A 71,240-nucleotide genomic window follows, 5' to 3' on the forward strand; every position below is an offset into this window, starting at 1 on the left:
AGGATAAAGATAAGAATTTATAAACTCTTATCCTTGTGTATGCCTCAAGTAGCATGCAAAGTATTTTCCATTGTGGCTATGTCAATAGGCAAGCAGTCTGCCTTCAGAATGGATGATTCCAGAAACCTACGGATGTGATGACCCAATCCTACAGTCCCACATATGGATTATTGTTTTAGCTCTTAAAAGAATGTAAGGAAACTTTGGATTGTAAGGCTAAATGCTTGGTTTTAATCAAGATGGAAAACATGCTGAGTTAAGCATAAAGCTGACCAGTGTGAGAAATGGAAGAGAAGGGAGTTTCATGTGGTCAGAAAACATTTGAAAGATGCAACTATTGTACTGTACAGTATATGATTTAATAAAAGCACTCCATGTTGCACAATGTGTTTGCAAAAAGGGCAGAAGGTTACAGGAAAATTAACTAAATTAAAGGGAAATAATGATGGCTGAATAATCATGGAAACAAAGACAACAGCTTAAGGACTTGTGATTTCTGTAGCTCTAGAGGAAATATTTTATCTTGGTACCTCAGCTGGGAATATTACAAGAGGGATGGTAAACCCTGGAGCAAATGAATTTCCTACATCTAGAGGAAGGCACAAAAAACAGTTGCCTGCAAATTGTGTTTCTTAAAAAGAGCTGTCACAGAACCTGCCTAAAACCTGGCTAGGTAAACCAGGTACAAACAAGCTTTTATACCTAAATTTTAAAAAAATATTTCCCCATATTGATATTCAATTTCGTAAGAATTTTCCTTATAAATTAAGACAATCCGTGTCGAATTGGACTGGATCATCACATCAGATGTCCCTTTTCCTGCTGTAAGCAGAAGGTTTCTTAAGGTTCAAGTAGGAAAGACTGGCTCTTGCGTTAAGAGTGGCATTCAGAACATTCATAAGGTAAAAATAAAAGCCCAAAAGATGAAGATATTCAGCAGGCTTTTGTGATACTCAGTACCTGGTGGGAATTAGTCTAGTTTGTCTCAGCTATTGGGACACACGTCCACAGCCTCTAAAACACACCTCCTGGATTCAAGTTATATTTTTGTACTTTTAAGGCTCATTGTATATAATACGTGAGGTGATGACCTTTCCAGAAAAAGACTTTCATTTCACCTTTATTGATTTTGCAGGGGCAACACTGAGAAACTGTTCCTGTGGCAAACACATGCTGCACCGAACGTGAAAATATATTTGTATTTATATAAGGTCAGGAGGTTATTTTCTGGCTTTTGATTTTCATTAGTCTTACTTCCTTCAAGGCTCTAAGCTGACATTTAAATGCATCGTCTCTCTTGGTTTGGATCTAATCAATCATCACTTTGATTTTAGTATACTGTTAGAAAGGTTTCATTCTGTAATAAAAAAAGCTGGATAAACAAGCCTATTGAAATGGAATATGCAAAAAATCAAATGCCTATAGAGAAGACGGTAATCTGCCAGGTGTGCATTTTTATTTTAATATTTCCAATCAAAACTTTAGAAGACTGTGGTTGTGTTTTTCAAAATTTGACAAGGATGTTGAGGAAGTAAAGGAAGAACAAATACGTTATGTCTCAGCTCATAATGAATAACAAGGTGCTGGGGAACCATGAAAGATGGTGCTTATAAATGGATACAACAGGCAATCTTTTTTAAAGGTATGGTGGTGGCCGCCATGCCAATGCATTGAACATAATTTACATATTATTCCTCTTATTGTCACTTACAAAAACTTACAAGTCCAGACAATAAGCAAAACTGCGCTGTGCATTAGTGATATTAACACTTCTTTGGTTTATGAAGAAAAAAGTTATGGTTACCTATTAGAGCCAAGCTTGACAAATGTAGGAGTGACAAAATATGTGTGTGCATAATTTTATCAATATCTAATGTAATTAAAAAAACATTACACTGCTTTTTCTGTCATTCATAATGTCATTAAACTGTTGTGGCATATAGCATTGTTGTAAAGTACATGATGCTGCTAAACATTTACAAAGAGCTTAAAGACTGTAATCAAATGAGCAAAAACATCCTAATTTGGTTGATACACTCATTCAAACAGATGGTAGTCTTCAGAACCTAGAATTGTTCTCAGCTGTGTGCTAATCCAATGTGTTAAATAAACATTACATGCATTCTGAACTATGTGGAGAATTTTATCCTATTTTTATCCTAATGTGGAGATCTCAATAAATCACATGCGTTGCTTTTCTAGAATACAGCCTTGTAAATCTGCCAAGTTATGACTGTGGGAAGTGAATATGATCACTTTACTGGGATCTATCCTCTCGCATATGACATGATTTTTCTGTGTTAAGACATCCATGTTTATTAGAACAATCTCTGCATATTACAAAGCATAAAGCTACTGTATAAAGCTGTTGAAGTGGCAAAGTGGTATAAGAATTAGCATGGTGCCTAAGAGGAATTATAATAAGTGTGTGTTGTTTATGGCTTAAATAAATCGGCAAAGGTGGAGTAGAGAAATAACAGACAAAGACACAGGTGAAGTTATACAATTGAAGTGACTATTAAAAGTCAATAATGTTTAAAATAAACTTGACAAATGCAGGAACATACTGTATACCACTGTTATGAGTTGAAAACCTAATGCTAGTCTTTGATTAGCATTCTGCACAGCTGAATAAATCCACAGAACATGTCTCCATTTGCATTTAATGACATGGCAAAGACAAAAATAACTCATCCCATTGATGTTCACCTTTGCGCTTTCATTTCTGCATCCAAACGAGAGAGGAAACCATCTGCAGTGTCTCCTACATTTATTTCCCAGTCGTGCTTTGCAGTTCACACTTTAGAAAATATGAGCTTAACATTCCAGGCACAGCTCCTAGTCACAGTTCTCTACTCCTGTAGGAAGACAGTCATCACAAGGCAGTTCCAGATGAGAAGCAAGGAGGGGAGGAAAGATGTATTGACTCTGTGTAAAATGCTGTCATGATGACATTTAACACGTTTTTTGAAGATTCTGCAGTCATGAGAAAAGATTCTGGTTCTTTAAATTATTTGCTTAGCCGACATCCTTATCCAGGTGACGCTTATGATGTGATGAACTTAATGTAGATTAATATTGTTTAAACATCAAGGAACAGATGGATTTAAGTATGCAACAGAAGAGTGGCTACACTAATACTTTATGTGAGGTGTTCAAATTTTAATTGCAGATGGACCAAGGAGCTAGAGAAAGCCTGTGACAGGGAGATGTCCCCAGTTATCTGATGTCTATTCCACATTACCATTCCCCTGAGGCTCTTATAAAAGAGCAGTTGCCAGTTTGCTTGTTAAGGCTCTGAGCTGTAAGAAATGTGAAGCCTGCGCTACAACTAATTCAAACAAGCACAAGCTCAGTCTGTACAGCACTGCTCACTAGAGTTCACGAACTGGAGACATTACAGAGCCAGGAGAGAGAAACAGTAAGGGTGGTACTCTCAGTGAAGGTGTCTAGCTCTGCTACAGGATTTGGCTTTGGAAAAATATAATGAACAATATAATGAAGAATGTTGGGTCACAAACTTGAGCTAGTTTAATAATTACAGCATACTTTTATCGTTCTGGCACAAATGTTTGCTTGAAGTTGCAGATGTTTTGTTCAAGCATTACTGTGAAGTTTTTATGATGTTTGTGGTCTATTTTGTTTTGGTTACATTTGGAACATTTATGTCTGGCATAGAGGTGCTGCAGGCATATTAATTTGAAATGTATGTTAATTAGCCTAGCTTGTGCATTATTAAAGCAATTGATAATGGGAAGTGTATTATACCCAAGAAAATCTGCACCTCGTGTAAAACAATCTTCACCATCCCATTCCATACAAATTGTTTTCCTGTTGCCCTGGGTTTCAGGAAAACTGCAATTTTGAAGCACTTTCAATTCATGGCAAGCTACATTGAGTTCCGTGAATGGAGAGAAAAGTACTTCACAGGCTATTCTATATCTGAATTATTTTAACATTATAATTATAACCAGCATAGGGTGAAATTAGTTCACAAAAGAAAAAAGTTAAAATCCCATTCTGCCTTCCTACAGGCTGTCATTTGACTCTGGGAAGTTACAAGTAAAGTGCACTTAACAGTGCAGTGAAATTAAATGTGTAATTAATTCCCTGGATCATGTGCGCTCCCCAGCCAGAGATTCTCTTTCACTTTCTCAGGGGATTAAAAAAGTAAATATTTAACAGAACGATCACCAACAACAGCCCCTTTGTGTGACCATTTATTATTTAGAAAATATTGGCCACCAAGGCTGTAAACTACTGTAACTGTCTAGTATTAGACATTTTTTCTTTTCCAGTATGAAACAATGCATAGGTCTGTTGAGAATTCCAACGAGTTCAACGAGTGACTGTAAGTCTATTGACAAATTAATAATGTGTTTCTAAAGCCCAATGCTGACACTTTATTCTGATCAATAAGCTTTAGTAATGTTTCCCAGAGAGAGTTGGGGTTCAGTGCTGCTGTGGCAACAACTGGAGAATGAGGCTGAAAATAGAAGTTTCGCATTAGTCTGAGAAGCCTTTACCTCTGCTGCCTACACGACATGTCCCTGTGAGGAAGCCTAGCTGAAAAATACATTTCAGCAAAATGAAGATCCCAACACTTTAAAAAGTTGCTATTAAAGAATGCAACGTACTCCTTTTAACACTACAAGCTGCTTGCTTTTCTTGAATTATCTTTTCATTTCCCTCTAGGGTCTTTTTCTGGAATTAGGAATAGCAGCACATTAGAAAGGCATTTGTGAATAATTCTGTTGCATGATAAAAAGAAAAAAACGCATACTGTACACACACATATAGCTTGGCATTTATTGGTCTGAATCCGTTTATGTTCCATACAGTATGTAGTCATTGTTGTACTTTCCCATATTGTTTGCTTTGTCACAAAATTAAACAAAGGGCATCCAGCGTTAGGGCTTGTACGTTTTCTAGGTTATTTTGTCAGGGCCATCACTTTTTTTATTTTGTGCTTGTGGCACAAGGTAGCCAGACCTGTCTATTATTAATGCGATGATAATCAATAATGCAACATCAAATGTCTTTTGTAATGTTTCCATGTTCTGTGTAGTACACGCATGGTAGCCTGAGAGCACCAGACTGGTTCCCTTAGGAATCCAGCCACAAAGGGCACTGAAGGAATCCAATACATGTTAATACATTTGAACACATGCAGCAGCATGTTGCTGCACTGAGGAGGGCTGCAGACTAAGTAGACATTGTTTTCCGTTAGGAGCTGTGAGTCCGAGAGGTCTAGGAAACCCACCAGGTGCCTCATTCTCAACAGATCCCAGGAAACGCCTGCTCCTCAGGTCCTTGTCGTCCGCTTTAATGGATTGGTCTCCATATTTAAAGTGCCCAGAGAAGCCAATGCATCAATCTACCCATCAACCTAGAATCACAGTGTCACTTATGAAAAAGAGAGGTTTCTATAATGCTTGCATTCCTGGTACCGTATGTTAACATTTGAAATTTAAAAAATGTAAAAAACCAAAAACATTAATTTTGCGTTTAATGGTAAAGCCTTAGTGGTCTTCAGAAATATCCCTTTTACAGATACGTTTCAGTTTCCACAGGTGACTAGAATTTGTGCTTCTCTGTAAATAATTTACATCTAACATCTGGACATTTTATATTGGCTTCAGTGCGATTTGTTCATTTCAATCTGCAGCAACAATAAGGATAGTCTGGACCAAAGAGCAATATACAGTAAATCTACTCGTGGCAATATTTCCACTGCTGTTTGTATTACAGCAGGCACCTCACATTTTTCCTACACCATGGAGCCCAGACAGCGGTTTTTATTTAACTTTACTGAGGGCAGATATCAAGAAATTTAAGAAATCTGAAACACACCAACTAAATTATTTAAACAAGTGAAAAGGGTGGGAGGGTTGATGGCATAGAAAAAAGCCTCAGTGCAGCGTGCGCTGTGCCACCCTGTGGACTAATGATTGTAGGTGTGAAGAATGGCTCTTGTGCTCTTTGGCTCTAGCTAAGAATCCCCAGTGGTGGCTTTCAAATAAACAAGTACCACCAGGATTTTTAAATACCATGAGAGAAAGAGAGGTACAATCGTCTGAAAGCACTCCAGTGCTTTCACTACCGTTTTTGAATTTGTGAAAAAAATCTGTTAAGTTGCTGATCAGTTGGACATCTACTGACCTGTTCCCTCTAGAAGTTTCACCTCTGGAGACCATGTCCATTCCTGCCTGGTTAATTAAGCTGGTTAGCTTTCTGTTGTTGGGGAGACTTAGCTGTGACGTGCTAATCACCTCCTTCTGGGAGTAATGGTAAATGACCCAGAGGAAAACTGTTATGAAAATATCCCTCTACCTGCAACAAGAAAAAATTGTAACACTCACTGATGGTTCTACTCTGCTGTTCTGTGACAGAACGTCAAGTACCTCTTTTTTATGAGGGAAGACAAAAGACATGATGATTTTTTTTACTGGCTGAGTTTGTCACAAGAGCCGAATGTAAGAAAAAAACAGTAAAGCAGAAAACTATACATCATACTTTAGGAGAACAGTCTTTATACATTTATAAAGGATATATTACGCCTTTATTTTAGAGTCTTGAAATACAGAAAGAAACTTGTTAATAAATACTTACAAGCAGAATATATTTCATTAATCAAACGATTGTATACCAGTTCCATTTAAGACAGAATTGATAATTGTTTCTTTTTACACACAAATAGTGGAGACATAAATTTAACTTTTGAGATTGACACATTTAAAAGGCATTTCATTAACAATATGTACAAGAATGGATGTTTCTCCTGTTGCATTCACAAATTATTGATGTGGTATTTGTAATACAACAATGAAGTAAAATACTAATTATTAAATAATAGGGAGACATAATGATATTACTCTTATACAGTTGTTAAATAAGGAGAGATTTTTTTGTATGCGAGTATTACCACATGAAAAACACAGTATTCAATACTGAGTCCACCCATCTCATATTCAAAAGAACTTGGCTCTATGGCTTAAGTCCAGTGAAAAATAAAATTAAACATTTCACATTTAATATAAGGAAGGTTATAGCATGCATAAGTATTTGCAATACTTTTATTCAAAAATAGCACTTCAAATGTATAAATGTCAGTCTTCTTCAGCCTTAGATTAAGATTTCAATTTTTTTATATCAGGATAGTTCCCTTCTGTTAAATTACCTATATAAAGTGGTAAGATTATTCTCGGATTTATTCAATCAATTTAAATTGTTCTGGGTACATCTCCCTCAACTCCTTTAAGGTTTTGTATGCGCTTGAGTTTTACAATTTTCTTACTTTCAATGAACACAGTCTTCTACATCCTCTACAATGATGAACTGTACATGCACCATTTATGGGGAGAATAATACGAAATACTTGTATCTGAGCAGTTTTATTAAAATAATTAAACAATTTTGACACTGAATAGCCACCTGCGAGGACATATACCAGAGCTGAGTCATGACAATGTCAGTTGAACTGAGGAATATCAATTAGATGTTTACAGAATTCACTTCTCTGTGATAAGAAAAAAGTTTTCTCGCTTATGAGATAGAAAATATAATTGACAAATTGACCAAAACCATGAAAAACATCTGCTTAAAATATGCACTGGTTTGTCATATTTCCATGTATCTGCATCATCAGTAACTGAAATACAGCTGACATACAGTATTATGACCAAGGCTACAGTTTTATAGCCAAGAGCCTTGTTTATCAATGTCATTTGTCTTGGCTTCCTATCAATTATAAAAATTCTTTCTTCAACTGTTTGGCAAGGATGAACAGCAGAAACTCTCAGCTGTGTCTGTCTGGAAAGTATGTTTCACCTAAGTACGAAGTTGTCTTTAAACGATTTTGAATCTTTGAAAAATGGAAATAAGGAGCCATTTTCCCCACTGGATTAGTTGTAAATATTTTGATGTTAGTTGAGCTCACCTCAAGAATCCATTCCTGTGCTTCAACCCTCTTACTTCAAAGTTATCAGTCCATTTATTTGATTTGTTTATCTCTCCTTCTAAGTGAATCAATTATGATGAATATCAAACCAAAGCTTTTAGTTTTCAAATCGTGTGAGCTGACAAAAACATTAGGGGTGAGCAGCCCTGTTTACTTAGTTCAGGGCAGAGTTGTTTAATCAATCAAAAGGATTGATTTCCCATCATAAGCGAAAGGAAAAACAATAAGAAGTACTGTACTAGTTATTTGAGATTTTGTAGAAATTGTAGCTCTCAGTTTTAGATACAGTATAACGGAGCAAGACTCCCCTTTATAAGACTAATGAGAATTTGATGGAGTGGACAAGACCCTATTAATCTCACAGTTACATAAAGAACTTTCTGTAGTCTGGCAAGCATCTTAGATCCCAATACAAGCAATTTTTCACAGGTAACTAATGTATAAAACATCTACTTCTTTTCCTCTTTTCCCAGTTTTTTGGACAGGCATTGTGTTTTTTCTTAAATGTCTTGCGATTTGCCAGAAAAATCAGGCAGACCAAACATGTTTTTCTCTTGGCATGGCTCAATGGCCCAATTTCCACCCCGCGCCCAGATCTCACTTTGGAATCTGAACTCACACCTCAGCACTTCTTCTCAAGGCCTTGAGCTCTGGGATTTCTATTAAAAAATAGCACCGTTTTGTGAATTATTGCATATGACTGTGGACTCTAAGCAAACAGACAACCTATAAACAGCTTTCAGGAAGCATCAGGACAGAGCATATGTATTTATTCCGTTATGCTTTCAGTAGACTTTTCACTTCAGTATTATAAGCGTTTTAAACATGGGCTTTTTATATTTTGACTCTTGGCTATGTACTGTATGTGCAGTGTTTTGCAATATTTTACTTTAGTGGTTTGCTCAAACCCTAATTAACACAGAGAAAAGGTGGGATTTAAATTGGTGAGCGTGACTCGGGTTACTCACCTGGCTAAGGAGAACGACAATCTGTTGGAACTCCCCCACACACACACAATTTAACATAGGGATGAGCCAGGGAGCTGCTGAAGGGTTAAGAAGGGCAGAGAGGGGCATGGGGGGATGGGGGAAAGGTGGGGTGCGAAAATAAAACGTGCAAGATAGGAAGCAAGAGACGTGAGATTTATAGTTATTGTAGATAGGTGGAAATGGAAGAGATTAGGTTTTGACCTCCTCCTGAACTTTTATTTTATCTTCGTTATGTGCAGTCCTACTTACCTTCCTAATCTGGCTACCATTCTCACATGTCACCCTGAGAAGGACACTGGTGTTAGTGGTAAACTGGGGTATTGTCGATGTTTCTGAAGAATCAAAAAATAAATCTAAGATAAACAATATCTAAAACTGTGTATGCACCTCAATTATCGAATGACACACCGGATTTTGATTTGCTTTTGTTTCTTTGTTAAAAAAAAGTTTATTCATTCTTATTATAAGGTCATCATGTTCTATGGTACATTCTGCATAGCACTGCAAATGGGCTAAAAACATAGTCACAAATGTGTTGTTTGTGGTGGCGCTGGTTGTCTTTCTAGACAGATTCTTTGGCTGCTAGGTTAGTCTTCTGGCTGTTGCAGCTATGCTTACAGAAGTGCATAACTCTGATTCATCACATCTTGTCATTTTGTGTAAATCCTGAAAATGCTTTTGGTTTTGGTTTTGATTGGCATTGTGACATTTCAAACATGCACTAATGGTGTGTCTCTGATGTCTGAAGTGGTTTGCATCAGGTTTTCAGGTATTTTAGCTTAACATACCCAGTACTTGATTATGCTCAATGCTGGATAATCATGGCACCACTCAGAATGGAGCAGACAGGTTGCTCAAAATATCTTCTTGAACACTGCAGTTACTGCACATATCCCAATAAATAAATTGGGCCTAACCTTTACAATGGAATTTGTGACAATCATGCATTGAGTGACTAATGAGAAACACTTTTCATTATACTATGCAATTGTGTAAGTTTAATGACAATAAAGTTGAATTGAATTGACACTTTTTGTTTACCATTAAAAATCTTAATTTGCTATATGGTATATGATTCACAGAATATGTCTGTATATTATTTATTAATATGCTGTATTTGTAATGTACTTTTAAATTAATTGAGACAGAGTACTTTGCCCGATGGCACATGCACACCAATTTATATTATTGCCATATAGACAGATGCAAATAGTTAGGTGCTGAAAAGACAAAGTTACGAGTTGGAAAACTGGTTCCTGTTGACTGGTTATTATTGTCCAAGACAGAAAAAAACAGCTGCATTTCACATTTCCAGCTTCACAGCTGTTTTTTATTCAACTACAGCTTCCACTACAGTTTCCACTGTTTCAATCAGTCAAAAACCAAGGGCTTCGCTTTCAGTGCAAAACACATATACAGTAGTAGTAAATCCTGAATATAATGTCTATTGCAAACCTATGTTGTATACAGTAAAGAAAACAGTTCTGTTAAATCAAATCACACAGTGTCATCTATTGTGTCTCACATTCTAACAACATCAAACGTATAGTAGGTATTTCTTAAAGGAAGTCTGAAACTTTTTCAATTAATAATGCATGTCTGGTGCGTCTTCGTTCTCATCGCCTGAAATATACAAGTATATGGCATAAACAAAAAAGAAAAATACAATACTGATCAGAAGGATATGAGTCATCAATGTCACCATGTTCTGTGCTTATGAGCTATCCATTTTCAGTCAGTTTATCCTGGGGTGTGTTTCCTAGCCATGCTGGCAAGATAACCACCCTCTTTCCACAGTGGGACACCAGAATGTCAAGTAAAGGGAAGGACAGTGACTTGTGAGGGGTCTAGGCCCATTACAATTCACACAGCACCACAAACCTCTGTATTTTGTATTTTCCCCATGAAGCAAAAGTACAGTATCTCTATGGCTGCAATTCCAGAAAATTAAATTAAAGGGCAGTTGCTTGGGAGCACTTCTTAGACAACGGTTTCACACATTTGGAAGTTTCTTCTTGGGCTTTTTGTAGTAATATCAGTAGGGCACATGCTGAAGAAGTTACATAATGTCCACAGCTAGGCCCTTTTAAACACTGTTAATCTTTTCCTAAGAATCCTAAGGTGTCCCATGCATCCTGCAGGGTGCCTGGGCAGTGTGTAGTTGTGTGTGAAGTGGTCCTTGTGTCTGCTCTGCCATCGTGACACAAACCCTGTGATATACAGTAAGTTGAAGCTCAGGTACTGTAGGGCAGCTTCAGTCAAGGTCACTGCTCTAACTCAGCTGTTTACCTCTAAATATTTTAAATGACACGGCAGGAGCTATAAATAATACAGCTTGGTAATAAAACTTTCAGAGCTCCTAAATAAGGAAACAAACTCTTTTACAACAGGAAATGGGACATTTCCTTTTGTATTAATAGGTGCACAATATTACTGCTACTTTTTTAAAAGTGATATTAAACTAGGTTCAAAAGCTCAGAATCCAAATATCGCAGGGACAAGTATTTTTGTGTTGGGAATGAAAATATTTGCTGGGTTGTATATTTTTATTTTTTGAGAAAAAATGTTTCCTTTGTCATGTCATTACACTGAACAACCTAAAGCTTTTAAACTAATATAATCTATACTATAATCAATAGTTTAGATCATTATTTACAAAATTGAACATCTTCTACAAATGTATGTGCAAACTTTTGTACAGCACTGAGTGTACATAATCTCCAAATAGATGAGTTAAGAACGAATCATTTCCTTCAACAAGCACCGAAGAAAGATGCCTGTTTTCTTTTCTGTCATCTGTTAGTAGTTCCCTGAATCACCGTGATTAATTAATACTCTTTTGTGAGATCGTGACAGCTTTTTGCAGGTTTCTGCCTATTAAAAATCGTATCTGGTCCTTAGACACAGTGCATGTGCAAAGCCTGGAAAACAGTCTCTTGTTTGTTGAACAGGGCTTGTTCTGGCTTGGATGCTTCTAAGATGAAATTTCCATTCCCATTAGCAAGATAAAAAACAGATGCTTCTTGCAGAACCTTACTCATCTGTCCTTGCATGAATGACTTCAAAATGATTTCAAATATTAGAAATAATGATTGCCTGCACCTAATAATCCAAAGGTTGTTATGTGGCTAATTAAATGAACTGTTTTATCATGATCAAGTTTACAGCATATGTGATATAGAAAACATGTAGTGCAGTATAGGTAACCACAAAATAAAGTGCCAAATACTATGTAAAATATATGAATAGAAAATAAACATTGCAGCAGGATGGAAACCTCAAGAAAAAATGCATGTGATCTCATCTTCTGTAGTGACTGATACAGTATCTAATAGTGTAGCGCTAGCGTAGCGATAACAGTGGATGAATAGCAAAATGTATATGTATATACTAAGAAGCTCGCATAGGTAACTGCATCAGAATGTATAGGCTGCAAAGGAACAAGTAAAGGTTTAGTCCATGCTGAAAGGAAAAGAAATGAGACACAACATTTGGCTGTGGAGCCTTCTTCAGGTATCACTTTCTTTTTAACGTTCCTTTCAGCATGGAATAAACCTTTACCTGTTACTATGCATGTCCAGTACTAACATCTTGAAGAGCATTCTGGATATTTTAGCTTTACAGGGGTGATCAAATGCCTTTGGAGTCCATTGGTTCCCATGCAGCTGGTTCTACCGCTGGTGGGCAAGAGAGGGGAATAAGTAGGGTAGGACATAGACGAGTGAGGCGAAAGCACAACCTGGAGTCCAGTAGAAGATGTGGAGAAACCCAGCAGTAGAAGTGGGAGAGAAGGAGTTGTACACAAAACAGGAAACAAGGAGAAGCTACTTTCTTGTTCTTTTTTTGGAGTATCCCCAGGTCTTCCTTGTGATCGGTAATTATCTTTAGCATGTCCGTAACATATTAGGAATTGCCAATTACTGTATGTAAGACTTGAATCAAGCTCCTGACCCCTCTATCCATGAGAGGAGAATGATGACCTGAAGATACTCTCTCCTGACTTGCCAGTATGTTGGTACCATTCATTGTCTGACGTATTGCAAACGCCACCGTGACCGACAAGAGATTTGGCACGGTTTGGAGAGTGGCAAATTTGACACTGATGTCACAGCAAGCAAGAAGTTGTAAGAGACAGGAACTGCAATTTCAACAAATGTTGGGAGAAAGAATCCAAGGAGAAAAAAGTCTACTATTCCCCCCTGGCCATCTGCTCATTGTCATGCCTGAGAGAACCTAAACTCACAGCCCTTGGTTTCCTTGGAAACTGGGGGCATTCCAACTGTTAGTACTCACCCTCATGCAATTAGTGGGTGCTTCACCCAGCAAACTTCACTATTAAAACCCTTATGCCACTGCTAAGGTGCTCAGTCATTGAGATGCTTTCAAGATCATGGCAGTGAGCTTACAGTACCGACCTGCGTCTCTGAAAGTTATTCTCTGCCAGAATCTGCCTGAAGATGTCAAAGTCAGTCCCAACCTGATCCGCCTGATTAAATCTGTCTCCTACTCCTGGTTTTGTGCTGCCTCCTGGGGAATCCTAGTCACAGATGGCTGGTAACATGATCTGTGCTCAAACTAGCAATATATGACTCATTGAGCTTAATCTGCACTTGAAGGAAGCATTTGTACTGATGGAGCCACTCTAAGAATCCCCTAATTCATTAATATGTTCAGACCATGCTTGCATTTTTGCCCCTTTCTTTTTGCCAATTCAAATCGCGTTTTCCAAAGACATTGAATTGATCCATTTACCCATAAATAGAATCCCTGATGTGATTTGTGTGTTTTAGTTATTTCATTCTCTCTGAAAGCCTATCTGGTTTCTACACCTAATCCTGAACTGTACTTTTCCTCATTGTGCACTACTGCAGTGGTGGTGTTTCAAAACCATAGGCTACTAGTAGAATATGACTGGACCTTTCAGGTCCTTTAATTGTATGATTATATATATATGTAAATAACTCCATAGTATTCAGTTAAAATATTCTATGTACTTTTTCTAAATAGTCATAATACTACTTTGATTATGTCATTTTATAATTACAGTTGATAGAGGGAACATCTAGCTGTGGTGTGTGGCTTTTCTATTTACATTAGTGGGATAGTACAAATAATGAGAAAGTGTTACCCTCAATTGAGCACATGCTGGAATCACATTCAACTCCATGGGTTGCAGAGAAGCAAATGAGCATGCTTCTATCTCCCTGTCATGCATTAGTCACATCTGGTTGTTCCATCCGAAGTCAGTATTAAAATTAAGATTAAGCAGGAACACCAGCATAGCAACATCAGATGAGGAATAGCTTTGAGGAAGTACAAAGAATATCTGTGTGAGTGCAGGCTGTCAGAGCATACTCATATGCTTTCAGTATCCTTAATTATCTCACGGATTGGGATGATGCGACAAAGTGGGAATTGGGGGTGAGTAAACAGGAAAAAGATAAACGGAATACTCAGTATGAAGCACACAATAACACATGGGTAAACAGTTTCAACTGTGAGTTTTGCTCAGCTGCATTCATTTAATCATTCGACATATTTATTCTTTGCGGGCACAGACTGTTCTCATCATTAAATATGTATACATCACCACTACATTTTGGAGCCATGCTAGGTAGTCACATGGAAAGGCAGAAGGGGGAGGGGGATTTTTGTAGTTAGTGGTGGCACAAAAATAATGCAGTGGTTTCCTGCACGTTTGGACCAATGTGCCTTCACTCTAAGCTTTAGCGGTTGGGTGTATTCAATAAAGTCTTTCAAAAACAAAGGCCCATTTGACTGTTGTTGATTGCTGGGGGCTGTCTTCCTGATTTAGATATGAAGCTGACTGACTGAAGAAAGGGGTCTAGTTATAACCAGACCAACTCTTTATACTAGAACCATTGTCTTGACAGCGGACTGCATAAACATTCCATTTCCTCTGATTTCTACATTTCAGGGCTCATGTGGCGGGCAGGTCTTTAAATACAATGTGTGTAGTCTCTTGGAGCAAGGCTTCTGCCCCAGTGAGGCAATACAATCTCACCGAAGACAGTCAGCTAAATGCATTAATTTTCTATCTGGATGAAAGGGAGTTGGGGTCTCCCTACTTGATTAGTGGTACCACTGCAGAAAGAGATTCAAGAAGGTTGTGAAGCCTGAAAAGAGATTTGCACTTTCTTGACCACTTCACTAGCTTCTTATTTTCATATTTTTACAGGCACTGAGTCCTCAAACAAAACAGAAATTTCCCATGCTGAAGGCTTGAGCTTGATACTGGTCAGACTTGACAGGTCTTTTTTAATTCTTCTCAGCTTTGTCCATCAGTTAAGATAAGTTACTGTATCTCTTTCCAAAATACCCTTCTTTCTCCTTGGTGTTTCATTTGCCACAACAGTATGGAGGACAAATTGTTCTTTTAAACAACATACACAGCCTTTCTGCTGTGGCCATCACTAATTTTGAGACAAAAATCTTTTGGTACCTCCTGAAAACATTGTATAAAATGTATCCCCCAAGTATTTATAGGCTTTTGGCCAGTATGTTTCATTTCTAGAGCATTTCAAGGGAACACATTGCCTTACATGATAACCATAATTTTGACTTCAGTCCTGGGATATATCATTCCAGAGTGTCCTTAAAACAATAAAGTGTTTCTCTGGAGGCTGAACCAGAACAAATTATGATATTTCTAACTTTCTGTGATTAACAAAATAATAGAGTTTATGATTATTTCTTCTAGAAAGTTACTGTATGCTTTTAATATATAACTCTTTTTTGCTTGTACTTACAGAGCTCAGGCCTAGAAAGGAAAAGATTGATGTGGTTAGCTAAGAAACATACATGCCAAATCCATAACTACCACTACATGTAATTTTCAGGGCTGCCCTTTCATAAATATTCTTTAACTGTTAATAATCCGAGAACATAATAACATATGAAAAGTTACAAATAAGTGTAGGCTATTTGGCCAGTTTAGCTCCATTTAGTTCTGTTTGCTGGTAGCTAATTGATCCAAGAATCACATCATAACTTTCATCAGGGATTCCCAAAAGTCAGAAATGTTTTAAATTAAACTGTGTTTTCTAGGTGCAAAGATACAACAACTTTGAAGCAAACTATTACACTCTTATTGTTTTTACCAGTTTATCTTTGACACTTTTGTAATGACTGAATGGTGAGTCCTCACTCCAGGAATCCTTACTTTTAATTATATTTCCTTTTCAGACCATCTCTTTTTCTTACCTTCCCGAACTGTTTTCTCAAGATCAAGCTGAAAAAGAAATGCCTTTGTTTCTCTGCATTTACACCTCTTTTTGCCTTTTCTTTCTGTTACTTTGCATTGCAATAATAAATACACAGTCTCTATTCATATGTAAGCTGAGACCAGTTAATATCAATGATATTTGATGTTTTGAATATTTTATTACACCAATCTTTGTCAATCAATCTTCAATCCTTTGTCACATTCAGGTAATCTGTTTAGAAAGGTAATCCAAACTGGAATATTTACAGTCCATATTTCTAAATGATCACATCAATTAATATGGAAGGAAATATATATATTTTTATGACTAAGTTCTTAGCCTTCTCTCAAAATGTCACTATTGCCTCAGAAGCAATTTCTTTCACAGCGTACTTACTGTCTCTGTTCCAACATAGTTTGAAAGAAGCCAGCATTAGAAAAAAAAGATTCAAGGCCTCCTATACTTAACAATATCTCTGTTCATCATCGATGCATGAAATTATCCTGACTTTGTGGGTGGGTGCTTGCACTGTCTGCATTGCTCATAGTTCTCCTCTCTTGTGTGGGTGGGTTTTCTGCTTTTTTTCCCGCTATTAGATTTTTAAGTAATGGATGGGGGTGGAGGGTTAATCAATCTCTTAATTTTTTTTCCTCAATAGTTCCATAATTGCACTTAAGGTCGTCAGTTTTGGGGATGCTCAAACAGAGCTGTCCTTAAAAGTCAGAGAGTATTTTCATTGTGATCCAGTTTAAGTGGTCCATTTCACTAGGTGACATCTGCCCTGAAAACCACACACAAACATCTTCTGAGCGGATGCAATATTAACTCCTATGAATGAGGAGAAGGAGGACCTACAAACATGTACTGTTTGTTATGACAGGTCAGTTGATCAGGTCCATACAGATTTTATTTATATGTAAGTATTATTATGTATACATATTTACTCTGCTTAACTTGCTTCCCAGTAAAAGCAGGTACCATGTTGCAGGTATAGTACCAGCCTTGGCGTTCTCTAATGAAGAAAAACGAAGATCCTGTTTTTTCATGTGGACTTGTCTGTTGCCATGGTTCTGTTTTGTAGATGTATGGGTGCTTGCCGCAATTTTTTTTTTGTTGGCTAAGGACAACAGTGATTAATAAATCCTCTTCCCAAACCCTTATCCTTTGCAGCATTATTAAACTGGACTGCGGACAACTGAGACAGGTTCCATGAAAAGCTATTTTATTTATAGCTTTTCCTTTAAGTAGAGAAATGACTTCAATGTGGTTTTATGTATCTCCCTTAAATGCAGGGAACATTTAATAGGAAAAAATTAAGGGGAACTTAAACTGAAAGCATTTTGCAAGTCTGCAAGTGCCAGTTGGAGGACAGATTATATCTGTACTTTGGGCACAGCATCAGACTCCCAGCCAGGGATAACTCAGCTACAGACTCCAACTCCTTCTTTCTTCTCATCCAGAATGGACGGTAGCTGGGTCTGCCTCGACACAAGCAGTAAATAGCAGAACCTACATTTCAGTGTTCTCAGATTTGTGACTTTCTTGAAATTCGTGTTTTATTTTTTCTGAATCCCTAGCCCTTTACTATAGAAGCAATATTAATGATACAGTTTACAGTTTAAACTGTATGCTGGCATTGATTATCCAAGGTCAAGGTTAACAGGTACTGTATTTAGCTAAATATGTCTTTAGTTACTTTTAAGGATGTTTTTAAGCATATTTTTTCAGGTAGTCCAAAATCCAAATTCTTGGAATATGGTTTCTGATAAATTGTCAGTCACTGAGATTTCATTTGTTTTTGCTTACCAAAGTATTTCTTGTTTTAGGAAAACACATCCTTTGGTGTATTCAAAAATCATTTTTCCTAGAATATGCCCCTTGTATTTTTAAACATGTGTTGTATCACTTGTGCCTTAGTAATTTTATGGTAGCTTTTAAAGCTTTGTTGTATGAATAAAGGACATTCTCCTTTCAAAACTTATACCTGCAGTATGGATAAAGTATATAATTTGCAATAAGCTGACCAGCCATCTTCTTGAGGCTAACATCCCGGCCTCCTTCAAGAAAGATCAGAAAAAGATTCTTGGATCAATTAGCTACTTAAAAAGTGAACTCAAAGACCCCCATTTGTGATTGTTCTTGTGTTCTCTGTATTTTTTTCTCTTGCATAGTCAAAATGCCTGCTAAATTGCTGAAAAGCATGGAGACCAGATAAGAATATGCACACTATCCAAATATAAGATTTAGTGATACTAAATATTCCCACAAAATATTAATAGACAGAATGAATACTATATAAATATATATGAAATCATCTGAAATAAACAACAAAGTTAGGTACGAAGCAGTGAATCTTTGTTCCCCAGCAAAAGATTAAAGTCTGAGTTATCTAATCAATTATCTCTGCAGAGAACCCTCTCTGCAGAGGAGATTAAGTTGCTTTTGAGTAATGATGTTCTTCTGCATTAAACCAAATTTTCTCCCACTGGAGCCCTAGGCTGAAAAGCAGTAATCTAAGATATGGTATTCTGAAAGGGTATACCCACCCTAAATCAATAATACAACTTGAATTAAATAACTCATAAAGCAAAAAATAAGAGTACCAGGGAATTCATATATGAGGACAAATGCAAATGCTTTAACATAAAGTTGTCTTGAAAGAATTTCAGGAGCCAGTAAGGAGGTCAGAATGAAGACAGTGTTTCTATTTTTAGGAATATTGGGGATCTGGTTCATAAATTTGCCTGGAGCTTTTTTAGCAGTTTAATATAGTCTGACTTCTAGAAGGTGCGTGTTGCTCAATTGGCCCATTACAAAAACCCTTTCACAGTTTCTGGACAGTCCACAATTAGCAGACACCCCACCTGTCTCTTATTTCCTGTTACTTCCCTCTACAGTGAAGGTATTATAGGAGTAATGGGCAATTTTTCCACCTGACTATCCCACATATACTTCTAACCAACAAACCACCTCAACACCTTGTAACTTAAAATGTTCAGATCTCCAATGCTAAGCAAGGCTTAGCTTTTTGGAGCACAGTAACTCTTCTTTTTTAGCAGTTCCAGTTGCCTAGTTATAAAATCAGATATAGACATTTCTTCATTAGCAGAGTCCTAGTCTTTTGGATGGATGGATGTTCTCCTGTTATGCCTTCCAGCATGTAGGGGCAGCAACATTTTTTTACAGGACAGAGTTGCTAGCCTTGTGCCCAGCCTCCAACATGGAGGACCTGGCGCCTGACCTGGGACACAAACCCACTGCCCTGAGATTATTAATCTCATACTCTTCCAACAGAGCTAACCACAGTGCTTCTCAGTCTTTTAAAATGAGTTCTTTCAGGGATCACAATGCTGATGATCGATTTCAGACACAGGCCCTCCTTTTCTTCCTCCTTCTTTTTGTTCCTTTGGAGATCCATGCTTGAAACAGGTCATTTCTGTTGACAAGAGTGGCTAAAGCACGTGACTTTCTCTCTCTTGCTCATCCAAAGAAAGACGTGGGAGGCACCAAGGTGCTCCTACAGACCTCAATAGAATCCAGTAGTTCTTGTGAGATTCACAGTGAAAATGGAAAAATACTCAGAGCAGCTCCACCACAGGCCTCCAGGCACAAGCTGAGCAAATCCGCATGTGGCAGATCAATGTACACATGTTGTGGAAGAATTTCAGTGCAATCTTAATTCCAAAGAGTTATGTATTTTAATAGTTATTTAATAGTATTTTAATTTTGTGATACTAAGATTGTTTACTGTAATTCACAATTATGAAAAAAAAAAATCCAAATGTGGATAAACAAAAAATCACCTCTGTATTTTACAGATAATTTTCAAATGACACCAACACTTGTTATCATTAAAATAAACGAGCTCACAGCTGTGCGAAAATAAATGTTGACACTTGTATCTCTGGCGCTCAGAGGTATTTTTGTTGAAGGAGCCCATTTAGAACAGGGATAGCAAGTTCATAATGTGGGATATTGGTTCTGTGTCAATTTATAGGTAGTGATTTAAAGAGTCCTTTTCTATTTATTCTGAAAACAAAAGCTGAAACGTCAATTAATCCTGAACAAACGATATAAAGTACTTCATACTTTTAAATACAGAACATAAGAATTTTTGCAAATGAGAGGAGACCTCCACTGGGTTTCAGTATTTAATTGTTCTGAGGACTTTTTATCCAGACAATATTTGACAGATGTGATCGTGTATTCTTTTCATTTTTAGATCTGAAATGCTTTTTTTTATCCTTAACTTTTTTTTTGCTATAGTCCAAATGAGATAACATGTATTATATATTTTAACCTTGATTGCAATGTTCTTTTTCATGGCTTCAGCTTCTTTTGAAATATTTTTTTTATCTTTGCTTGCAATTTTTTTGTATTCATTTCATGTAATTTTGATGTTCTTTCATAGAAGCTCGTCTCTCTCCTTATATTTCACTTAATTCAATAAACTGTTTAAGTCATTACTTCCAAACCTTTCATTTGCTTGCTTTTGGGATTAATTTGTTCTGTGCTTAAAAGAGAATATCTTTAAACTGTTCCCACCCATTTTCTAATGATTTCTTTCTGATTGCCAGCAACCTAGACATTAATTGCTTTCAGGCCACATTTCCATTTCTGACTGCTAGGCTCATACAATGAAATTAGAATACGTGCATATTTGATCATTTTAAAAAAGTCTGTTTTTGAGGAATATCGCTTTCCCAGGAACTGACTGCTGTATATAGACTTATACTGTACCTGTTACTTTCACAATATTTTGCTGCATGATACTGTCAGCCTTCTTGTGTCTGATGTTATAAAAGTGATGAGGGAAGTTCAGTCCCAGGTTACTCAGTCATCTCTTTCCACTACCAGGTGGAAGCCAGCTGCTGCATGAATATATTGTAATTATGAATTTTTAATATTTACGCTCCAGTCTTAAAGTAGCAATTTAATATAAATTACTAGCAGAAAATATTCTGAGGTACAAAACATTCAGTTATGTTTACACTTCCATGTTATTTCGACCATCACAGAACAGTCCCTAAGCACAGCACTATGATAATGCAATTCACCGTCCTTATAGTGAAATGAGGTAGCAGATGCTGGATGTAAAATAATCTGAAGGAAAACATGCCACCTACTGGATAAGCACTCAACTTCAGCCATTTATTGCAGTGAACTCAGCTACGCCTACAACTTTCCCCGTAAAACCATGCCACTTGCCAACAGATATTACAATAAAAGAACATATTTCAAGGTCTTCTATGACTGGTTTTATAAGAATGCTGCACTGTTCTAACATGTCATATATCTACTATTGGGGGATTGTGATTTTGATTGTCCAGGCTGACATAAAAAATATAGATAGCAATGTGAAGAAATACCTATATTTTCTTGTTATAAGATAAGATTTATTGTCCCCTGAGGAAAATTTGTTGTGGACAAACAGCACTTCTGTAGATATAAATACAATGCAGAAAAAAATCCAAACACTGCACATGTATAACACATAACAACATAACATTTATAACACATTACAAAACGTATTGCACACAAGTGGATTGTAAAGGTAAAAAATTGTGTTTATCCTTGCCATTTGCATTGACAGCTTTAATGGATAGTGGAACAAAGGAATGTATGTACTGTATCTGTTTGACTTACATTTGGGACCCTTACAATGTTTGCCTGAAGAAAGAAGTTGGAATTCAGAATTGAGGATGTGGGAAGGATCTGATATTTTTTTTCTGCCTGTTTGATTATGGCTTTTTCAAAGATTGTCTGCAGGGAGGGATGCTGTTTCACTCCCATGACCTTCAAAGCCCTTTGGATGAGACGGGTAATTTACGATCTTAATTGACCTGATAAATTACCAACCCACACAGATCGGTGGCACTGTGGCTAAGGATCTGCACCTGTGGCTGGAAAGTTGCTGGTTCAAATCCTGTGGCTGGCAGAGGAATCCTACTCCGTTGGGCTCCTGGGCAAGGCCCTTAACCCCAACTGGTCCAGGGGTGCTGTACAATGGCTGACCCTGTGCTCTGACCCCAAGCTTCTCTCCCCACCTGTGTCTCATGGAGAGCAAGCTGGGGTATGTGAATAGATGAATTCCTAATGCAAGAAATTGTAAAGGGCTAATAAAGTGATCTTATCTTACATTGTTATACCATATCTGATAATTACAGTATGGTAAAGGAGTAGGATTATTTCCTATCGAACCCCAAACACTCTTTGTCTTTGCAAGAAATATAAGCGCTGCTGAACTTTGGAGCAAACACTCTCAACATGAGTAGTCCAGCACAGGTTACTTTCTATGTGTTCTCCTAAGTACTTAGGTTCGTTGTGGATTACTACATGTGAATGATCACCAACTGCTCTGGGATCTAAAACTATTTCTTTTATTTTATTAACATTCAAAATTAGACTATTGTTGTCACACCATTGCACAAACCTTTGGATTTCTGACATGTACACAGCTTAACTGCTTTCTCTATGCATTAAACCAAGTACACCTGTATCATCTGAGAATTTGAAAATGAAGTTGCTTTGACTACTGCTCGTACAATCATTTGTATAAAGTGTGAACAGAACTGGTGAGCATAGAGTTTGAATTGAAATTGCTTAGAGTCAATAATAAATAATAATTTTAGATAGCTAATACCTTCAAAGTCTACAAATAAAACAAGAGGCAGTAACTTCACAATATTTAAGATTCTAGCCAAAAAGCCAATTGGTTATGTATTTTTATAATATTGCACTGCTTACATAGTGAAACTGTACCTAATTATTAAGCTGTAACCTGGTAACTCTTGTCAAAATTCCTCCATATCAAACAGACATGAATATCATTAATACAAGCTCCCTAACTAGCTCTGACAGCAAGAAGAGAAATGATTCCCAGCAACAATTATAGTAGCCTTTTTATTTTTAGATGAACACATAAACCTCACACACAGTATAAAGTTACAGCTTGGTCTAAATTCATCCTGTGTAGGGTCAAACACAGTGCTTGGCAATTTAAACACAATATTTAGAAGCTGTTTAGAATTGACTAGAGAACATTTTAAAATACAGATATTTTTTTGTATTTTTAGGATAATCAAAATTGAAATTTTAATAAATTACCTGAAGCTAACTATAAGGAGTAAGATAATCACAATGGTGTAACTAAATCCTAATAATATTAAGAGAACATTACAGATAAGAAGAATCTTTTTTTCTGGTATGGAAAAAAAATATATCCATGTAAGTTATTTCAAAACGGCATAATGTACTGTATATGCAGCTGCCTTTTTTTAATTAGACCACCAATACCTGCCATCATCCACTTGGTTAGAAAACCTTTTTGCTAGTTACAAACATTCAACACACTTTTTTAACAATTTCTATTTTTTTCTTTTGGATAGAAGAAGGTATCTGTAACTGTTTATCATGTGTTTTCACGGCTAACCTACATGGTTGCCAGTGGGTATCAGTGTTCACTACATGCTTGCCTGCTTTTTTAACTGGTGTTTAAAATAGCCCACAGTCCATCGTATCTGTACAGAGATCTGATGACATAAAATAGAGCTGATCTGAACTTCTAGTCTTAATATGATTGAATTCTTCTGCAGAGATTCGACTTTTAGCCCATGTGATTAACCTTTTCAAAAACAAACAGGATGTCTTCAGAAGGGCTTTCACTACGGAGGGTCTCTGGAACTCTGAACAGGTGATGTTTTTAAGATGTTAGGATATTTCTGGAACCATTTGGAGTTACAGTAGAAGCAATAATACTACAAGTTATAGCTTTTCATGAAGCTAAAGACGATCTTGAAAAATATTTAAAGATGTGATTATATTAAAATGCTGTTATAAAGGGCTAATGTTTTATTCATATACATATAGTTTGTTGTTTAGATATTAAATCAAAATCATTATAAGGCTTCATTAAAGTTCAGAAAAGCTATACTTTTGTATGTTAGAATGGTAAAAATCAAGAGCTGTTCCGTGTTACATATGTGTTATTTCTGTACTGGAAATCTGCCATAACATGATGTTTTTCTTTTGTCCTGTACCAGACTGGGGCAGAAATTAGAAGCAATAAATGCCCAATTTGATGAGTTGGATGGGGCAGCAAAGGTCCTGGCAGAGAGACTGGAGGAGCACAGGCAGCTTCTAGCCAAGCAGTGTGATCACGATGAAGTGTGGTCTTCATTGTTGGAAGACAGGTAGGCTAAACTCTCTCCACTTACTACAGCAAGACGTAACCATCATTAGACCTGGTATCTCATAGTCATCCATCTTCTATTTCTAAAGTGTTTAAAAATAGACTTTTATTGATTGATCACAAAAAGTTTGCTGAAGCTTGAAGTTTGCTGAAGTCTGTTGTCACATGACGAAGGCTCCACAGCCGAAATGTTGTCTCTTTTCTTTTCCTTTCAGCATGGAATAAACCTTTACCTGTTCCATTGCAGCCTATGCATGCTGATGCATCTACCTTCTTTAACTTCTTCATTACAAAATGTTTGTTTCTTTTGAACTGAAATATTTAATTCTTTCACTTAAATTAGGAAATACGCCAAGTGATGATTCTCATTCAAGTACTGCATCAGTTATCATAGTTTCTTTTTATCCAAGTGAAAGCAAGTGAAGTCCCACATCATTTTCTAATCAAGTGCTTTTGCTGTCAGTGCAGCCGGAGGTCTAATCGAAAGTATAAGGGTTGTCTTCAAAAATTGCAGTAAATAAAAGAAAAGCGTTCTTATTTAGCAAGTGTTAAAGCTTTAAGAGAAATTATTGGGCTGCTTTTAAAAAATGAATGGGAAATACTTGGATGGTGCTTCTATGCTGAGGGATGTTCTTATTATTTCAGATTCACAAGCTTTGAGACCAATCTCTTCTTCTCCTACGTGATAGAAACACTGCGCTGCTGCCACTCCCAGGTGGTTAGGAAACTGCCAGATCTTGTCAGTGGTCTTCCCACCCTAGCGTCCGTCCTCCGAAGGAAAATCAAAAACCGGCGGGTTGACGTGGCGTGGGAGTCGACGCTCGAAGAACTGGGCCTGGGTGGCCGTGATGCAAAAGCGCTGTGCGCCTTCTTCGTTGCCCGGGGCTACGAGGCCGAGTACTACCAGGCCGGGCAGAGAGAGAAGTACTCAGAAGATGTGGAAATGCTCATCAGGAAAGTGGTACGAAACCACGTTTTGAGGGACAGTTTGCTTCGGGCAGTGCAAGTTGTCGAGAAAGGGAAGGCTGGAGACATATCCACGAATCCAGTTGAGGCTGAAGAAAAGAAACCAGCCATATCGATAAGACAACAGGTGTGTGGGGCTCAAGACTAAATTCTTTATGTTTGCAGTTGAATCCAGTGACACTCAAGCCTAACACTATATTCAGAACATGCATCTGAACTATCAATGAGAGTGAGGTCGAAAGAGAACTGCAGTCCCAAGTTCTCAGACCTGTTATTAAATCTTGTTTACAAAATAAATTCATTGACGGTACAGAAAAAAAAATGACGAATTTCAAATTTAGTACAAAATTGTGAACTTTGTGAAAGTACTGTAAATCACAATGTTGGCGCAAAGCCCTGGTCTCCCCACAAGCAAGAGTGAGAGTTCACGAGAATTGTGACATTAAGCGCCCCTTCCTGCTCACTAGTAACTGTAACGACTAATGTAATGTGATAAATAAAGTAAGTCAATGCGGTGCAGCAGACATTTCACCGCAGAAGTGTTCCCATGTGATCTGCTTGCTGAGTTAACAAGTAAATAGTATCTGTTGACAAAACCGTCTCAAAGTCAAGAACAATATTCCTATTGGATTAACAGTATTCACGAGCATGCTTGTTTACAATGTCATAGGGCCGCTTCATTTCACGGGATGTTGCCTCTTTCGGAAATTATGGAATATGGTGCTGCACATAACTGGAAATTTAATCTATTTTGTCATATAAAAATTGGAGGTTTTACAAGTTACTGTGTCCATTTTACTTTTATTTTGGTTTGAAAAGCACTCATCAGTGCTGATTCTTTTTAACCCTGAAATATAAAAAGAGCATTGCAGTTCCCCTTTTAAAAACACCTTATAAACATGTTCTTTTAGTTCAGGCATTAGCATTATCCTGCTTGTTCAAATTCAGGATTTATAACCTGTTTAATGATTTGCTTTCAACATGAGAGAATGTATTTACAGCTGTAGTGTAAAATATAAGCATTTTTTGTAAACAAATAAGCAACGTTTTTTTTTTCCACTAACTCAAACCCATGTACTGTACTTATATAAAATGATCAATTTCATTTTGTGGAGTAAGTAAAAATAATACAGTCTAATCGAAATCATTTTTTTTGTTTTTGTTTTTATACCAGTGGTGAAAAGATTTGAAAGTATATTTGGAAGTGCCTAAAAGGTTTTTCTTGCCTTCTGTTACATATTTATATATATATTTAAAAAAAAAACATTGGTATATCCCTACCTCAAATTAAATGGGCATAGATTGTCCTGTGTGTATAATCTGTTAGAACATTTTATTTATCTCTTCAGCTCACTGCTGGCTTTATTACTCGTAATTCCATATTCTTATAACTTGCGCCATACTTCTTTATTGCTCTGCTATATGATCAAAATGCTTATTCCATTAGTTAAAGGAAGAAACACATTACGTTGGCCCGGAGGATCAAGTCAACTATACTAACCATTAGTTCCTCGCAGCAGTGTTTGTGCTGTACATTCGCTGACCAAAACATCAGGAACCTCAAGGTGCTGAGATTTCAAATCCCGTTGAAAACATAGAACATGCAGCTCAGGTTCTTCAAGTCCGCACTTCTGTGACGTTGAGCAAGTAAGTGCGCGAGGACTCGAGGGCGCATAGTTATAAACAGGGTAATGGGACACCCTCGTGTGACGTCACTCGCTGGTCACACGGCTGTCTGTTGCCGATGCTTCTTTTCCAGCGGCTAAGTGCATGTTGACATATATTGGAAAAAATATATTTTTCATTCTACGGTCGCAGTTTGACTAAATTGAATGTCGTCTCGTCTATTCCTGCACAAAAGTAGTGACACATCGTGTTCATTCATGTTGAGAAGCCTCGACTCAAATCGGGCGCAGTAAACTAAGAAATACTTGGCAGTATCGCTCTCTGTTTATGCAAAGTTTTGTACTACTGAATACATTTCATCTAGTCTATCTCTGCACAAAAATGACAGTACGACAATAGGCAGGTAAACGAATATTCCTCAATCGAAATGATGTGTGGAAATAAAAGCTTCACGTCAAAACGTCATATAGTCTAATTCAATTTTGTTTTTTTTCCCAATAAAATCTTATGTTTTAAAACTATAAAAAAAAGTTTACTAATACGTGAATGTTTTATTCTCCATGCCAATTTCTCTTCGCTGGGGTAGGCTAGAACATGAAACGTCGCTAATCCGCAAAGATTTGGGGGGTAATTTGTATTGGGGACGCTCGTCGCCACCCCTGTGACACAATTTTAGAAATCTGACACCCTAAACCCTCGCAGATTTGAGCGAGAACACGCAGGTGAAGGGCGCAAAAACGCAAGTGTGCACATTGGGACACGGCCTAAAACTTGTTTGGGATTATTCGTGTTGCCCACGGAAGATAATTAGCAACCATGAATAGCACTCCCTCTTTCCTAGTATTCTGACATGTCTCAATGAATGTATGTGCCACTAATTGTAGTGCTCAATTGCACAATTAAATAGCCTTCCTATTTTTTTTTTCACTCGGGTGAGCGCCTTAACCGGTTTATTTTTTCTAATGGCGAGAAAGAGGTTGAGCCCTTAAGGGACATTAGTTTTTAATTAAACTTTGATCTCAGCATCACACAGCAATGGCTTTGCTATAACTCTCTTTCAGTCGACACTGCTTACAAATACATTTCCTAAACTGAATGATACCACCGTGGCACTGCTGCTTATAATGAAAAAAACACGTCTTGGGGAAGACCTCGTGGCGCAACGGTAGCGCGTCTGACTCCAGATCAGAAGGTTGCGTGTTCAAATCACGTCGGGGTCATGCTTTTGGTCCCCTCCCCACGTTCTCAGAGGAAAACGAATTTCTCAGCACCGCGATTACAGGTGTTTGATGTCTTGAACACTCACGAATGTATTCAAGTACGAGGCTATTTAAAAGTGTTCCTTTGTTTTTTCCCACTGAAAACAAATTTGAGGTTTGATACTGTGTAAATGTATACACCAGGCTGTTTATCTTTACTGAACTTATGATCTGACTTTTGTATTCTGCACATGAATTGCAAAAGAGTGATCACCAGTAAGACTATATGTTGTGTTTTGAGTTTATTCATGCTTGTCAGTGGATGAAGCGAGGAGTACAGGACTCATCTCCAGAGTGTCTTTCTGCCCCCAGAGCCAGGTTTGTAACTAGGCCACGTAATCAATTGGTCTGTTTATTGTCGAGTGACCCTCGTGTTTTCCTTCAAATTCACTTAGCAATGTAATGAAAAAAAAAACACACAGTGTTTTTCTGCATCATCACCCCAGCTGCCAGAGCTCTCAAATGATGACAATGGGTATTGCATTTTAAAAAATGCTGTTTTTTTAACGCAACATTATAATCCCAAATCCTGACTCATTAAAGATGCCACGGTGCTATTTTTCAAGAGTATGTACAGTGTGTAAAAAAGGGTGTCCTGGGCTTGTAAAATCAGGACGACCTAAATTTGACCGTTAATTGAAGAGGCGAGGTGGTTCATTTCTCATTTCTCCATCTGATCAGTTGTCCCAGGGTTTCTGGCTGCCAGCTGTGTGCTGCACTTCACTGTGCTGAATGAAGTGGATCCCCTCATATATTTCAAGTGCTCTGAGATGCCTGGCACAGAAACCGGTGTACAAATACGGTTGTTGAGGCTGATTCCATGCCCAGCTCTACTCCCACAGCTCCTTTTCTTGACAGTTATGCGATTGTCTGTAATCCTGTGTTTGAATAGATAGTGATTACTTAGCTTCCTACAGGGGAAATGTGAGGTATTTTCTGTTCTCCACAGTCTCTTGGCACTGCAGAACAAGTCCTCAGAGGCTCTGGGCTCTGGGCTGATCATATCTGGTGGATCCACATTAGTGTTTTGTATGCTGACCTATTCATGCTTTTGGTCTATAGCTTTTTCCCCATTAACAGTGTATCTTATTCACCGTATCCTTAGATAACTAAACCTAATCATGACGTGCACCCTAGAAAGCCATTTCCTGTAATCAAATGATGTGAACAGCCACCGGATATACAGCTTCAGTAATCTTGTTAAGAGTTTTGGAATGGGGTCGTTAGCGTTGTTAGTCATCTCATATAGCTATCTGATTTAGTTTTCACTGGTGAAACTGCAAACTCAAAGGCGCCTGGCAAGGCGTTTGAGGACTGACCTTCTCAATCAGTTCCTTGTGTCCCTGGTACCTGTGTGTGTTTGTTCCAGGGGAGCACCTCATTTAACTAAATCCACAACTCGCGTCTTACTTATTATTAATTGTTTTGTTTTGTTTTTTCAGCTTGAAAAATCTAATGAAAATCAAAAGTCTCCTTAAATGTTCGGCGTGTTAGGAGCGGAAAATGTTTCAAAAGGTCTAATTATTCAAGGCTCCAGCTTAGCAAGTGAAAGTATGCCTGGACTGAACCCAGCTGGGCTCAAGGGGAGAAAGACTGGGGGACCCTGCTCTAGAGTCGCTACTGCACAGAGAAAAGAGGGAACCCTGGGTAACCAACCCCTTCTCGGCCAAAGTGTGCTGGCCTTTTAAGCACTTGACATTCCTCTTCGTGAGGTGCCCTCTGGATGAGTTCTGCTTCTCATGAAGGCAGGCAGCAGTAGATGGAGTACTAATGACAAATTAAACGTCCATTTTTACTTCACATATCCTTATCACCTATTGTATTCATTAGAGGGGAGCTGGCAGGATTTGCACTCTATGCTGAACGCCTGAGAAAGGACCTTGTGAAAAACGAGTGCTTTTTCGTGTATTTCTTGTTGATAATAAAATGCCTTGAACAAACAAACATTTCGCTTTATAGTACATTTAAGTGTTTTTGTATTTGTATGTATTCGTGTAGGTAAGTGTATACAATTATTGAACGTTTACCAAACCTTTTAATTTTAAATGAGATTAATACTCTTCTGCTCAATCAAAGGTTCTGGCGACAGGTGGTTGTGTTATTGGAGAATATCGTGGGTAACGTGCATCGTTAATTCAGTTAAGTACACGTTATATTATTCTGTCATTGTTGTTAATTTAATTGACTGCAATGTGTGTCATTGTACGATAGATGGTGCCGAAGATCTGATTGTATTTTTGTATGGGCTGGGTAATTCTAAGGTTATTCAAAACTATCGAGGTACAGGACTGTGTTTTGGAGGGTGACTGTTTTCAGAGCTCCAGGTCATAGCGCATCCCGTTTTTAACCCCTTCTGATAATTACACTATTAATTGGATCCATTGATGAGTTAATTTTTTAGCTTGACGCAAATTTCCGAATGTTAATATTCGTTTACAAAAGAGTTTCCATTCTGAATGCCACCAATATACGTCGGCCGGTTAGCTCAGTTGGTTAGAGCGTGGTGCTAATAACGCCAAGGTCGCGGGTTCGATCCCCGTACGGGCCAGGTCTTTTTACCCTGCATTTCATGTTAATTTGCAATCTAACCACAAGAAAACCTTAAAAAAACTTTTACTTATAGGAAGAAATGTGCACGTTTTCTTCTTAGCTTTCAAACGTGGGGTTGAATACATTTCTGATTTCGGCAATTGACTAACCTCTGAGGGCACAGAAGAGGTCCTGAGAGGCCCTGCTTTATTTTCCGTTTCCAAAGTTAAATCAATAGTGTATTGAAATACACAGACAAAAAAATGCAAACACCGTCGATATATCGATATATAAGTGTTGGACAAAACATTTCGATTTTAAAAGATGTTACAGTTGTAAACGGAACGCATACGGTATTATATATACATATTGTATACGTTGGAAAATAAAACGATAAGGTACGTTTTTCTGAGGTTAAAACATTGTCGGCTCTCCGTAAGTGATCGCTCTTTTAACAAGATCCTGTACAAAATCAAACCTGTAAAAGAAAAGCAGGGCTCGTCCGGGATTTGAACCCGGGACCTCTCGCACCCAAAGCGAGAATCATACCCCTAGACCAACGAGCCGGCCTGCATAGCATCAGTGGGTGATAATAGAAGAGCTTCAAAGCCCCAGCGAACGCGCGTGTTGCCTCAGGGTTCGTCTTAGGCCTCCATTTCCTCGCAGCTCGTCAGTACTCCTCGTTAGTATAGTGGTGAGTATCCCCGCCTGTCACGCGGGAGACCGGGGTTCGATTCCCCGACGGGGAGGCTGTGTCCTTTTCCTCCTCGTCTCCGGGGAGATGGAATAAAAAAGTCCTGTTTCTTTTTTTTTTGCGGAATGTTATGGAAGTTCAGTCTGCACAGACAGTTTGCTGTCGGTGTACAAGCGGTTGCAATTTTGCTGTATATATCTAACCATGAATCTGCCTAATGTTACTGTTACGTTTCTAGAGTTTCTTTTTATTTACTCATTAACCACAGACGCGGTGCCAGTCCCAGCGGCAGTAGCGAAGCGCCGCCGGTGTTACCCGGGTAACTGTTAGCTTGGCTTCTGCCTGTATTCCCTCATTCTCGCAGGATGTCCTTTCGAGATATCGAAACGACAATCCGAGCTGTGCGTTTTAATTACTAGCTTTGTTTCACGTTTTTTCATCGTCTCCCTTTGAAAGCCGGGCGTAGAGTTACGCGAGGTTCTTTTTAATTATTGAAACGTGCCGTTTCTACACCTTCAACTGGAAAGGTTCAGAAATAGTAACAGCCCACCCTGTTATATTCTAGGTAAGTTCATGTTTAATGAGACGAAGTTTCTTAATTTAAAAAAAAAACTGCAATGGTGAATGTGCAGGAAAAGTTACGTTTTCCATTACTACACACGGATATTTTGCGATGTGTCGTAATATTTGTATATTTGTAAGGTTATATTGCTGTCGTGGCTAATTAAATTAATTGTCTTTGAAAGGGGTTCAGTGCGCTGCAGTTAAAAAAATATCCGCGATAATTATTTTTCTTAATGAAAAGGTGTGAAATTGAAAAAGAAAAGCTAAGGGTGATGATACACTTAATTCTAACGAGGAATGGTGACAAAACAGACTTGAGCGAGTTTCGACATGAAATCTGATACTTGTGTTTCGTTGATTCTTTTATTCTTTTATGCTGGTTAGTACTATCTTTTCCTGATATCTGAATAAACCAATCCCCGGGCTATTTTTGGGTCTTATGCTACATATGTTGCGTTGTTCTTAAACACAGAGCATACGTCACGCCTCTGTATTGCCGAGGTACCAGCTGGAGCTCCAGTCGAGTGATTCTAGGACCAAGGACGCGGGGTTAGCACCCATTCGGCTCCTAGTTTTAACATACTTTCTGTATGCAAACGGTTGTCGAGGCTTGAAAAATACGACTCGTCCACGTCGCTCAGTGCTGGAGTTAAACCCGGACATGATCGCTGCTATTACAGAGTTCTTGGTACAGCATTTTCATGTTGACGGATGCATAATTCATACATTGTTTTAAGCAAACATCATATTTCTTTTTCACTTCAGATAGAAGTAAGTTAGTGAACCCATGAACTGTGTATTCTTACTTGGCGACATTTTATTCTCTTCTCCTACAGTTTGCCTGAACCTGAATTTTTTTCCTCAAAAGGTGTCCAAACCGTCCTCTGTCGCATCACAAAATCGCCTAAATATATGATACTGGTGGAGTGGAGCGTTCACACAAAGTAGTGAAGTCCAAAGTATTCAAAACGTTTCTCTTTACCATGATCAGACTCAGTACGTGTACCAATATTGCAATAATGCGGTCTTTGCCAAGTTATTAAAAATGTTTATTAAACTATATAAATCACCAATATACACAGAATATTTAAACCCTTGCTATCCTACCTTCTCTCAGTTTCTAAGCAAATAAGGAGCTAGGCTAGTCACCTGTTAAATATTTTCAGAGCTTTAGAAACCATAGCAACTTGTGTTCATTAACAAGCAACAAGATCTCCACTGACTGAGGTCACAGCTCTGGCCTGAACACTAGTTTACATTTCATAAACCTGGCTGGGGTAACTTTGGGTCTACATAAAAGAAAACGCAAGCACTCCACTGACTGATTGTAGATAGAGTGACTACTGGGAAAAAAAAAAACAGTATACTGTAATTAGCCGAAGTAGTGAAGTGGCTTGTGAATGGAACAAATGAGAAAACTGCTGCTTGTCCTTCTGCTCTTTAAGCTTTAAAAAGAGCAAAACAGAAATGTGAGGCTGGTATTAGTGCTACTCGGCTGATTTGCTTGTACTGTACGTGGAGTGTGTGCAGGTGAGCTATTGTGTTCACTGGGGACAATAGGGAGCACCCAGGGAGTGAACAACTTTAATTAGGACCCTAGCTTCTTGCCTGCTCGGTTACCTTTACTGCAGAGTCCTCATTGTTGTATCGTTGGCTTTACCTTGCTTGTGCTGCCTGGAGTGCAAAAATGAGCTACAGTCAGGTAAGAAGGTATCCCTTCGACTAAAGTTGTGGGTGATGCAGTGGGATTTCAATGCTGGTTTGAGGCCCTGATCTCACAGGAAGTGAGGAGCATTTCTCTTCAAGGCTATGATGAGCTGTGGGCATGGGAAAACATAAGAATACATGACAAGATATGTTAAATGTTAAGTCAGATATTAAGTATAGTTCAATCACATTTAAAAACTCAACCATCCAAATGTAATTCTATAGATGTTATCCTGTTAATCTAACTGAACCTACTGTATGCACTTTTAAAAGACTAAGTATTTGATCATACATTTAAAAATGCGGTATTGGAATTATACACTTGTGCTGCTTCTAAATTCTCCCATGGCAAATATAAGAAATCTCTATATCCATTTTCATACTTTGAACAGTTTGTGTTGAATTGCGCAGAAGAAGAAGTTAACATTGACATGCTGTGTGCTACAAAGGTGTCAAGCAAGTAGTCTTGTCAAACCAGCATTTATCTCCTGGTCAACCACTGACAAATACCTTTGTGGGAAACCTCAGACAGAAAACTCATCGACCTCGTTGTTAAGTAACTGTTTGCATAACATTGCAAAGGACATTACTGGCTTCATGCTATTCTTTAAAAGGCTTACCCAGACTTCCATTTGTTCTTGACGTTTGTATGCAGAGTTCCTAGCAGCCATATACAATACAATTGTGTTTGGGGCGTCCATGTTATTCCTTCAGAGCAAGGAGAGTTATCCCCTTTGGAATCTGTATTCAAAGGACAGGACACGATGTCTTTTAACCAGAAGATCTTAGTTTTCTGTTTTTAACAAGAGAACGCATTTTTGTTTTTTGGGGGGGAAGATTCGATACTTAATGCTACTTACATCCTATGATCATGGATCTATTCTTAAAATAATTTCTTAATTAACTTGGTTTCTTCTCAGTGGCAAGGACTTAAAGGAAGATAACTCCATGCTGTATTAAAAAAGCTATGGTTATTATTTTGAGTCTACAAAATCTTATTGTACTAGAATGTTTGCAGGACACGTTTTAAAGAAGGAGGACATAAACATTTGATCATTTTTTTAATGTGATTTATTTTCATGCAATCCACTTACAATCACCATCAAACCTGCTTCAGGGGTTGTTCATTTGTTCGTTTGAAGTGCCTTGCTGGGGAGAGATGGTAGGTGTGCTACCTTGTGTTATCTATCATTTATGTCATTTTTGAGTCAATTTAAGTGGGTCAGGGTGGGCCTGGTTTCTTGACTCTGCTCGGCTACAGCCAGCCAGATGGATGTCTGAAAGCTGTATCTGGCCTCCAGCTCAGGTCACCCCAGGTCTTCACTGGTAGTTTTCATGCTCACTTTTTAAGTGAAATCTTTTCGTCTGACAGCGCTTCAGATGGGCTACTATTAATACTTGTCTTACTTCCTAGTGTAAGCTGGGTACTTCTGGGACAGTGCCACTGGTGTATGAGAAGAAAAATAATCGAGGATTCTAAGTTATGAAAAGGTCGCAGTATTTGTGACTTTAAAAAAATACTTATTTAACACAACAGTATTTGTTTTCAAATGGATAGGATTCTTAGGGTTGCGTTGCCTGTTTACTGAAATAATTCAATGCGAAAGAGACATAATCGCATATCAATGTTGTTCTTATCAGCATTTAAGAAAGAGAGACTTTTCTCATTTTTATTTTGCTGCTTGTTACTGGTTTTTGTTATCTGTTACCAAATTTTAGAGTCTTTAAAATCTTGCACTTTTTGAGCCTGATATACAGTAGGGTCCTTCAGCACAACGAGATCCCAGCCGAGTCATTAAGGGGAGTCTTTCCCCTCCTTCTCCCCCCTCAAGCCTTTCCACAGAAATCACTTCTACCCCCTGCCCCTGTTCTCCCCTGGGCCCTGCAAGATGCCTGGCCAGCTCTCCTGCAGCGAACCCCCGTCTACCCCCTGGAGCCCTGGCCCCCTGCAGCCCTTCCGCTTCCGGGCGCGGAGAGAGGGCATGGACTGGAGGCGCTTCAGCGCCCTGGATGTGGAACGGGTGGCCAGGGAGATGGACGTGGGCACCCTCCAGGAGTACATCGGCACCGTCACCTTCTGCGACCTGGAGGCCGAGCGCTGCCCCCACTGCCGCAATCCGGTGGACCCCGTCCTGCTGAAGGTGCTGCGCATGTCCCAGCTGAGCACCGAGTACCTGCTGCACTGCCAGGACTTCCTGAGCGCCCAGGTGGCGGGGCTGGAGGACCGCCTGCAGGGGGAGCTGTCCGGGCGAGAGCGGGAAGGAAAAGAGCTGGCCCGCTTGGAGGCCGAGCTGCAGGCCGCGCGGCAGGAGGGCCGGCGGCGGAAGAAGATGATCGCCACCCAGCAGCTCCTCTTACAGGCCGGGGCCAACAACTACCACAAGGTGAGGATCTGCGCGGCGTGAGGCTGGGAGAAAAATTGATATTTTTTCATACTTTTTCAGCGCTCCTTATTTCAGTCCTGCCTTTCTAGACTGCCTAGTGTTCCTTAGTTAAAAGAGGACCCCTACGCTGTAAGGTCTCTAAGGTTTTGTCATGTAAATGAAAATAAGAAAAAATAGCTGCAAATAAGTACAGTGGAAAAATCAGGATAGCACATTAAAAAAGAATGGAAATAAGGTATATAGAATTAAAATACAGAACTTACTTTAGTATCCCCTTCCTTGGTCTTGACATGTGTTCTTTGTTGAGTTGAAAAAGCAGTATTTTACTTAAAATCATTATGATATACTGAAGAATCTACTTTTGAGTGCTTACCAGGCACTGAACTTGTAGCTCTAATATGTTGTTTAACGAGGTTGAAGGGGTAGAGGTTTTCTGTGTTTTCTTCATGAGAGCAGAGTGCTAGTGAACAGGTTCTGCTAAGCAGGGAGTCGTTCATTATGAGGGTGCTGCACTGTATTCCACTTTACAAGTGTAAAATACATCCCACCCCTTTGTTCTTTGGCACTCATGTGTTTAGGTCTGTCTTACTTTGTCCTGTTCACTAAGGCAAAATATGATTTTAGATACTTCTTTTCTTTTTCATTCAAAAGCACAAATTGTCTTTGTTTTTAAGGGTTGTGTTAACATTATACTGTTGGTCTTCAATACATTGTGCTCTACACATTGTTTAAATTGTGCTCTACTGTTGCTGCATTCTTACCAGTTCCAGTAAACATTTTCTGTATGTGTCATGGGGGATTTAGTATGCTAAGTCAGCTGAGCCTCGGTAGAAAGTAAATAAAAACGATATTTTGTTTCTTTACTTCTGGAACACTTATACTAATAGTGTCATGTATTCCCTTTCAGTGCCAATTCTGTGACAAGTCTTTCGTCAACTATTCCTTTCTGCAAGGCCATCTTCAGCGCAGGCATCCAGAGATCACAGATGCCGGTTAGTAGGAAGCTTTTTGTTCTCTCCTCTAGCTCTGTTCATTGTAATGCTGGCCAGACGTGGGTGTGTGACGAGGCTTTTCCATTTAATGTAGCACATGGTCTTGTTGCTCGAGGTGCTTTCTTGTGGGCAGTGGTTAGGCAATACTGGTCCAGATTCCATCCCTGAAGTACATCTGCAGTCCGAAAACTGGAAAACATGGAGGCAGATTGGCAGTATCCCAGGCAGGAGAATGAAATGCGCTCTTATGTGTGGCTCCACAGAGAGACAGAAGAAGAGGCAGGTGGAGCAGATGGAGGATGGGATTGAGGAACTGAGGGCGAGACTGAAACTGACCCAGGCCAAACTGGAGGCTGAGAGGGAGGCTGAAGCGTTGAGGAGGCAGCAGGTAAGTGGGGGGGGGGGTTATGTTATTAATTGTATCAGAATATGATTCGTAAACTATTTTGGAATCCAGCACTGGTTTCCCATACACAAACTATTTGTATGGTTGAAAACAGGTACTCTTCATCAGAAACTGGTCTAGGAATAGAGTTGAATAAATATGTTTGAAAAATGGTTTACATATAAAACTTGTGTGTTTGGACCGTAGTCAGTCACTCAGAAGAAAGTAAAATGTAAATATACAATGTTCTGAAGAGAAACGATCTGCTGTTCGCCAACAGTGAAAGAAGCTTTCTTCTATTCCCTCAGGAGCTGGAGGAGCAGCGGCAGAGAGAGGCCAAGGAGAAGCAGCAGCTGGAAAGCTGGAAGGAAGAGGAGAGGAAGAAGTTCTACCAGGAGATGGGCGATCTGAGGCAGCTGTTCCTGCAGGAGCTCAAAGACATTGCCAGCAAGAGCTCCTCCATTGAGGCTGTGAGTCCTGGCTTCACACACGTTGTTTTAAACATCGAAGACTGAAACGAAACCCTGAACACTTCCCCTTGCAATTTGACCTCATGTTGCTAAGAAAGTTAATGTTCTTGGTCATTGGAGAATCATCAGACGTGAAATTATTTAAACTGGAAATGCAGTGCAGTAAAAAAAGAATTTACAGAGATACACCCCACCGTGACGTGAGCTATTTTGGATTCGGAAAGCAAAATCCAGAAGAGCTGTTGGCCCGCATTCTGACAAATCTTAGATAGATTTCAAATTAGTCCGTTGTGGTATGATGTTGCAATACAGTTTTCCTCTTCTAGGTGGAACTAGAGTACGAGAAACAAACTGATCTGTCCCTATCCCATTTACCCTTTCCTGTTAGGCAGACACAAGCCCGAGCTCACTATAATTCACGTTTTCTGTTGAACATCTTAAATTCTTAGAACCTTGTGGGTGTAAAACTTTGAAATGATTTTCGATTTTACAACTGAGGAAGTCTCCAGTCAGTATGAAAACATTTGATTATTACCCGTTTAACTAACTTGTGCTTTAAAACATATATGACCACTCCCCATTGTTATTACAATGAGAAACAGAGCAACATAAGAAAGGTTATGAGCACAAGGAGGCTATTCCACCTATCTAGCCTGTTTGATTGCTGGTATGTAGATAATTGTTTGAGGATCCCATCCAGATATTTCTTGAAAGTAGCCAGGCTGTCAGTTTCAACAACATGGTTGGGTTGCTTGCTCCATAGTTACACAATCTCATATCGTTCATTTAAATAACAAAGGAGTGTATAACTGTACATAATACAAAGTCCTAAAAATACAGGATATGGCAAAATCTGACATCTGAATTTACTTGACAAGCTTAATGTAGAGAAGTATTTGAAATTGACAACCTGGCCATGTAATTACCTGAACGGGAATCTGAATGTCAGCTTAGTCACAGTGTACCCTTCATTCCAAAAGTTCTTTATGACCAATTGAAAACAAATTTCTCGTAAACAAACACATGAATTCTGATTTTCCCTTAATTGACAAGAGACTCCAAGACCTTCAGAGGAGTGGGGTTGTTGTCTCGAACCTGGGTACTTTGAGAGACACGGAAGAGGAGGAGAAGAGAGAAGCCCGAGAGAGGGAGCTGAGAGAGAAGGTTGCTCGGCAGGTGGGAGATTTAAGAGAGAGCAGCAGTCACCTCTGCCATTAAGCTTGCATTTAGCAGTTTTTCATAGGTGGCTCTTGGCTGTTTTCAATGGATGAACTATGAAAATCACTACTAAAGGTTGTTTCACCTTCTAGAAGAGTGAGTGGAAGAAGAAAATGAAGGAGATGCAGAACATACACCTGCTGGAGAAAGGAGAGGTAACCAGATCGTTATTTGTAGACAGATTTTTTGTTTTGTGTCAGTGTATCAGGTAGGTTGAGAAGAAGGCTAAACAACCTGGGCAACTAATGTTACCAAAATGGGCAATAAATAATAATAGCTTACACTTATATAGCGCTTCTGGACACTCCACTCAAAGTGCTTTACAGGTAATGGGGGACTCCCCTCCACCACCACCAATGTGCAGCATCCACCCAGATGATGTCACAGTGCACCAGAACACTCACCACACATATTAGCTATTAGTGGGGAGGAGAACAGAGTGATGGGGATTATTAGGAGGCCAAAGGGAAATTTGGCCTGGGGTTACACCCCTACTCCTTTTCAAGAAACACCCTGGGATTTTTAAAGACCGCAGAGTCAGGCCCTTGGTTTTTCATCTCTTCCGAAGGACAGAGCCTGTTTTACAGTATATTGTCCCTGTCACTATACTGGGGCATTAGGGCCCACATAGACCGCAGGGTTAGCACCCCCTGCTGGCCCCACTAACACCTCTTCCAGCAGCAACCTTCCCAGGAAGTCTCCCCTCCAGGTACTGACCAGGCTCACCCATGCTTAGCTTCAGTGGGTTGCCAGTAGTGAGCTGCTGGCTGGAAAAAGATGAATCAGTTGTCTCAGATGCTCTTCGTTGCTGATGCAGCTACGGAGCGAGATTGAGAGACTGAAGATGTCGTTGTCTGTGGATCGAAACACTGCCCTCCAGAGCCTCCAGCAGAAGATCAGCTCCCTGAGCTCCAGTATCAGACAGCGGGAAAAGGTCATAAGGTCACAGGAGGAGACGGTAACCACTACATCCTAACCTTCCAAATCAGGGTCTGCAGATTTTGTCCAAGGCTTACATTTTTGGCTTACATTTACAAAGGGAATTTTAAAACATTTCTTTTAGATGAAGGTACATCCATTTAGTACTAGACAAAATAGAATTAGCACAGTTTCAGTTTGGAACAATGTGGGAAGTTATTGGTTCTCTGGAGGAGAAAACTAGATCAAGTTTCATTTGATAATCAGATTGGTGATAACCAGCTTTACAAAATCTTTCCCCTTTTTTAAGAGCAATATGAAGTTTGAAACATTCATACAACACAACATTCAATGTAGAATAAGTAACAGAGAGTCAAATTAGTGATTAATGGTCGCTGAGAATATTTTTTATCCTAACAACCACACCTACTGTTTGCAACTTCGGATCAACATTTTGAGGCTTAATTTAGAACTGACAGGATTATTCCAACAGTTGCTAGTAGAAGGAATTGGATTATAATTAGGTATTGAAATGGTACATAGCATTTTATTTTTATTGCACTATGATTTATGATCAGAAATGCTTAAAGTCCAGAATTCTTTGTTGTGCCCCAAATATTAAAACACCCTCTTCAATATGCCTGGTTTTTTTAATCCATGAATTTGTTTTTACAATTTAGATCAAAACGCTGTCTGCAAGACCTGTAACAGGTAAATCAAAGATATTTGCATGAACCTTAAAGATGCTAAACTGTAAAAAAATATATATTTCCACTTGTGATATTATTAAGCATAAGTGAGTAGTCTATTTAGCAGTTTTCTATTTATCTGATTTTTATATACATGTATCTTTAGGTGCAACACAGCCTTCTTTTAATACTGACATTAATTTATTTCAGGTTGGTCTCTGATTTATTTAATATTTACTTAAAGACATTAAAACATAATAAATAATGTTTGTTTCAATACTTATTTTTTCTGTTTTTAATTCTTGTCTTTATATCTTATGATCTGATCATGCATATTTTTGAAAGGGTGATACATTTTGTGAAAGTTTAACTATCATTTCAGTTTCATCAGTTTCAGCTCCAGCTCCAGTAATCCAGGAAGAAGAGTCTACAGAAGAGGAAGATGAGGAAGAAGAAGGTATTTATAGAAGAAAAATAATTTGAAGCCTTTGACGAAGTGAAGATATATCAATGAGCAATGAGGTTTGCAAAATTATAAGTTAGCCACTGTCTGGGTGCTGTCTGTATATATGGCACATTGTTATGAACACAGTCACAAATGGTTGTGTAAAGTATATAACAGGGCTTTAGAAAACTTGTAATAGTGACTCCCTTCAAGAAACGGGGAAGGTCAATCTTGGCATGTTCATTCCTAGATATTATAGGACTTTAAAATTTCGAATTAGTTAATTGTCAAATAGATATTTAAATAGTCACCACAGATGCTGAAAATCACATCGATAAAGAATTAGCTGGAGCAAAGATGAATGGAGTGTCCTCCTGCCATATAACTTGAAAGACTTTCTATCCCTCTTGAGTCACCTAGGCTTAGCAGGCTTGAGGTGTTACAGTTTAGCAGGTTTGATGCTCATTGTAAGAGCTGGATCTCAGAGGAACACTGGAGATCAAATAGCAGCTCCAACTAAACCTAACAAACTGGTGCTGTAATTACTTAGGCCTATTTCTTATAATTACTTATTTAACTGAGAACTGGTTAATGGATGATAAACAGAGCACAGTGAAGGGCTGAAAGCTGAAATGTAGTGCCACAGGGAACCCGATCAGCAGGTCATTTTTGTGTCTTGTAAAACATTTCCTAACCAATATAATGTAAATGACATGGAGATTGGTCTAGTTAGTAAACTAGTGAGGTTTGCAGATGATGATGAAATAGCAGGATCAGCAAACCCTGTAGAAGCTGTAAAGGAAATGCAAAAGATCTACTTTGACAAACGTCTGGCAGATAACATACCCTATAATGTCGACAAGCCTGTGTTGTGTTTTGTTGGCAGAACCTGAGGATATGGGTAATCTGAGACAGAAGCTGCTAGAGTCGCTACGGAAGAACCCTGACTTAGTGCGGGAGTTCAGGCCCATTCTGGAAGAGACCCTGGAGGAGAAGCTGGAGAGCATGGGGCTCCGCAAGGTACAGTCCAATCGGCTCACCTGTTGCCCTGCCGCAGCTCTGAACACCCTGCGGAAGATCTTGCTCTTTCACTTTTTCAAACAAAAAAGTGAATTTAGAAGTTTGTTTTGAAATACACTGAGGTATTTCGAAACAGTTGCTGTGTACGCATCACAACGTTCATAGTGTGGCAACCCTAAGGGTGGTGTGCTGCACCGGTGCTCTTAATAAGCAGGTTCCAGGAGGAGATACACCAACACAGCGGTAAGGTTACAGTGAGTGTTCTTTACTTCCAATACAAGGGACTGCGGACCAAAACCAAAACAAAACACAGGATCAAAGCCTAGCTCTCTTATCAAAACTCTAGACTTCTTCCATCCCTCTTTATCAACAACTAGGCAGCTATGCCTGGACCTTCCCAAAAAGCTCACACGTCTTCATTGTTCGTCCACTGGTTGTTCCCTACTGTATGTTCCTTCTCTCACTGCTACAATGCAGTACAGTGGATCTGCCCTGTGTCACCAGATGGCGACAGAGACAGGCTAATGTGAAACAAATGTGGAACAGGAAATCTGGATGTGAAAGCTTCAGCTTCCTGGTTTTTAAATCAACACCTGGCCAATTGTTTTTTTCCTCTTGGTCAGGTGACCATATGTGGCAGGCCATTCCCCTACGACTTCTAGGGCATGTAGTTCAGACAAGAGCTGCCATCATGCCTGTCCCTGCCAGTCTCACAATAGGAAAGGGTGAGCTCTGTGCTCATCTAATTTAAGCAAAATGTATTCATTGCCCTCTGACCACAGGGTATCTTTGTCATTATCAACCCTAGTTACTTAAGATACTGTAGCTGTGATTATTGTACACTACATATATCTCTGTTCTGTTGCAAAGTATATTTGTCAAGATGTTTCATTCAAGTACACAAGAAATAAACGTGCAATGATACGTATACAATTATAGTAAACTGCCAGACAGAAGTGTGAGTTAAAAGGGCTAAGGGATTAGTGATAAAACTAATATGAAAACTGTGTTTGTGTGATTGATTAGGCAAAACTATCTGCATTGAAATGTTAAGTGAAAAGGCAACATGGGTCGTGTTTCAAAATTAGAACTTGTGGTATTTCTAATCATGTTAACTAGGTAACAGAACTGGCATCTGTAAAGGGATGGCACATGATGAAAAATTAACAGTGCAAGTATGGTAGAACAACATTTGGTGAAAACACGCACTGACAGAACTATTTTTTTCATCATTAGGGAACCAAAGGGATTTCTAAACAGACCTTCAAGACCCTAAGCTCTACAGTGGCCAGCCAGAGGCAGCAAAAAGCTAAGAAGCTCCAGGAGATGCCCAGTCTGAGAGAGAAGCTCACTCGTGAGGTCACTAAGAGAGTACGCCGCTTGCAGGAGAGCCAAGGCACCACTGTGCCAACACCTGCTGCCTCCTGTAAGGATTCACCTTGCTTCTCAAACCCATAGAGCAGAGGTTTCCAGCTTAAGTGCCTGATGACTTTAGAGCAAACATTCTTGTGTCGAGGTTTTAATAATAATAATTCCTTACACTTATATCTGGGCACTCCACTCAAAGCACTTTACAGATAATGGGGACTCCCCTGCACCTCCACCTGCACCTCCACCAAATGTGCAGCTCCACCTGGATGATGCAATGACAGCCATAGTGCGCCCGTTTGCTCACCACACACCAGCTATCAGTGGGGAGGAGAACAGTGATAAAGCCTATTCATAATGGGTTATTGGGAGGCCATAAAGGCCAGAGGGAAATTTGGCCAGCACACTGGGGAACGCCCCCACTCTTTTCGAGAAGCACCTTGGGATTTATAATGACCACAAAGATTCAGGACCTCAGTTTTACATCTCATTGTCTGAAGGACAGTGCGTTTGTACAGTTAAGTGTCCCCATTACTATACTGGGGCATTAGGACTCACACAAACTGTAGGGTGAGTGCCCCTTACTGGCCCTACTAGCAGAAACATTAGATTTTCCCAGGAGTCTCCCATCCAGGTACTGGACAGGCTCACACCTGACAGTGGGTATATAGCATAAAGCTGCTACCTGCTGTTTTAGAAATCCTCAAGGTGTGACAGGTGGAAATTAGTTTTTGACTTGAATGCTACCTTCTTCCAAAATGTTTTTTATGGTATCCTGTAATTAAGAAAAAAGGTTTTAGCCATCTGCTTGACTTGTAACAAAGATGACCATTACTACATTGAAGAACCTTTAGCTGTATGCCCTTTATTTTTATAGACAGTGGAGTTAAAGTGAGGACATTTGGTGTGGAAGTGAAGATACATGGATACTTTATTGATCCCGTGAAAAAATTGCAATTTAATATAATAATTTAATAATAATTGCTTACACTTATATAGCGCTTTTCTGGACACTCCACTCAAAGCGCTTTACAGGTAATGGGGACTCCCCTCCACCACCACCAATGTGCAGCCCCACCTTGATGATTGGATAATTATGGGTATTCCTTATTTTAAATTAACTTAAACCAGAAACAAGAACTAGAATGGTACAGAGAATTCAGTTTTGAATAGTGCAGAGATATATTTGTATAGGTATAGGTGCACAGTATTTGTGTGTGTGAACAATAAGGTCAGAGTGTAAAAGCCAGTTATAACAAGTTATAACAAGTTGCCTTGTTATCCTCTGGTGTGTGAAGGGAAGGTTCAGGGAAGCCCTACCCAACAGAAGAGGTCAAAGGCCAGGAACCCACCTCGTCCAGTTCAACCACTAGCTCCTCAGCCAGCCCCGCGGACCATTGTTACACCCAGGACCCCTCGAACCCGTGCTCAGAGGACCAGGTATGTGCAGACTTGCTACAGGACAGCGGGAGGCCACTTATTGCACCTTCTCAACAGAAGGGGGTTTTGATTTTTTTAGGTCAAAAAGATATTTCCTTATTTAATTTTAAGGTTTATTCTTAGTGAGCGTGTCTTTGCCTTCCCAGCACACCCCCTTTCAGCTCTGAGGAGGAGTCGGGCGGTGACAGTGCCTACATCACCAGCCCAGGGAGCAAAGCCCTTCCTGCAGTCAGAGTTGTCCAGGCAGGCCCCAGGCAGAACCAGACAGTGGCCACTGAGGAGGACTGGTCTGACACAGAACTGTCAGAGGGCCCGGTCAGTCCTGGCAGCACCAGGCTTCCTGCGTCACAAGGTGGGACTAATGCATATGTTCTTATTCTTCCCCTGGTGGTGTGGGACATTCCAGATTTTTTTAGAAGGCAAATCATCGAAAACATAAAGCACAGGCACTGCTTGTATATATATAAGTATAACTTATGTATGTATATGTGTATGTATGTATAAGTAAATATTTAAGTACAACTGCTTTGTTCCATGAAACCTTGGTATTTTAAAGTAAACCTTAACAAAGTGTGTAATTTTTTAAATATATTCTTAATTTTACTGCAAAATTAAAGTAAATATATAATTATTTCTCTTTCATTCTGTAAAGATATGGAGATATGTAAAGATACATCTTAGATATAAAGAACTGACCTACTTCAACGATTTTTGAGTGCAGAACCAAGAGTGTGCAGGTGGCTGTAAAGGTTAAAAACCACATATATTGCATTTGTTTTTTAATTTTTTTATTTTCTGCATTTATTGTCTCCTATTTTAGTGCCCAGTGCTTAACAGGATTATGTTGTCACTGGTCTTAGTGAGGCAAACTGGTATCTTCCAGGACATTGTAGCAGGCTGGTCAGGAGTTTATAGTGTGTAATAAAATGGAATTAAGATCTCATTAATACCAGACTTTGGGGTGCTTCTTGCTGACCTTTAGATCTATAGGCAATCTACTATCATTGTGTTGATTAATTTCCTTTTATGTCCCAGTATGTTCTTCATTTTCTTGGAAAAAATCTATTATTTGTCCTAAAAGATTCAAATTTGCTGAAGAAATGCATTAGAAATTAATTTGCCGCTGTCACTCTGACTGTATCTCAGTCTGTATGCTCTACATTTGGGTTTGTAGGGTCTGTGGTCCAATCACTCACCAAGAGCCTGGAAAAACAGCTAAGTTCTCCAGCAAGGAGGCCTGTGGGTGGGATTAAAGTGCTACCACCATCAGCCAGTGCCTCCCCAAAATCAAGCACAGTTATGAAGAACCTTCAGGTAAGAGAACTGAGATCTGGATTACTTAAAGAAAACTAGGCACGATTGATCTGATTAATAGGAAGATATCGTCTTTCCTGTCCCCCTATGACTCACTTCAGGAAACTGCTCACACTCAAGGAAACCTCAAGAAAACACGGTTCCTTATTTTTTATAACAAATAAGTGTTTCTTCTGAATTCTAAGAATTTATCCTTTGTGTGGGATATACTTGAATGGAACAAATTTACCAACGGTATACCTATTCTCCCCAAAATCACTACATTATATCCCCATTGCTGGAGTTTTGTTTTGAAGACAGCTCAAAACCTGTACTGGTCTCCATGTTAAGGTCTTGGACAGAGGAACAAGTCTGTATCACATAAAGCTGACAGTAAACTAGCAGAGTTTTAAGATGTCTGATATCATATGAGCAGGAAGAGGTGACTGTGTCTGTTGATGGTAAAGGTTTACTGAGAGTTCATAAATCACAGGAACATACAGTACTGTAACATGGTGCACCTTTTCTAATTATAATACATTTTATGTGTGTTTGTCAGAACTGAACTCAAAGTTCAGTAGAAATGAGTTTCACTTCTTTGCCAAGGGATTTTCACCAATGTTTCCTTTGTTTTCTTCCTTTTTTGTCATAATGAGAGTTTTCTTAATTGAGAACAGCCTTATGGGATATGAGCATGAAAACGGATTGCTCGAAGAACTCGTACAAGATGCTTTGCTCCCAAAAGTCTTTAATATACTTTGCATCATTTTGGAAAGCCATGCACACTCTCTACCTCTCTTTCATTCCCGCATTTCAGTCACTCTGTCAGTCTCTCTTCATCTTTTCCTAGCTGTCCGACGAGGAGAGTGACCTCGAACTGTCCTCCGTTGAAGAGATCACCCCGCAGTCTTCTGCGCCCAGGGTGGCAGGGGTGCGGGGAAGCGCCGACTCTGTCGGCTCTCCCGGAACCAGTGTCTGGAGTTCCTCAGCAAGTCGGGGGGCAGTGTGGTGAGTCCTGGGAACCGCAGTGCCAAGTGGAGCAAGCGCGACCTCCAACCTGGCACGCACACACAGCGGAATTCTTCTCCAACACACACATGGGAAATTCACTCGCAGGAGTCCGCACAGGCCGTAGTTCAAGAGGCGTATGTTCAGAGCAGAGGTTTTTATAACGAAGGGGAGGTTTTAAGATTATCAGTGGTGACATTAAATGTAATTTAGCACAACGAATACCATGCCTGAAACTGTTTTCCTACTAATTCATTGTACAGCTCTCCAGTTTGTTTCACATTATATTATGTCCAACATTATCAAACTCTGTCTGACCGATTGCCATGAAACAGATTGTTTTTGTTATTTTAAATATTGAATTCTTATGTTGCTCATTTTTTGATAACCTTTTTAACATCTGAGATGTTTTATAAATATTGGTCATATTACCAAAGAATTTTGTTCTCATAATTAGGTTTAACCATTACCTGGCTGGAAAAGATATTCAGGTTTCTTCACTTGCAGCCTATTTACTACTGTATTAAGATCTTGTTGTGCCTCTACCATAGTGTTCAAAAGCAAATTCTGATAAAATGTTTTTTTTCTTTTAGTGGAAGACATGAATTACTTATGGGTTTTTTAAAATCATGGCTACAATGATTACCTTCATTCAAATTATGCAGGTTAAAAAGTTTGACTGATTTCTACCTCTAGAGACAAAAAGCAATATTCTGTGTGTGTTAATTCATTTTTGTGCAAAATTAATCACTGTGGATACTTTGATGAATTTCTCATATTCCTCTGTATAATTGAAATATATGTATTTATTTTTAAGGGTTTTTTTTTTGGAGGGAGTTACCAGGTTTGTATAGTTAAATCCAAGGATTGGGTATTTGAAAATAAAAGTTATTTCTTAATACCCATTTTTAAGATGTATCCAGTGACTGAGTTCCATATTTCAAAGCAAAAACATACTTAACAACAAAACCTTGGCTTAATGAATTGCAGACCCTTTCCAATTAAAGCACAATAAGAATCTTCATTTGAAATGCAGCATGATGTTTAGTTTTCCAATAAAGAATCAGCAGTTGCCAGGCCATTGAAATCCCTGTCACACCTACCTAAAGCTTGTGCAGGTGTTATTACAAAAGCTTTTAAGTAGCTGCTCTTATCTCTAAAAGCGCTACATAATATTGTGCCCTTTACATAGTGCAGCAGGTGCTGAGCAGTAAACGTGTGAAAAACAGAAGACCATGGCTGGACAAAAGGAAAAAATACACCTTATTGATTCTGAAGAATTTATTCCAGAGCCTCTCAAACCACCAAAGACATGTCAGATATTTGATTTTCCATAGAAGATGATTATGTTTTTATACATATTTAATTAACTAGGGTTATGATTTTTAAAATTTTAGTTTCCTAGCTGTTTTGGAGAGTGTGTCATGATGTCTGTCCACTTCTCTAAGAACATCAGGATTTTTTAATGATCAATTTACTCTTAAGTAGTAATTTGATGGGTTTGATGTCAAATCTAACCTTCATTATCTGCATTAGTTGGGTGTTAATTACAGTAAATGTTTTTATTTCTAATATGTAAAGTTTGTCAGTCTTCAGGTTTCCTTCTCGGCCTTAAGAAAAAAAATCACTCTCAAGTTATTTGAAAATTTTAATGAACAACAGCAAAATAAAAAATACACAAAAACCAGAAAAATGTTTATCCATTTCCACTTATTAACAAAGTGAGTCTCAGTCCTTCATATCATAGGTACTGTATATTTCTAGATGATTTATAACTTAGAGCACTGATGTCAAAGGTTAACTTTCTTTGTGGCAAAAAATAATTGCAGTTTTGAGACTATTGAAAGCAATACAGTTCAGTGTCTTTTCTAACATGTAAGACATTTCTGTGTTCTAAGTCACAATGTCCAATTTTCTAGGCAAAACCTGGTTCCAAGAATAATAGTCTGTAGTATAGTCTTAATTGGTAGGGCAATAAATGACCAAATTAATTTTGCAAATGACAAATTAAGCAACCTAACATTCTACATTAAAACATATAATGATTTTAATTCATGCATGGTACAACACAAAATCAAATCTAATAGCTAATCCAACACAATAAAGCTTTAACATAATTCAAGAAATAAATGTAGTGACTCAACACAGAAGACTGCTGTGCTTTTGCTATGAGTTGATATTTTATAAAAAAAATACACAAATGACAATTAGTAAAACACAATTAAAAAATATAGAACAGAATTATTGTAGAATAACTAAAATAACCAAAACATCTGCCAGTTCCTTTAATATTACAGGTCAGTTGTCCCATTGTCAATTATTCAAGCCAGTAATGATGTTCTGTTCTGAATTTATCCTGAATCACCCTGGCCTGAATTGTTTGTGCTTTTCGGGCAATTTATGAAATCTAAATTAAAGCTCATAGGGTATTGCTGTGGATGACTATTCCACAACATGAAAGTTTGTTTAACTCATACTGAAAAATAACTATTTTTTCGGTGATAATATTAAATAATTAGTTCAATAAAACAGCAGTATTTGCCTGTTGGGTTTGCACAGTATTACACAGTATTAGAGCATAATAACCTGTAAACACTTAACACAATGATGGAACATGTGCAAATGTGAATAAAATGTGTTAGGGTAAATACAAAAGCTTGCATGCTCTTTGTCAACGATGAGCTAATTTAGCTAAATTTGTTTTATCAATGGGGTCACAACACATAGCTCTGGTTATGAAAAGTGTAAAACGACACACACAGTGTGTTTTGCAAAGTGAAGGTCGGTCTGCTGAGATGTTCTGTTCATGTAAAATTGAAAATTCAAGACAGCAATTAATCAAGTAATTAATCAAGTGACCATGGGTCCTGGCAGCAGTTTTTAGAAACTAATCCACCTCTGTCTGAAGTCCCACAATCTCCACCAGCTACCCTGTCTGATATTAGAGGCTGGAAATTCCGTAGTTTTTACACATAATCAAACTTAGTAGGATTGGATCTCCTGCCGTCTTCACTGCGTGCCCTGTATCCATCCTCATAACCTTGCCTGGATTTGTCATCATATCCTGGACCAGACTTGTAGATAGTGTTGTGAGAGGGAGCTTTGTAAGAAACCGCATTGTAGCTGAAATACAAAGGAAACAGTAATGAAAATTATCTTATAGCTTTACATGTTAACTTTCCTCTAGTTTTTACGATAAGGACAATGTCCTCTTTATTATCTTGTTTGTTTTATTGAGTACAGAAGAGGACAAATAAAAATAACTTTTATATTTATAATGTACCTATATGATTTGGTCTTTTTTATTTCCCCTTGTTTGAAATGATCAAGTCATATTTAAAGCCTAATTCATTGCTTGATAATAGTTCTGCAACCCATGATAATCTAAATGGCAAATATTTCTGTTGCAGATCAGCATATGAACTGTACTGTAACTTGTTTTTCACCAGATACCTGCCTTTAAATTCTCCTGTAAAAAGATCAATGACATTTCTATAAGAATAAGCAACAAAAAAGGAAAGCTTGATGATTTCTCAAACACAAAGCTAGTATGTCTCAGAAAAGTGACCAGTTACACATGAAGAGTACAGAAGGAAATTTACCGAGATTTTTCAGGCACCATTCCTTTGCAGGCCAGGCACATCATGATCCCTCCCACCGTCAGCAAAGCTCCTCCCACCCAGCCCACGAAGAGGGCGGGCCCGAATGTGTATCTGAAAGTTAGAATAACCACAGTAAGATGCGTCAGGAAATTTGAATTTTACCATCATGAAAGCTCAAACGTGACAGGACACTCTTCCTGTGTCTAGTGGAAAAAAATGATCATGAAAGGTGTCTCTGGATTGCACTCACCTCGGCTGCAGAGATGATCCATAGGCAACCTCAGTAGAGACTATTGCAAAGTTGGTCACAATCAGATTGGCGAAGACAGAGACTCCAGCAATGGCACAGATCCCTGTGAGCAACATATCCACAGTCAAAAGGGAGGCATACTGTAAGGTTGTCAGATCATAATGAATGAACCTGAACATTCCAAAAGGCACAATACTCCTCTTTGTCAACACTTCTTACTGTTCCTTCTTGAAAATGACAAGAACTTCATAGTATTCTTCTTATTCTAACATCAAATAACATTGACGTCTGTACTGTTCTGCAAACAGTTGCACCAAGCTAATTATATGTAATGAAGGCATTATACAAGAGTATGTTACTTTTTTCAAATGCCAACTTGTGCAGATGGCCCTCAAGTCAGTACCTGCATTGTGTGAACCAAGCCAACAGTAGAATTGAGCTGCCTGTTAAGTACCCCCGAGTAGCAGTGTCAGAAAAGAAAGCTTTAGCATACCTCCAAGGATGAACATGATCCCAGATGTCAGGGTCATATTTGCCTTGGCTGTGTCTTCCATGCTCCCCATCTTAATGCACTTGAGAGCAAAAATGGCAATGAGGATTCCAATTGCACCCAAGACGATTCCCACGATCATCAGGGCTCTCACGGCTTGGAAACTACCTGTAGGTAGACAAAAATCACAGTAAGGATTCATGTCCAAAAACTAGCAATTTCTACCTAGAGTACTGCTGGCTCTACTGCTTGTAATAGGAAGCTCATTATTCTACTTTAAAATTTTAATAAACTGTGGCCGTGGATTTTCACTCGAAACGACATGTGTTGTTTATTGCTCTGTATCATCGTATTTACGATTTACGTTATCCTGCTGAAAATGATATTTCACCAAGGGGGAAATCAAGAGACTGCATGAGGTCAGTCTGTTTTCCCCATGTTCATGTGGGTTTCCCCTGGGATTCACTGGTTTAATCCCACAGCCCCAAAACATACTGATACTGTAGGTTAAGTGACTTCTGGGAACATTGGCCCTAGGTGTGAGTGTGTGTATGTGTCTATGTTTGGGTCTGTGTGTCTGAGATGGACATTTCATTCCAGAGTGTAGCCTGCTGGGATGGGCACTCACTCCCTCTTGACCCTAAATTGGAAGAAGCGGTGAGAAAATGAATATATGGAATGCAAATCAAGAGATGTGTAAAATCAACTGCAGCATATTAACATTTACTTAATGATGAGTTAGTTTTAATAGAGGGGTAATTTCCATAGTTAAACTTAGGGTAGCAGCACTGTGAGGAAACAATGCTAAAGACTGCCCTACTGTGTCACCGCAAAATTTCCCAAAATGTGATTTTGCATGACATACAAGACAAACTGGATTGGGTCTCTGCAGGACCAGAGTGGAAGTAGAGTAGAACAGAGACCAGAGTAGAGTAGGACCAGAGTAGGAGAAATTAAGTGCATTTAGTAAATTGCTATAGCCACGCAAAAAGACTGTTATTTACTAATTACCACCATGTTCAAATTAGCACCATTAGTAAATTAGACTTAATGTACTGAGCATGATTGACCTCCACATGGTGAAAGTATTTCACATAATTAGGAAAATTAATCCTCTAAAACAGAATACTTCATAATCCACCTAGAGTATGTTTTGATGGGTTGAAATAATTAATTTATGATTCTTTCAACTCGTTTTGAGTTGGTCTCATATTATTTACTACTAACATACCAAACATAATTTCAGTTTTCTACTTTGCAACTGTACTAAATACTATTTGATTTCAATTAATGAAACTAAGAAAAACATAATCATTTCAAGGTATTTTATTTACTAGATAATCTACAGTATATCAGGCTGATGTCTTTGCTGAATGATGATAACAATATTTCCATCCATATTTTTGTCTTGTGTCACAAAAGAAAGACATACTCTCAATACACAAATGATATGATTCCATCAAGTCTCCAGGTGATGAAAATGTTTGTTTTGGTCATTGTATTTATTCGCTTCCAAAATTAAATTTAAAGTTTACAAGTACAATGGCAGAAGTAGAATTGTGTGAATATACACTGGCACTGTATATACACTGAAAATCTATATAATCTTAGGTATTCTGACTGTTATGGTGATATATTGTGTATTTCAAAAAGAATAAAGCTTTTGTCCAGTAAAGCAAGTTTTTGTGATAAATTAACTTGTCTGTATATGTCTATAACACTACATGTCAGGTTGGAAATTGACTCATTTTACCATTTTATCATTTTATCTGCGTCTGGTTTTCCTGTTTCTTTCAACTAACCAGACTCCTTAATTCTGCAACCTTTGATTTGGATGCCCCCGTGCAAATCTCATCTAGGAACAAGCTGTCCACTTACTTGGCAATCCAAGGACAGTGTAGAAAGGCCGGCATTCTGAAGTGCCATACGATTCACCAACGCAGGAGTACCAGAGTCCAGAATATACATATACACTGGTCACCAAAGTCAAATAGCGATCTTGTATTTTCCACTGGTTCATGCCTGTGGCAGCAGCAACCGCTAACAGCCCTAGCATCGACAGCATAAGTCCCACCACTTGGAACATCGTGGAGGCCATTTTCTTTCCTGCAAAGTGTTCGCTGTTTACAAGCTCCACTATGCCGTCCGTTTGTTCGCAAAATGAAAGCCTAGCTTTGATTGCTTATCAGTGCACACAAAACGACTGAAGCTTATCTAGTGTTTGCTCGGAATTTTAATGTTGCCTCATGAGTTTCGAGTATGGCGAAGGTAGCTTTCGAAAATAGTTTCCTTATTTTGCCGATATGGGATGGGCGACGGAAGACCCAGTTTCACTATTTGCTTACTTAGTTTAGACAATTTTGGCCATTTTTTATTTTAAAAAATGGACATTTCACAAAAGTAGGCTGTACTATAGATCAAATAGTTTGCCTATGTTTTTGGCTTTTGCTGAATAACTTCTACCTGAATTCTGTATCTGAGATCAATAGAAACCCATGACCTTCAGCAAGGTGTGGCTACATAGCGTAACGGTTGATTCCGCAATCTATTTTTTAAGCGGGTTCAGAATGGAAAAAAAAACTCTTCGATAACTGATATGTTATATATAATACTAGTGCTGTGTTTTGTCTACTGTAAAATCAGAAACTAATGTCATCTTCACTGCTATAAAATTATTGAATTTTGTCTTTCTGTGAAAGAAGGAGGTTTATGTAATGAGTAAGGGGGAAATTTTAAAAATATGAATATCACACTATTCATGTTCTTTATGTAAACATTTAAAAATATGATTCTTTATTCCTTTATAAAATATTGGTCAAATTTGTCAGTAATTGGATGTACTGTACAAAACATATATTTTCATTATAATTTTAAAAAGTAAACATTTAAAAATTTAAAAAATAATTGTTTTTTTGAGAGAACAAATAATATTTTCCTTTCCACCACTTTTAATCTGCTTTTCCTGATGTGTGTAGTCGTTATTTGTATTGTTGATAGTCCATTACTGTATGTTATTCTGCATACCAAAATGTTTCCTCATGATTGTATTTCAGTAATTTAAAAAACATTTTTGCAGACACTTCCTTTGGTAAGCACATTTAAAGAAAGCACGTTACAGATCAGGAACTCGCAAAATCCTAATCTATAATAACTTTTTAAAATTAAATATGATGCACTTACAATTCTGGTTTGGTATACACCTACATAAACCTTTCTTCAGAAGAATAAAAAATACATAAACAACATAATCATTAACATTCAGAATTCTTAAACATTGCTTAGAGCTGAACTGTAAAGATTAGTTAAAATGATCTTTCTTTTATTAATGAATCTCAATAAAAAGTGTGTGTCAGATTGGGGAGTAATTGATTAAATATAAGATTGGATATTTTAAGAATCAATTAGTTTTAGAGAACCTGGTTTTATTTTTTTCTTAGACACAGAGCTGTTATTGTGTGATGTTAAGACGAAGACGTGTACAGTAAACTGGCCCCTTAAGGATTTCACTCTGTTAAATTATGATCCTGACAGTTGTCTCTGATTATTCCACATTCTAGGCACAGTTATCATTCCCTTAACTCAGCAATATAGGCCAACTGCAGCCAGATGCCCAGAAGTGCCCCCTTCCACGGTAATGTCCTACCTGGCAGCCCGAGGATGGTAAAGTAAGGTCGGCATTCTGTGAATCCAGAGCTCTGAGTGACACAGGTTCTCCAGAGGCCCCGGTAGTTGAAGACAGCTGTTACAGGGTTGTCGTAGAGGTCCTGGGTGCTCCACTGGTCCATTCCAGTGGCGGCAATGACACCCCCAATCCCCAAAATTCCGAGAATTAAGCCCATCACCTGGCACAAAGTCACTGCCATGACGTTTTTGGAGCACCTGCTATGCTGGAACCTCCACAATTATTTTCTCTCGAGTTAGGAGTCAAATGCTTTCCAGTGCTGCCTGTAGCCTGCCTTATTCGGCCTTATCGTGGACTCACCTGTTTGACTTTCAGTCTTTGGATCAGATAGGATTGTTGCCAGGTCCCCCTACACCCCTGTGCTTGATTCTCAAAGCCCTGTTTGTTCATGGCCTTGTCATTGCAGGTGAACAAAAATAGGGAGGGACCGAGTGGGTGGGGTGGTACTGGGATATTACTGTATTGCTGATGAAACTTGAAGGGGATTTTCATGGGTTTTGGTGATACTGAGATGATAGCATCGGTTGGTGATTTGTTTTAAGACTGACAGAGCAAGTCCCTATCTTTGCTTATTTATTAAAAGCTTTCGTTTCTTCTTCACAGGATGCTCTCCGAAATAGGAAACTGATAATTTAACCTAATATTACACTAGCTAAGTGACTAATAAACAAGAGATACATTAACAATAGATGATGGCTTTTGAGAAGTTGCCTTGAGAGCTCATACTGTAAGTTCATGCTCATTCTATGTTCTTTCCTGCGGAAACCTCATAATTTGTAAGCCTGTGACATACCATTTAATAATCTTTGGGTCAAAAAGACTAAATGTTTTCAAAACATTTTTCTCCTTAGTCAGAATTGTTTACTTTTTTCTTAAGCGAGCAAAAACATCCTGATACTGTATATTTTAGAAAGTAAACTGACAAATTGAACAACAGAGTTTCTGAACAGTTGCAATATCTCACTCTGTCAGGGTATTCCTGTATGTCCAGAGATTTAAATGTACTTAACAGTTAATGAAAACATTTGTAATGTGGCAGAAATTAGTCCCAATGTGTGTAGACCTTGTACAGGTGGCAAGAGAAAGAGTAGAGGCTGCTGGTGTGTGTTGCTACACCTCGGTGATATAAACACATAAACTGAAAAAGTTCATAAGAGTAACAATATGAATCTTCTTTATGAATGAGCTAAACCCGAACTACCAGAGCTACATTATAAAAGCCTGTGATACAGTGCCAACCGTAGACGATGATGTCAAAGGTGTAATTTTGTAAATGTATGAAAATGTTTTGTTTTTTAACTCCCCTATTTGTGCACTAATTGATTTGTTGTAGGTACTTCATTTTCAACATGAAAAACTTGCAGTAATTAAGTCCCCTTATCCATTCCTACTAGAATGAGAGACTTCCTCCTATGAATAGGTTTTTTTACCCTTGATCTATCTGTAGAATGATGTTCTAATCCCTGGGAATGCCAAAAAGCAGATCCTATCTGTTACAGTTTGTAAAGGAGTTGCAACCTTTCTGGGAAGTGAAGTATAAAACTGTATAAAACAAGGATATGTTATTGCACCAGTGTGATGAATCATTTTCATCATCCAAACATTGTTCCAAAGCCACTCAGCAAAACCCCAAAACCTGGTTTCTGCATTGAGTGTTTATTCAGCCTTTCAGCCTCCAACCGGCTAGCTGACTCTGTTTGAACATTGTTGTTTCACCGTGTACCAGTCACCCTTCATAAAGCAAACAGAGATACTGTATGGGGAGAGGCTACAACCCAGGCTAAAATTTTGATAAGCCATGGATGCCTTTTTCATATCGAAACCTCTTATGAAAGTCACGAAAGTGAAGTGAATCAAAGAAACCAACTCACAATTTCTGTCCTGTCTTCACGATCCATCCTCACCTGTAATTCAGCTTCAGAAATCTCATGTTGACCTACAAGGCTCCACATGGCTTGGCGCCTCAGTACTTGTCCGACTTATCATCTTCCAACTCCCCAGCTTGCAGCCTGCATTCATCTGACTCTGGTCTCCTGCCTGTCCCCCAAGCTCGTCTACAGACTGGGTGTCAGAGCCCCAAAGTTCTTGTACACCCCAGAGCTTGTACACCCCAAAGCTTTGGAAATCTATTCCCAAGGATATCAGAAAGTTATCCTCCCTAAGCGTATTCAAATCCAGACTCAAAATCTTTTTTTAGGAAGGCTTTTATTTAATTGATGTTTGTCTTTCCTTTTGCATCTTCTAATACTGTATATTATCAACCCTCCAGTTTCTTTGTGCTGTGTTTCTACGCAAGACTCTTGTGTTGAATAAAACAATGCAGTCAAAGTCTTGTTCTTACATTGGATCAGATTTAAAAGAGCAAATCAAATTAGAAGAATACCAAGGAGTACAGATTCCTGTAATCATCTGTTTTACATTGTGATTATCCAATGATTAATTATTTAAGGTGTGAATTATTTAATGAGGTGTTAAAAGGTACTGTAGGTGAAGACAAAATGTAAATTGTCATTACTGTCACATTAATTTACATAAATTTGTTTTGTTTCGGCAATGTCAGAACTACTGTGGTAATTATACTTTTTGGAAACACTGGAAATTCTAAATGGTATCCTTAGAATTTATAGAAAATAGAAATATTTTATCCTAAAAATAAATACCCTTTTTTTCTAATTCCAGGAATATATTTTAAAAATGTTCAAAATTTCAATGATTCATATATTTCCATAGCTTTTATAAATAAAGGCAAGGTATGTGAGGTACTACCACTACCATTACCAATGTGAGGTGACTACTACCAAAAAACACAGTGAACCAGAAATATACAACTAGTCATTATCTCATTATTTGTACTGTACTGTGCTGTAATTGTATTTTATAGTTTGCTTTTGCTCTATTGAGATGTTTTTAAATTAATGAAAAAAAAAATCCAAGATCACTTCATGAAACAATGATTCCATTGATCCTTCTCTTCTGAACCATTTGTTTTATATACAGTTCGTATTTTCTTGGTAGTGTAGACCTTGCCTAGCCTGACATTGTGATATTTCAGGAATAATTTAAAAGGGGGGATAATTTTGTCAGAACTAGCCTTTGTGCCATGTGTGGAAGTATTTTACATACAGTACTGTATTCTATAGTTCACATGCATGCATATGCATATGCAGTGGTCACTTCTAAACACACATTGATGGTAATAACAGAGTGTGACCAGAGCTGTACCCAGACTATACAACTTACTGCAAAACTGCTGGAATTGTTCTCTGGAAAAATGCTTTTTTTTTCATAATAAATTAAAACTCATTTAGAACCTTTCCTGAAATTAGCTGTGACTTCTTGCATCCTCTACAGTAGCATCATTAGACAAATTAGGCACAGTAGTTCTTACTGAATCACAAAAACATATTTTTGTGCTGTTTTGTATATTTTGATACAGAGCAGTTGAGTCGTGGGTTTGATCCTGGTCTGAAGTGCTGTTGGTAAGGGGTTTGCATGCTGTTTCTTCAGGAGTTCCAGGTTTTTCCCACCTTTTGAACACATGCTGACTAGGTTAGTTGGTTTGAGTTGTGTTCGTGCTTGTGTGAGCCCTGCGATCCAGAAGCCTTGTACTTCTGGATTAGTCACCAGGTTGCTGCAAGAACGGGCAGTTTTCTGATAATGGATAAATGTACTGTAAAGTTACACGTTGAGTAAGTCGTTTCTTACTTGTTTGTACCGCAGTACAAACAGTATTGTTTGTACTATTACTATTGTTTGTACTATGTACTCTACAATTACAGTATTATGTAATTGTACATTAATTTTATTATGTGGTTTTAGGCTGGTTTGCTTAGAAATCTTATACAGTATCCATCCTTTGTGTTACTTTCAACACACAGAATAGAACACATTTACATTTTTACCACTAAAACATTTTTTCATTTGCTGTGTCAGCATGAATGGTTAATTGAAACGTGTTTATATATGTTTTAGATTATATCTTTAAGTGTTATTACAGAAGCCCTATACCTTTCATGTCTTAATTGTGATGTGTTTAATGTACTGTAATAATATGTTTTTTTTTATATTGTCAATTTGGAAAGAATGGAAGTTCTATTAATAAAGGACTTAGATGTTCCTGATATTAAATTTAAGTAATTTGGTCTACATTTAATTGTTACTAATATATTTTTAAACTTTAAAGCATCAGTACAAATCTAGAAGTTCAAGACATAAGGTTAATTAATTTGTAGTTAATGCTTCCATAACTTTATCAAACTTATTTTTTTTCAAAACATATTTTCATTAATATGTACTGATAAACATTTTACTACCACTATAAATGACTATTAAACCTTATGCTTGTTATGCTTTAAGCTTTTTAGAGTTTTTAGAGTCTTTCATTTGTTTTTTTTAAAAATCATAATTTTAAGTCCGTGGTGACCATTTAATTCTGATTATTTAATTTAAAAAAATGACAGATTTTGGACAGCCAAAATGACAGTCATTTTCATGACTGTGATTTTATGGAATCACGATTCCTTTTCAAATGGGCTCGCAATGGTTCTGAGCTAGCTTTCACCAGCATGCCAGCTTGTCTTAGTCAAGAGACTTCTGCTCAGAGATAATTAGCAATTAGTGTACTAACTTGTTTTAGTCTAATGGTGTAGTTGCAACATCAGTAGCAATTGTGGTTGTAGTTGTATGAACAGTATAGAATTACATCACCATGATTTTGTGGGCATGTGATGTATCCAACTTTCTCTTTTTAATTTCTAGGCTTTTATTTGAAGAATCTTTTGTGAATCGGTGAAAATACAATAGAAGACAAAAAGCACAATGCCATAGTGTAAACTGGAGAACAGTTATCAACCCATTTGTGACTTAACTCTGTGTGATGTGGGAGTGGGGAAACAGAACTGTGTGCTCTGCTTGTACTCTGCAGCTTGACCAAGGTTCCCTGGTCTATCTTGTCTTGCCCACTCACACACATTTTGCAAATACTCCACAAATTAAAAATAAAGAGTGTTCCTACCTGGCAGACCCAGGATGGTGTAAAATGGCCTGCATTCAGTAAATCCAGAGCTGCCCACTTCACAGGTATTCCACAGCCCTTTGTAGGTGTAGACAGATGTCACCACATCCCCCTGGCGGTCCTGGTTGCTCCAGTTGTTCATGCCAGTGGCTGCAATGATAGCCCCTACGCCCAGAAAAGCGATCAGGAAGCCAGCAGTTTGGCACATTGTTACAGCCATCCTTCCTGAGTGAAGGGAGTTTGACTTGTAGTGTCCTGCACTGGCTACACAGTTCTAGACACAAAGCAGGCACAGAAGCCGTACGAGAGCTGAGATCGGGCTGAGATGTTAACTAGGGTCCGTATCTGCCCTCCCACACAGCTACCTGTATATGACTCAAGTCCTCTTGACGTGAATGTGGCCCTCTGACTGTTTTCCTTTGATAGCTTTGGAGGGACAGGTCCACCTGGTACCTTTCAAACGCCAAACACCAATCTGTCAGAGCGTGAGCAAAGGGCATGATAACAGTATATTGAATTTTATGTGTGGCTATCGTTGAGCCACCCATTTGGCAAGTGCTGGTGTTTTGCCCTTTCCTGTTTATTTTTTGTGTTCCCAGTGTTCCTTTCTGAGGGTTTTAAGTGTGAAACAGATAAACAAAGAGGCACTCTCAATTTGCTTAGTTTGGGTAGAACACGTCTAAAAACATACTAAAACAGATTCGCAAGAGATTTTTCTTTTGCTGAGAAAAGGGAGAAAGGTTAAAGCATACTTTTGTTTTACTGATTTCTTACAGGTGTACATTTACAGGTGGTCACTGAAGAAGCATCAACCAAATTAATTAACTTTGGGTTAACAAGGGTTTCTTTTAAGGGCCACATTGCTGTCCTGGATTTACTTTAGAGCCATTAATTTCCAAAGGGGGAGTATCCTCTTGATCTATAGATACTTTAATTTGAAAATGGTTCAAGGCTCTAGAGAATTTAACGGTGTAGTTAAAATTGGTATCATATAGTATACTGATAATCAAAAGACCCCCACAATTTACAGCTATGTCAGTTGTGACAGAAGTTTGAATGCAGTATATAAAAAGTACAGTATAACTCAGGGAAGTCAAGAAGACTTTTTTTGAGATGTGCAAAAGAGTGCCAGCTGTGGTTCTTCATTTATTTTAAATAAAATGTTTCGTGATTATGAGATCATGTGTACAGTATATTAATGTAATCCTGTCTTTCTCACTAGTACTGCCTCAATCTCACACATGTAATCAGCACTCTTGTGCCCAAAATGATTGTTGAACAGCTCTGCTTTTTAAGATAGGTCAGAAACCATGTTTATTTGACCCAATATTTCCTAGTTCCAGGCTAAAGCAAACAGTGGTAGAGAAGCCGTTGTACTTTAGAGGAACAAAATAGGAATATATTGTACAGTTCCCAATCTACTGTAATCATTACATCAAACCTGTTAAACCTTCCTGATTTCCTTTACTTTCTCTGAAAACCTCCAGCCCCAGGCTGTTGTGCCATAAGAGTAAATTAATCAGACTGAATGAAGTGTTGTCTCAAAGAAGACATTGTTACCTTCAGTTAAAATAAGCTTATTTTAGAGTTTATTGTGTTTTTGGGGGAAAGATATAGATTACTTTCAAATTTATTAAGAATCAGTCTTAAGGAATAGGGGAAATGAATTTTTAAAATCATGAAGCAAATAAAGTCAAGATTTATTCAAACATAGAGCAAAGTCAGGGGTCACCAGAATATTGGGGAAACTCCAGTGAACAAGACCAGGATGGACTTGAGTGATGAACTCTTTCACCTGACTTGGTTGAGTTTAGCCTGACATGTGAATCAGGAAATGTAACGCCTGTCTGTGCCACGTCATGCCAAACTCTACATCAATCTTATCAGTTCATGTTGGGACAAACTAATCTCTGAATAACACATTATTAAGGCAAACAGCAGCCCAGCCCTTTGGTACAACTCTTCATGAACAGATGAGATGAGCTATTTACAGCAGGTTCTTTGTACTTCATAGACTAGTACTTGTATTTCTATATCAAAGACTAGGGTTTATAAAGGACTGGTAATCAAAAATCTGTATTACCACTGACTGCCCTCCATGTGAAATCTAAGACATTGGTTGAACAGTCCTGCATTAAGTTCTGCATTTTATAGTAATAAATATGGTGAAAACTTCACCCATAAGCAAATGGGTGAGGTAATTTGAATGCCTTTTTTCTCAGAATGTTATCTTTCTGTCAACACGAGTAGGTCTCGGCCAGTCAGGGTTACCATAGAGCTGTTATCGGTCTCTTTTCCTAACAGGATGAAATTAATCATGCAAAAAAATTAGGATTTCAGTTTGCAACCTGTAAATGATTGTGGTTTGTACCCGGTTCAGAATTGTTGTCTTTTATTTACAAAAAAAGGATGATTTGGCTTCACTTAAACCCACTTAATGCAACCCTGGCCAGGTCAACTGCATGTGAAAGGTATGTAGGTAAGGTATGATGATCTGAATATAGCCCTTCAGCCCTCTCTGGAGTTTAGAGATACTGCACATACTGTATATTTGTTTATTTCTTGTAAAGTAAACGGGAGACGGTTTTGCATTATGTCATGGCAAAACTCTGTGAATAATACATAATGGTAAACCATCTTTTTTACTGTAGTTTCAATAACAATGGAGTATAGGATTTGTATTTTACTGAGTATTTTTCTTTGCAACGGTTGTTATATTTTTTAGGGGCTTTTGTAATTCTTATCTTTTTGTTTGGTGTCCCAGTTGCGTATTACAATCCAGAGGAGGGAACCCGAAGGTAAACTGTCCAGATCTACTACTGTCTACTACTACTCTGTAACACGCAAAATGAATAGGAAAGTAAAAAAACAGTAAAGCCGGAATATGCAAAACCCCCCAGACAAGGGTTTCATTTGTTAATTATATTTTACAGTTTACATTTCAGAATATTAATGAGCCATGCACTTGTTTCCATAATAAAGCTGTTTTAAGTCATGTATTTTCCTGGATCTAACTTCTCTATAAGAACTATAAGTACTTCGCTGTTTCACAACACTGTCAATCTGAGAAAGTGCTTATTCCGAAATAGCATTTTGGGGGCTACTCAGCTCTAAAAACTGCATTTTCCTGTTTTCTGTACCAACTCTGCTTACTTTTTATGTGTGTTACATTTCTCCTGGCTTCCATTAGTGTAACCAGAAAACAAGTCCAGTGCAGAAAAGATGAAAGCCAGCTTTGTAACTAGCAAAATAGGGGTGTTTCCATTTTCATTCTTCTGGTTTTCCTCTTCCCTCTACCCTCTTATATTCTGGATGTGCTACTGGAAGAATGTATATTTCCGAAATTCAGATGCACAACTGAAAATAATAAGTGTGTCTTTTGATGTTCTGAAGACTGGGTGGATTTTCAAAGGTGAGAGATTTGTTGTTTTTTTAAAACAATCCAAGAAATCATTTGGTTACTTATTAAATGGCCCATTGAAGGAGCAAATGCCTGGATATGTCTGGAGGAAACAATTTAACAAAGGCCATCATTTAATTCAAGATATTTTCAGACAAACAGCTCGGGCTGTGATAAGGAAAAAAATACATTTAAGTTTAAATTGAAATATTGTTAGCTGCAAAAGAAAGGAAACTGTTAACAGAATGATTTTGGAGAGGCATGATTTACTCCGTGTAGGATGAACAGCAAACAGCATGTGGTGCCCAGTACTTTACACTAGAGGGCAGAACAAGTTTAGAAACACAGCACAACATTAGGACACAAAGCTTCAAAACAGACTTCATTCTTCAACTAAACCAAAAGGAGGAATATACAGTAAATATGGCCTGTAGAAAAGGTTTTCTGAAGCAGTTGGAGAATCTCTTGATTGAATGTTTCTAGTTTTGCATTCAAACTCTACAAAACTATTTGAAATATACTTTCTGACTTAAATACTATTTGATATTAATAATATAATTATAAAGTTTATTTTATATAGCACCTTTAAAGGTGGCTTCTCAAATACAATATACAGAGGAGACTGCGGATGGTGGTAATAAGAAAAGCAGAGGGGTGAAGAATGGAACCAGTTAAGTATAGACTTTTCTAAAGAAGAAGGTTTTGAGTCTGGATTTGAATGAGTTTAGAGAAGGTGAATCTCTATCCTTGAGCAGAGAGTAATGTAATGTAGTTTCTTTATTAGCCCTATACAATTTCTTGCATTAGGAATGCATCTTTTCGCATACCCCAGCTTTTCTCCAGGGAGACACAGACACAGAGACAGGGAGAGAAGCTTGGGGTCAGAACACAGGGTCTGCCATTGTATGGTGCCCCTGGAGCAGTTGGGGTTAAGGGCCTTGCTCAGGGGCCCAACGGAGTAGGATTCCTCTGCCGGCCGCAGGATTTGAACTGGCAACCTTTCGGTCACAGGCACAGATCCTTAGCCACAGAGCCACTGCTCCGCCCCAAAGTTCCAGAGCTTGGGGGCATAGCAGGAGAAGGCCCTGTCACCCATACAATGTAGACGGGCTTGGGGGACAGTAAGGAGAGCAGAATTAGAAGAGCGAAGGTTGCCAGGTGGGGAGTAGGGCGATAATAGTTCAGACAGGTACTGAGGTGCCAAGCCATGCAGAGCCTTATACAGTAGGTGATATATTAATAAGATAAGATCACGTTATTGGCCATTTGCAATTTCTTGCATTAGGAATTTGTCTTTTCATATTTCCCAGCTGGCTCTCCATGTGACACACTTGGGGTCAGAGGAGCTTGGGGTCAGAGTGCAGGGTCAGACATTTACGTATATGGTGCCCCTGGAGCAGTTGGGGTTAAGGCCTTTGCTCAGGGGCCCAATGAAGTAGGATTCCTCTGCCGCCCGTGGGATTTGAAACGGCAAACTTCCAGCCACAGGCGCAGATCCTTACCCACAGTGCCATGTATGATGTAACATGTAACTTTTATAACATGTAGACTTTTTAGACTATTTTAAGACCAAAATGTGTCTGTTTGCCCTACATTCTATCCTTTATGGGCTTGGAAAGGTGTTTTATTAATAAAAGCTAATAATAATATGCAAGAAAATATTGCTGTTAAATAGTGCTTGGTATAATTAGTTAGAGGCCAGCATAACAAAATTACTTTAAAAATAAGTTGCCTTTCACTAAATTCTTCCATTTTACTCTTGCGTTATCGACACTTTTTGCCTTCTTTACTGTCCCTTCTACACCATTGTCCATTATTGCCTCTTTTCCCTGTTCTAAGAAAACAACTTTCACTTTACTTTACTTTCACTTCTGACAGTAACCAGTCCAGACTACAAGTAGTACTGACGGTGAATATAAAAAAGTAACAGGACAGTTTTTTGGTCTTCTGCTGAGATTGCGCTCTATGAAAATCCGCTCAAACACCTCCTCTGATTATAACTGAACACGATCAGCTATTCATCTTCAAAAATAATGGTATTTGAGAACTAAATCCCTTGGCAGTAATTATCCCCTGGCTTTGAACATCAGGAAAACACTTGATTAAAATGGCCATGGAGGGTAAGGGGGCACATGATTGGTTTGTATGAGGGATTTTGAGGGATGGGTTGTCGGGTAGGTGGTGGAGGAGGGGGTGAGGGATAGATAAACAAATAAAAGTCATAGAAACCTAGAGTAATTAACCAATCGGGCAACAGCAAGGGGAGTGACAGAGTGCTCACATTATTGGCTGATGGGTTCACATTCGTCATGCATTCAGTGGCGAGATCTAAATTAGAGAGCCAATTAACTCTGCTAATAGCCCTCTCCAATTTAATCTGGAAGACAATGGGGATTGAAGAGGATGCCTTATTAAAGACTCAAGCTGCACAATATCCTCTTTATGTGACGATTCACAGAGCCTCGGTTTCCCTTCTTGTTTTCACTTCAATTAGCCCACTGCTTTCAATGATTAAGTGCCTATAATTATTTTTCAATTAAGGCTTTGATCTGGTGTGTACTGTGTACAGCTCCTCAGCGCGCTTGGAAGAATGCGGATGAGACGGTGAATTTGTTCTTTCTGTTCATGTTAGTGAGGTGCAAGTGCGATAAAGTTACTGGCACTCTTGGGATGGTGGCTTTCCTCAAGTGAAACTTACTGAAAGTTCCTCCCTCCAGCAATTAAGACTTAAGATCATGTAGTTTCACTTATTTTCTAGGAAGTTCTTCATTCCTGGGGTTGGATTATCACTGTGTTCTATATTGTCATATGATAGAAGCACGATGTGTAGGTATGGGTTTACGTCAGAAAAAAATAAGTTTAAGTTGTGAATTTTAAGCCCATGTGTTTGTAGACTATTTCAAATTGTGATGAAAAGGTGTTTTACGCTCCCTGTCTGTCGAAATAGCCATCTTGCAAAACCCCTTAAGATCTGATGTTGGGTACCTGTACCATATTAATTCACAGATGTCAAAAAAGCATTATTCTCATTAGCTCAGCCTCCACACATCAATGAAAAGTACTGTGTTTCGCCTCCTGGTCTCAATTCTGAGTGCACTTCAAAGTACAATAGTTTCCACTTGTGTCCTCTGTCCCCTGGTTCACTGTTGGCTCTGAAGAAGTCCACTGAGTTGACTTTGTCAACGCTCGTGTAAATTGTGAGAGAATGTCGTGTGGGCTGTGGTGAGTCAAATCTATGGGGGTGAAAAGTTATTCATTAAGCATAACTAACCAATCATGGCCTCCTAATAATCCCCATCTATGAATTGGCTTCATTACTCTCTGCTCTCCTCCCCACTAATAGCTGATGTGTGGTGAGCGTTCTGGCGCACTATGGCTGCCGTCGCATCATCCAGGTGGATGCGGCACATTGGTGGTGGTGGAGGGGAGACCTCATTACCTGTAAAGCGCTTTGAGTGGAGTGTCCAGAAAAGCGCTACATAAGTGTAAGCAATTATTATTATATTATTATAGGTTAAAGGTGCCCAGAGTTGGCCACCAGGTGGCATAGTCAATAAAAGATTCAGCCAGGGGCTTGGCTTGGGCTATGCCCTTTGAACTGACAGTTATGTTTTTTATAAGTACTATTCATTAAAATTAACTCGTTTGTCTTAAAACACTTTAAAGGAGCAAGTAAAGGTTAATTCCACACTTGAAATAGAAAGAAGAAACACAACGCTTTAGCTGTTGAGCTTCTTTCAGGTGTGAGTGTATTTCTACTTTTCAAAGTGGAATAAAGCTTTACTTGCACCTTGGCAGCCAAGCAAATTCACAAGTATTATGAATCCTGTATCCACACTGCACAGAAAAGCAGTTATGGCAATGATATCTTGCTTAATTAAGTTATCTGGAGATCTCCAATGGGCCACTTCTTGATGTACAGTACAGGAGCACAAATATAGCTGTGCACAAATACTAAATATAATATACATCATTGACCTTGTGAAAGAGGACCACAGATTGATCTCAATTTTTTCTGATGGTGTATAATTTTAAGAGCAACTATATCTCCAGGAAGCCTCTGAGCTCCTAGAATTTCCTCAATCTACCTGTGTCTGGAAAAAGGGAAAACACCAGTGCCCAGCAGAGTGGTGGATGCCAAAGAAGCAAGAATGGCCAAAATGGAGGCTGTGAAACAGCTGTACAGTATGTGTTTTGGAAATTGTAGCTCTGAAATGGATGTCCACAAAAATTGTATCTGGCAAAACAGTGCACCCTCGAAGGCATTGTGTTAGATGGTGTTTTCCACATGTACTTCTCTCAGAAGACCTGGAGAAAGCAAAAAAGGAAAGCTTCACATTTTACAATAGACAAAAGTGGATTAAGGAGAGTCATCCAGTTTAGTGCTATGTGGCACTTAACAGCACTCATAAGTTAATACCTCTATTTACCTACCTGGCTCAGAGGTTGATCAAAAGGGGGGAGGCGTCACTGGAAATGACAGGGTAGGTTAATTATCTATATAACTGGAGGGATTAAAGAGAAACTGTCTAACATGGCATTTAGGGGTGGAGGAGATGTGACAGCAGGCTTTGTGTGAAAAACTTTAGCCACTAGGCCACACCGTGCCCCCAGGCCTCCACGGTTTTATAAAGCTTGCTAAGGGAAGCTCCCTTCAGTCCACACACCATGAAAGAAGAAATCAGAGAACTTAAAACTGTCAGACAGGAAGCAATGTGTTTTCTGTATTTTGGCAAATGACAGGGGCTGACATATTCTTTTGTGTTGAGGCCTGTTAGGCCTCCAAGGTTTGTCAGAGGCTTTGTGCGACGGATTAGACTGTTTCAGTTTTAATGCACGGATGCACAAACACATGAAGTAAGGGGAGGAGGAGCACAGAGAAAATGCTCACCCGATATAATTTAATCAAAAACCAAACCTTCTATAACCCGCCACATGCGGATATACTATAAAGGTAGTGAAGTATACAGTAAACAAAAATGCAAGTTTGACATTTAAAAATGTCAGACTGACCCTATAGCCATCCATTTTCTAACTGCTTTATCTAATACAGGGTCATGGGGAAGCTTGAGATTATCCCAGCAAGCAATGGGCACAAGGCGAGATATATCCTGGTTTTCTTTTGTAAGTAATATCTAGAAGGAAGAAAGTTCAAATATTTACATAGCATGTATGGCAGTGTTTTGTACTTACATGTAAATTAAACTATTTAATTATAATTATTTATAGTACCAACATTTACCAACATTGTCATTGTTGTTATTACTTAGCTACTATTACCGTTAATTGTCATTTCCCTCTGAAAAGTGGATTAGGAGGAACTGAGAGAGACCCAAGCAAAGGCGACAATTAATTCTCGTGCTGTAATTAAAACTCTCTGAACGCTTAAGAATACAGAGCTCCTAATGAGCCATGACATTGCCATAATTCTGTGTACATGAAACAGTTTATTAAACCAAGGGGCTGCTTCCATAGAATATCGCTTAGAGGGGCTGATGAAAAAGAGAGAGAGAGGGGGAAAAAGAAAAAGAAGAACAGCAGTCCTCTCTGTTTCCGAGAGAAAAAAAGGAGAATGAAAGATTACAGCTTTGTGGGATATGAAAAAAATTAAAGGGGAGGAGGGGGGCTTGGATTGTGTCTGAAACAGTTTGTATGACCTCCTTCCTTGCCCATCCATCAGGAAGGCCGGCTCATTATTCTAACTAGCGAGTTCTTTTCTTCTGCGCTGCGACGCCATCAGCCGCAATCTGCATGCCAATTATCGGCCAGACCCCCTGATACCTCGAAATGGAAAATGATCTGTCAAGTAAAAAAATAAAAAAACCGCAAGGCTTGCGTACCATAGCCCCAATCTCTTTCTCACTTACTCAGTATGCTCAATCCCCCCCCCCATCCCTCTTTCTCTCTCGTTTCCCTGTAGTAGTGACAGGGCTTCTTGGAAAATTAATCTACGGAAAGTGAAGAAAAAAAATTATAAATGTAGCTATTCTCCTCATTCCTGCTGCTCAGTTCCTAATGCTCTGGAGGGCAGGTGAAGCGAAGTTTGCGATAATTTGCAGGGAAAGGGGTTTGATAACAAAGGGACACGCTGGCTGAATGTTAGACTAAGGGCAAGGGGATCGTGAAAAAAGCCATAGATTCTGAACTACCTCGACTCTGCCAAGTGGATTCCGGGTGCTGACTCGCTTTTATTCCTTTTCAAAGTTTGTTTAAAACTACCGCTCCTTTCTCAAAAGGGTCAAGAAGGTGGTTAGGAAATTTAAAATGACCATTTCCAGGTAGGCATTACTGGAGAAAATGCAATTTAAGAACCAAAGTAGGTCCTAAAACCTGGCCATCATACAAAGACCTTTATGTCTAATGTTTTATCAAGGAGCGAACACAGACAAGACAGTATATGGAGTGATTTTCATATACCTTTGAAGGTCTGTTAAACTCCCAAAAGCCTAAGTACATAATGACTTATATTAACCTATAATGACATATATTATGTCATAAATTAAAGGAACTCATGTATTTTGCAGGCGGCATGGTAACACAGTTGTTATCATTGCTGCCTCACAGCATTGGGGTTTCTCCATGTCCTCCAGATTTCTCCCACAGTCCAAAGATAGACTGGTAGATTGGCTTCTGGGAAATTTTGTCCCTTCCAGGGTGTACCCTGCCTCGTGATAGGCTTTGTCTCCCCACAACCCTGGACTGGATGAGACAGATAGAAAATGAATGGATTTATGGATGGACTTATTTGACTTGGTTATAATTAATTTATTCTACAGCCTAGCCTAGCCAACCTTTTTAATGAAGGATCCTGGTGAATAAACATCTGACTCATGTAGTTCAAGGAGGTAGCTGCATCCGCGTGCGTAGGCCGCAAAGGAACAAGTTGAAGGTTTATTCCATGCTGAAAAGAGAAGAAAGGAAACAGTGTTTCGTCTGTGGAGCCTTCTTCAGGTGTGGCTCATCGGGCTCATGGATTCTCACTTACAGTATTGCTGTGGGAGTGTCTCCTGTTCTCAGTGCCTTGTTTGCTTGTAGTCAGATTCACTTTGAATTGAGTCGGGTTTGAAACCTCTGTTGTGTTGATTTTTCTCTTTCAGAATATGTCATTTTATGGCGAAAATGTCAAATGTAAATGTCAATATTATTTCTGAGTATAATGGCCTGTAGTGTATACTTTGTTACATTAGACAATGTTAAAATCTTATTCATTAGACAAGACATTAGAAAATTTGATTTTGCAACAGAAGGGGATTTTATTTTAACAAAAGTGCATAGCTGGCATCAGAAAAAGGAGCTCATTATGGATTTGGTAAGAAAAAGTGAAAAATCCTGTTACTAAGCAATATCTACGGGATGTCAAAATTGTGGGTTAAAGTATACTTTGAAATAAGAGATCGAACGTTTCTGAATTGATCGTTCACTCAAGTCTCTCTGGATGATAATCGCTACACTGGTTATCAA

At 38.5% G+C, this 71,240-nt stretch overlaps 3 protein-coding genes and 4 non-coding genes across 13 annotated transcripts; 5 read left to right on the forward strand and 2 right to left on the reverse strand.

The window, feature by feature from the left end:
• The first annotated feature begins 23,664 nt into the window (after positions 1 to 23,664).
• LOC102688606 (single-pass membrane and coiled-coil domain-containing protein 1) lies at positions 23,665 to 26,116 on the forward strand. The gene is made up of 3 exons (XM_006637770.3): positions 23,665 to 23,868; positions 24,218 to 24,367; positions 25,012 to 26,116. Exons 1-3 carry the CDS (start codon positions 23,819 to 23,821, stop codon positions 25,478 to 25,480), a joined length of 669 nt encoding a protein of 222 aa, XP_006637833.1. The 5' UTR covers positions 23,665 to 23,818; the 3' UTR covers positions 25,481 to 26,116.
• Positions 26,117 to 28,106: 1,990 nt separating this feature from the next.
• On the forward strand, positions 28,107 to 28,178 carry trnaw-cca (transfer RNA tryptophan (anticodon CCA)). Its single transcript has one exon. It is a non-coding gene; the product is annotated as a tRNA-Trp (tRNA).
• Positions 28,179 to 30,691: 2,513 nt separating this feature from the next.
• On the forward strand, positions 30,692 to 30,765 carry trnai-aau (transfer RNA isoleucine (anticodon AAU)). Its single transcript has one exon. It is a non-coding gene; the product is annotated as a tRNA-Ile (tRNA).
• A 475-nt stretch (positions 30,766 to 31,240) lies between these two features.
• trnap-ugg (transfer RNA proline (anticodon UGG)) lies at positions 31,241 to 31,312 on the reverse strand. Its single transcript has one exon. It is a non-coding gene; the product is annotated as a tRNA-Pro (tRNA).
• A 24-nt stretch (positions 31,313 to 31,336) lies between these two features.
• On the forward strand, positions 31,337 to 48,253 carry dzip1l (DAZ interacting zinc finger protein 1-like). Of its 5 annotated transcripts, none has more exons than XM_069197505.1 (16): positions 31,337 to 31,440; positions 35,544 to 36,095; positions 37,003 to 37,087; positions 37,351 to 37,475; positions 37,781 to 37,942; positions 38,996 to 39,118; positions 39,253 to 39,315; positions 39,978 to 40,118; positions 40,759 to 40,789; positions 41,150 to 41,224; positions 42,099 to 42,232; positions 43,469 to 43,658; positions 44,899 to 45,040; positions 45,187 to 45,392; positions 46,215 to 46,354; positions 47,184 to 48,253. In XM_069197505.1, exons 2-16 carry the CDS (start codon positions 35,601 to 35,603, stop codon positions 47,343 to 47,345), a joined length of 2,274 nt encoding a protein of 757 aa, XP_069053606.1. In that variant the 5' UTR covers positions 31,337 to 31,440; positions 35,544 to 35,600; the 3' UTR covers positions 47,346 to 48,253. The 5 variants fall into 5 exon arrangements, with proteins under 5 accessions (XP_069053606.1, XP_069053605.1, XP_069053603.1 ...); XM_069197504.1 differs by lacking the exon at positions 31,337 to 31,440 and adding an exon at positions 31,635 to 32,005; XM_069197502.1 differs by lacking the exon at positions 31,337 to 31,440 and adding an exon at positions 33,482 to 33,706 and having other exon boundaries at positions 41,159 to 41,224.
• Positions 31,424 to 31,495, forward strand: trnad-guc (transfer RNA aspartic acid (anticodon GUC)). Its single transcript has one exon. It is a non-coding gene; the product is annotated as a tRNA-Asp (tRNA).
• A 735-nt stretch (positions 48,254 to 48,988) lies between the features above and the next one.
• LOC102684671 (claudin-18) lies at positions 48,989 to 60,698 on the reverse strand. 3 transcript variants are annotated; one of them, XM_015361319.2, is made up of 5 exons: positions 60,380 to 60,698; positions 51,687 to 51,851; positions 51,194 to 51,296; positions 50,944 to 51,054; positions 48,989 to 50,464 (listed from the first exon to the last, which is right to left on the reverse strand). In XM_015361319.2, the coding sequence occupies exons 1-5, from the start codon at positions 60,597 to 60,599 to the stop codon at positions 50,308 to 50,310; spliced, it is 756 nt and encodes a 251-aa protein (XP_015216805.1). In that variant the 5' UTR covers positions 60,600 to 60,698; the 3' UTR covers positions 48,989 to 50,307. The 3 variants fall into 3 exon arrangements, with proteins under 3 accessions (XP_015216805.1, XP_006637728.1, XP_015216806.1); XM_006637665.3 differs by lacking the exon at positions 60,380 to 60,698 and adding an exon at positions 55,327 to 55,717; XM_015361320.2 differs by lacking the exon at positions 60,380 to 60,698 and adding an exon at positions 53,562 to 53,889.
• Between the last annotated feature and the right edge of the window lie 10,542 nt (positions 60,699 to 71,240).

The sequence above is a fragment of the Lepisosteus oculatus genome, chromosome 13 (genome assembly GCF_040954835.1).
Source record: "Lepisosteus oculatus isolate fLepOcu1 chromosome 13, fLepOcu1.hap2, whole genome shotgun sequence".
In the NCBI taxonomy this organism is placed as follows: Eukaryota; Metazoa; Chordata; class Actinopteri; order Semionotiformes; family Lepisosteidae; genus Lepisosteus; species Lepisosteus oculatus.

What these genes read in the sequence shown, in the direction of transcription:
- LOC102688606 (XM_006637770.3), top strand. Translation starts at nt 23,819, where the DNA reads ATGTCTTCAGAAGGGCTTTCACTACGGAGGGTCTCTGGAACTCTGAAC. An exon ending in GTCTCTGGAACTCTGAACAG is followed by an intron (nt 23,869 to 24,217) that starts GTGATGTTTTTA and finishes GTCCTGTACCAG; the next exon opens with ACTGGGGCAGAAATTAGAAG. An exon ending in TCTTCATTGTTGGAAGACAG is followed by an intron (nt 24,368 to 25,011) that starts GTAGGCTAAACT and finishes TTATTATTTCAG; the next exon opens with ATTCACAAGCTTTGAGACCA.
- dzip1l (XM_069197501.1), top strand. An exon ending in GGGCCAACAACTACCACAAG is followed by an intron (nt 36,096 to 37,002) that starts GTGAGGATCTGC and finishes ATTCCCTTTCAG; the next exon opens with TGCCAATTCTGTGACAAGTC. An exon ending in TAAGGTCACAGGAGGAGACG is followed by an intron (nt 40,119 to 40,758) that starts GTAACCACTACA and finishes TTTACAATTTAG; the next exon opens with ATCAAAACGCTGTCTGCAAG.
- LOC102684671 (XM_015361319.2), bottom strand. Translation starts at nt 60,599, where the DNA reads ATGGCTGTAACAATGTGCCAAACTGCTGGCTTCCTGATCGCTTTTCTG. An exon ending in CACCATCCTGGGTCTGCCAG is followed by an intron (nt 51,852 to 60,379) that starts GTAGGAACACTC and finishes GTCTACCTACAG; the next exon opens with GTAGTTTCCAAGCCGTGAGA. An exon ending in ATGGTGCCTGAAAAATCTCG is followed by an intron (nt 50,465 to 50,943) that starts GTAAATTTCCTT and finishes TTTGTATTTCAG; the next exon opens with CTACAATGCGGTTTCTTACA.